At 42.8% G+C, this 72,089-nt stretch overlaps 1 protein-coding gene across 2 annotated transcripts; it reads left to right on the top strand.

The window, feature by feature from the left end:
- The first annotated feature begins 13,566 nt into the window (after window positions 1–13,566).
- KCNG3 (potassium voltage-gated channel modifier subfamily G member 3) lies at window positions 13,567–68,423 on the top strand. Of its 2 annotated transcripts, none has more exons than XM_077282374.1 (2): window positions 13,567–14,615; window positions 58,702–68,423. In XM_077282374.1, the coding sequence occupies exons 1-2, from the start codon at window positions 13,987–13,989 to the stop codon at window positions 59,345–59,347; spliced, it is 1,275 nt and encodes a 424-aa protein (XP_077138489.1). In that variant the 5' UTR covers window positions 13,567–13,986; the 3' UTR covers window positions 59,348–68,423. The 2 variants fall into 2 exon arrangements, with proteins under 2 accessions (XP_077138489.1, XP_077138491.1); XM_077282376.1 differs by having other exon boundaries at window positions 13,573–14,585; window positions 58,702–59,984.
- Window positions 68,424–72,089: the final 3,666 nt, after the last annotated feature.

The following is a 72,089-nucleotide window of genomic DNA, read 5'->3' as shown; positions in this document are numbered from 1 at the left end:
GGTGAATGAGGATTTAATTGTCGTTATTACGGCCCCGACAATATCACCCTCAGCACACATTTCACCACACATACACCAACCTCGCCACATAAAAGTCGAAACACAAAAGTCGCCGCTCAAAACTCGCCACGCGCAAAATTCGCCACATGCAAAACTAGGCTCATGCAAAACTCGCTACACCTGCAAAACTCACCTCATGGAAAACTGGCCACACGCAAAACTTGCACAAGAGGAAAAATTGCCACATGCACAAAAGTTGCCTCACACAAAACTTGCACATACTCAAAACGCACCACACATAAAAGTCGCCACGCGTAAAACTCGCCATGCGCAAAACTTGCTGCACATAACTTGCTACACTAACCTGTCACATGCAACTCGACACACTAAAAGCTGCTTCACGCATGTCGCCACACAAAACTCATCTCACAAAAGTCGCTACATGCATGTCGCCACACGCAACTCAACACACACAACTTGACACATGAAACTCGCCCTAAAACACACACAAGTCTGGTATTATCCTTCAAAAATAAAAATCTGATTAATAAGCAGACAAACTACAAGAGCATCAAATGTACCATATAGGAATCCGGCAGCTGTCAGTCACATGACCAGTCTATTATGTGTATGTGTGAGCTAATATATACTGCCAGGCCCTGTTGGCTGGGGATTTATCAGGCTGCCAATTTAGCTTACAAATACTGAGGTAAAAATACTGAGCAAATAACGTGTGAACGCGGTCTAATACAGGAGGAGATGACACACAGATATATACTATATACAGGAGGAGATGACACACAGGTATATACTATATACAGAGTTCTTGGCTATGGTCTATCTTTTTCCCCCACTAATAATTTTCATTATTTCACAGCAGTGAAAGATCTCAACCTTTTTTGCCGTAAGCTTGTCCTGAGGAGGCTACATCATCAGCCCAGTGGGGATTCTGACGTCCGCGGTGACCCTGAGTTGGAGGCTTTGGAGGTATTGGAGGGTCTACTACGCGAGCAGGACTCTGATAATGTGGTTGGATTTCCAGGTACTGTTGTGCCCAGATCTAGGACCTTTCCCCCCTTGTCCACTTGTCCACAGATTGATATTTTTGCACGTCTAGTTACGGAAGATTTTAAAAAAATTCCAACCAAAATAAGACGGGATAATCTTAGTCCTGGTCATAGACGCGCTTTAAAACAACTTAAATCTTTGGATGATGTAGTCATTAAACCGGCGGACAAGGGGGGAAATGTTGTGATCTGGCCAACAGACAAATATGAGAAAGAAGCATTTAAACAACTTAAAGATAAAAAATATTACGAATTACTTCCTCAGAGTCCATTGACCGCATTTTCACAACTGCTTGATTTTATTCTTATCCAGGCATGGGAAAAAGGACTTATTCCCAAGAAAATCCTGGATGGGTTAATGACAAAATGTCCCAAAGTCCCCACCTTCTACCTCCTTCCCAAGGTCCACAAGGATCCAGTTGACCCACCTGGGCGTCCCATAGTCTCTGGCATTGGAGGGCTGTGCGACCCGGTATGTAAGTTCATTGATTACTATCTCAAACCTCTGGTCGAAACGCTGCCCTCCTATGTCAGGGACTCTTTGGACGTCCTGGTCAGGGTTGACGGCCTTTGTTTGGACTCTGACATGCTCTTTGTCACCGCGGACGTCGAGTCCCTATACACCTGTATTGACCACCAACAGGGTATTGAGGCTGTACGATATTTTTTGGAGATGAGCAGTCTGGGCAGACCCTTTATCGATCTCCTTTTGGAATTATTACAGTATGTATTGTACCATAATTTCTTTACTTTTAGGGACCGGTTTTACCTGCAGAAACGCGGCACTGCCATGGGGGCGGCGTGTGCGCCCGCCTACGCTAACCTCTTCCTTGGATACTGGGAGAGGGAGGTTTTCCGTGGGGATGGCGCATGCGCCGCTGACCATGTGCAGTGCTGGCTTCGATATATTGATGATCTTTTAATTATCTGGCAGGGACCGGTCCCTGATCTGGAGAGATTTATGTCAACTTTAAACATTAATCCGTACAATATTCGACTGACATATAAATGGCACGAGCGTAAGATTGACTTTCTGGACATTGCATTGTCGGTTGACGATTCGGGGTCCGTCCAGACTGACATCTTCAGGAAAGAGACCTCCGTAAATTCCTTTCTTCATGCCTCCTCAGGACATGCTTACTCAACGATTAAAGCCATCCCTACCGGTCAATTCCTCCGTGCAAAACGTACCTGTTCTACTGTGGATAGGTTTGAGGAGCAGGCCAAAGATCTTAGAAAACGTTTCCTGGAAAGGGGATATAGCCAGAGAAACATCAAATATGGCTACCATCGTGCCAAATATACTCCACGTCAGAAATTACTTTGTAATTCTGGCACTAAGGTTGACAAAGGTGAGTCCCACACCAGATTTATATCTACATATAATTGTCAGTGGGATGTTATGCGCCAAATTTTAACTAGGCACTGGCCTGTTCTCCAAACGGACCCCATACTGAACAAAGAAATTTCTATAAGACCTCTTATTACTGCACGGAGGAGTAAAAATTTAAAAGATCAATTGGTGAGAAGTCACTATGTGGCCCCACATAAAAGTTTTTTTGGTAATTCCAAACAAAGGTGGGGTTGTTTCCCATGTGGAAACTGTATGGCGTGTAATCTCTCCAATATTGTCAGAGCTAAGACCTTTACAAATGCTACTGGGACCCATGAGTACAATATTGTACATTATATTTCGTGCACTACTTCTTACGTTATATATCTTGCGCAGTGTCCCTGTTCCAAAATGTATGTTGGTTTGACAACCAGGGAGCTGCGCATAAGGGTGAGAGAGCATGCAAGGGATATTTCAGCTGCAAAAGAGGTAGAAGATGTTAGCTTATTAAAAACACTACCTAAACATTTCTTACAATATCATAATTCTGACCCTCGCGGCCTCAAAGTTAGGGGCATTGACAGGATTCATGGGGGGATAAGAGGGGGAAATTTAAAACAACTATTGGCACAAACTGAAACTAGATGGACTGTAGAACTTGGTACTATGTCCCCTGTGGGACTTAACGAGAAACTTAGTTTCGCTCCATTTTTATAAATCTCTGCTTTTTAAATTTGTGTTCATGTTTGTTTTTATTTACACTCTGTATACTTTTTTGTCATAGTAATATCTGGACAAATCTTCCCAGAAATATACACCTTGGTTCTGAACCTCCGCTGTTCTGCAAGATCTGATGCCCTTACTGACCTATTTCTATATACTGAAAATATCCCAAGAACATCTCCCTCCTTATGAACTAATTGGGAATGCTGCACAGTGATCATGAGCTGAGATATGGAGAGCTTCTTTTGAAACTTTTTATATATACTAACTTCGAAGGCATATGGTTAAGATGGCACTCCTCTGGTACTTTGCTTCGTGATCTCTTATATTTAAATGATGTGTTATATATATGTAACTGTACCTTTAATATTTATATGCCCTGATACACGGTGGCGGCATTCTCTATATTTCCATTCTTCTTAGGTCTTCACTGCATGGAACTTAAGTTATTTCTGTTAGTACCACTTACCGATTGGTCTAGCGGTGTGTAAGGGATTGTGGAATCTGACTCCAATAACATGGCGACGCGCATGCGCACTGCGCCCGGGAATCACCATTTTGTTGAAGGCCTCTATATTATCGGTGATGCGGATATGACGTCACGGAGGATTTCCTCCCCGCACACCGATTATGAGTGCCGGAAACGATTGCAGCTGAGACCCGGGGGCGGCGGTGCCGTGCGCGATGCTGCATTGGCGGTGGCGGGAAGTGATGCCCCTTATAAGCTGGGGGCTTACCATGGACACAGCATGCACATTTTCTTTCTCTTGATAAAGCGGGAACGCGAAACGCGCGTCGGGACTTCTTCGGAGAGCAGGGGTAGCGGACTCTATGGGTATGTGATGATTATTATATATTTTTTCTATGCATTTGCACTTTAGATGGTGGTGAGCAACAGGTTGATTATGTATATTGACTACCACGGAGACTGGTGACTTTTTATCTCACCCCCATAGTCCGCGTTACTTTCTTTCTCTGGCTCTCTGTTTCTTTGTGCAACTTACTCGGATACTATCCTTCCTCATATTACTAATTCCTTGTTCATTATTATTGTATTTTTTAAAAAATGTTTATATGTTCAATAAAATTTGTTAATTTTTTATATACTTGTTCTGAGTGGTGTGTCTTGATACTTTGGTATCCTTTTGGTGAAAGGTACAGTTAGGTCCATATATATTTGGACAGAGACAACATTTTTCTAATTTTGGTTATAGACATTACCACAATGAATTTTAAACAAAAGAATTCAGATGCAGTTGAAGTTCAGACTTTCAGCTTTCATTTGAGGGTATCCACATTAAAATTGGATGAAGGGTTTAGGAGTTCCAGCTCTTTAGCATGTGCCACCCAGTTTTTAATGGGACCAAAAGTAATTGGACAATTGACTCCAAGGATATTTCATTGACAGGTGTGGGCAATCCCTTCATTATGTCATTCTCAAGCAGATAAAAGGCCTGGAGTTGATTTGAGATGTGGTGCTTGCATTTGGAAGGTTTTGCTGTGAAGTAAACATGCGGTCAAAGGAGCTCTCCATGCAGGTGAAACAAGCCAGACTTAAGCTGCAAAAACAGAAAAAACCCATCCAAGAAATTGCTACAATATTAGGAGTGGCAAAATCTACAGTTTGGTACATCCTGAGAAGGAAAGAAAGCACTGGTGAACTCATCAATGCAAAAAGACCTGGGCGCCCACGGAAGACAACAGTGGTGGATGATCGCAGAATAATCTCCATGGTGAAGAGAAACCCCTTCACAACAGCCAACCAAGTGACCAACACTCTCCAGGAGGTCGGCGTATCAATATCCAAATCTACCATAAAGAGAAGACCGCATGAAAGTAAATACAGAGGGTTCACTGCACGGTGCAAGCCACTCATAAGCATCAAGAAGAAAAAGGCTTGAATGGACTTTTCTAAAAATCATCTAAAAAAAAGCCAGCACAGTTCTGGAAGAACATTCTTTGGACAGATGAAACAAAGATCATCCTCTACCAGAATGATGGAAAGAGAAAAGTATGGCGAAGGCGTAGTACAGCTCATGATCCAAAGCATACCACATCATCTGTAAAACACAGCGGAGGCAGTGTGATGGCTTGGGCATGCATGGCTGCCAGTGGCACTGGGTCACTAGTGTTTATTGATGATGTGACACAGGACAGAAGCAGCCGAATGAATTCTGAGGTATTCAGAGCCATACTGTGTGCTCAGATGCAGCCAAATGCAGCCAAACTGATTGGTCGTCGTTTCATACTACAGATGGACAATGACCCAAAACATAAAGCCAAAGCAACTCAGGAGTTTATTAAAGCAAAGAAGTGGAATATTTTTGAATGGCCAAGTCAGTCACCTGATCTCAACCCAATTGGGCATGCGTTTCACTTGTTAAAGACTAAACTTCAGACAGAAAGGCCACAAACAAACAGCAACTGAAAACCACCACAGTGAAGGCCTGGCAGAGCATCACAAAGGAGGAAACACAGCGTCTGGTGATGTCCATGAGTTCAAGACTTCAGGCAGTCATTGCCAACAAAGGGTTTTCAACCAAGTACTAGAAATGAACATTTTATTTAAAATTATTGAATCTGTCCAATTACTTTTGGTCCCTTTAAAAACAGGGTGGCACATGCTAAGGAGCTGAAACTCCTAAACCCTTCATCCAATTTTAATGTGGATACCCTCAAATGAAAGCTGAAAGTCTGAACTTCAACTGCATCTGAATTGTTTTGTTTAAAATTCATTGTGGTAATGTCTATAGCCAAAATTAGAAAAATGTTTTCTCTGTCCAAATATATATGGACCTAACTGTATATACTATATACAGGAGATGACATACAGGTATATACTATATACAGGAGGATATGACACACATATATATACTATATACAGGGGAGATGACACACAGGTATATACTATATACAGGAGGAGATGACATACAGGTATATACTATATACAGGAGGAGATGACACACAGGTATATACTATATACAGGAGAGATGACACACATGTATATACTATATACAGGAGGAGATGACACACATGTATATACTATATACAGGAGGAGATGACACACACATATATACTATATACAGGGGAGATGACACACAGCTATATACTATATACAGGAGGAGATGACACACTGGTATATACTATATACAAGGGAGATGACACACAGGTATATACTATATACAGGGAAGATGACACACAGGTATATACTATATACAGGGGAGAGGACACACAGGTATATACTATATTCAAGAGGAGATGACGCACAGGTATATACTATATACAGGAGATGACACACAGGTATATACTATATACAGGGGAGATGACACACACATATATACTATATACAGGGGAGATGACACACAGGTATATCCTATATACAGGGGAGATGACACACAGGTATATCGTATATACAGGGGAGATGACACACAGGTATATACTATATACAGGGGAGATGACACACTGGTATATACTATATAGAGAGGAGATGACACACAGGTATATACTATATACAGGAGGAGATGACATACAGGTACATACTATATACAGGAGAAGATGACATACAGGTACATACTATATACAGGGGAGATGACATACAGGTATACACTATATACAGGAGATGACATACAGGTATATACTATATATAGGAGATGACATACAGGTATATAGTATATACAGAAGAGATGACATACAGGTATATACTATATACAGGAGGATATGACACATAGATATATACAATATACAGGAGGAGATGACATACAGCAGGTATATACTATTTACAGGGGAGATGATATACATGTATATACTATATACAGGAGATGACATACAGGTGTATACTATATATAAGGGAGATGACAAATATGTATACACTGGGGAAAATGAGAGGTGTGAGGTGAAAATGAAGGGTGTGAGGTGAAAATGAAAAGGTGTGAGTGCAAATTGAGAGGAGGGAAAATAGTGGAGTGATCGGAAAATGACTGATGTGAGGTCAAAATGACAAGAGTTAGGGGGGAATGAGAGGAGTGAGGGGGAAAATAAGAGGAGTGAGGGGGAAAATGAGAGGTGTAAGGGAGAAAATGAGAGATGTGAGGGGGAAAATGAGAGGCGTGAAGGGAAAATAAGAGAAGTGAGGTGCTATAACTAAGAACAGATATTTACTATGCCCAGGCAATGCCGGGCTCTTCAGCTAGTATATATATATATATATATATATATATATATATATATATATATATATACATATATATGTATACACACAGTGCCATACAACAAAGCTGCAAACTAAGGATATTTTAAAAAATGGTAGTGTTAATAGTTTGCAAGCAGATACTGATCCGTCATGCAAAACCATCTGATGGCTCCAAGTTTATTGTGCAGCAGAACAAAGACCCCGAACAAACAGCCAATGTCATTAGGAACTACTGTATCTTCAGAGTCAGGCTCATTCAGACGTTCGATTTCTTCACGTACAAGAAAATCAGGCCGATTATTCTTATCAGACTCTGATCAGAGTATGCAATGAGCGCCATCGTGAAAATTGGACCACACTCTGATGTCATCTGAATCCGGTAAGATGTTTTTCACGGACCCATTGACTTTCTTTGCAGATTTTGATCCGACCCCCGGATCAAAATTGGACATTTCTCCGATAATTTCAGCGCGGAGAAAAATTGGACATATAAACGGTCCCATAGACTATCACTGGAACCAGTGCTCTTCGTGAAAAACACAGAAAACACTCGTAGGCGAAAATCGAAGCCTAAAGAAGAACGAACAAGTGATGATCCGGCCCCCACAGAGCCCTGATCTCACATCATTCGGTCTGTCTGGAATTACATGAAGAGATAGAAGAATTTAGACAAGTGACATCCACAGAAGATCTGGGGTCAGTTCTCCAAGATGTTTGGAACAACCTCCTGCCGAGTTCCTGCAAAACTGTGCTCAAGTGACAAGTACCGAGAAGTCACAGGCGATCACACCAAATATTGATGTGATCTAGATTTCTCTTTTGTGCATTCAATTTACATTTTGACCATTGATAAAAAAAATAAATTATTAATTCTTCTCTTCTACTTTTAAAGCTCTCTTACTTTTGCAGCATTTTTTTTACACCCGTCTAAAACTTTTGCACAGTGCTGAATATATTTATATATAAAGATACGATGTCACATTGATAACATTAAATTAAATATGAACTCAGATAGGAGCTGTAGTCCTCGTGCCAGGCACGGAGCTAAGAAGCTGCCCGAATACGAGGACAAGGAGGAATATTTACTGCGAAGATTACGACTGACGGGAAAAGTCCTGACAGATCAGGTGAAGGAAGTTATCAGGCGTCAGCTCCAATCTTTGTCTGAAGTGACCAAGCTGCCCACCAAGTAACATCGTGATGCCACTCACTGGGTAAATGACACCGCCTCGAGGTTATGGTTACAGTACATGAGGAATTCAATTAAAGGGAACCTGTCACATTGGCCGTGTATTACTATGGCAGACATGATCTTATAGAACAGGAGGAGCTGAGCACAGAAACATATAGTTTATGGGAAAATGCTCAGTATAGCATAACTTTTTTCATTAAAATCTCTGCATTTTTTGGCCCTAGGAGTCCAGTGGGCGGTTCTACGATCGATGTATGCACACACTGACACAAGGAATGCTGTCACTGATTAGAACCGCCCACTGGACTTTTAATTCCAGAATAATCAGGAAATGTAATTAATAAATCAAGTTTTACTGAATTTTTTCCAACACAATTATTAATCAATCTGCCCAGTCCCCCCTTGCTCTATATCATGCTACCTGGCTATCAGACACCATGTTTAATGTGACAATTTCCCTTTAAAATAAAAAGTGCAATTGATCAAAACCAGTGTTTAGCACGCCAGTCTAATTCTTATGTGCTACAGCACAGAACGCTGAAAAGGTGATGAGACGGGTAAAAAATGGGTAAATGGTCTGCTCCAAAATCTTCTGACTTTATATGTCATGAAACTGGAGTATTAGGGCTCATAGAGTGGTGCATTACAGACTGTAAAGATGGCAATGATCTGTGAATATATGGTACAGGATGGAATCAGGATGTGGGACCCCCACAATTGCTGGAATGTAGGGGTCTGTATCTTTCCCTGTCCTGTGGCACAGCTGTCCAGACAATTCATACCCATTCATTTGGAAACAGAGTAGATAGAGAATGAACCTGGAAGCAAGGAAGACAGGAAGGAAGGAAGCAAAGAAATAAAGAAAGATAATAGATAGAAGATAGAGAAGATAGATAGATAATTAAATAATTAAATGGAAGAAAAAAGAAGAGAAAGAAAGAAAGATAGAAAGACAAATAAAAGAAAGAAATTAAGAAATAAGAGAGAAAGAAAGCGATAGAGAAAGAGAAAAGAAGAAATAAAAAAGAAAGTAAGAAAAGAGAGAATGAGAAAGAAAGAAAGAAAGAAAGAAAGAAAGAAAGAAAGAAAGAAAGAATGAAAGGTCCCTCATAGAAATGGGGCAATGCATGGATAATAACAGGGATAGATAGAAAGATAGATAGATAGATAGATAGATAGATAGATAGATAGATAGATAGATAGATAGATAGATAGTTAGATAATAGATAGATAATTATTATATGGGAGAAAAAAAGAGAAAGAAAGAAAGAAAGAAAGAAAGAAAGAAAGAAAGAAAGAAAGAAAGAAAGAAAGAAAGAAAGAAAGAAGCAGAGATTCTTTCTTTCTCTGGACAGCTTATCAAAACATCACTGTCAGACAATATTTTTTACAAACACATTGGAGAACCATAATAAATAATTCTGATAATAAGTGATCCCTGTCTACAGCCCATAATTCGGATATGAAGACATCAGATGCCTTCACTGTAAATCTAATATATAAAGCTGAATGTGTGTGTGTGTGTATGTATGTATGTATGTATGTCCGGGATTGGCATCTGAACCGTCGCAGCTACAGCCACAAAATTTTGCACAGTCACACGTCTGGACCCCGAGAGCGTCATAGGCTATGTTGTGAGGTGAAATTTTAACCCCGCGCTTTCCAATTCACCAAACAATTTTGCCCCTATCGACATAATGGGGAAAAAGTGAAAGGAAAAGTGTTGGAGGCGTCGCAGCTACAGGCACAAAATTTTGCACAGTCACACGTCTGGACCCTGAGAGCATCAAAGCTATGTTGTGAGGTGAAATTTTAACCCCGCGCTTTCCAATTCACCAAACAATTTTGCCCCTATCTACATAATGGGGAAAAAATGAAAGGAAAAGTGTTGGAGGCAAATTAACAGCTGCCAGATGTGAACAAGGGGGACTTAAAGAATGACAGCGATGGCGCCAAAGAGTATATACTGTACAGTTGCTAAGGTGGGGCCCCAACATGGGATAATCACCACACCACCACGGGGATATGAACACACACACAAAATGCGCCACATACTACCACGTGCTCGAACACATATACCACCCTCAGCGCACATTTCACCACACATACACCAACCTCGCCACATAAAAGTAGAAACACAAAAGTCGCCGCTCAAAACTCGCCACGCGCAAAACTCTCTACATGCAAAACTCGCCACACGTGCAAAACTCACCTCATGGAAAACTCGCCACACGCAAAACTTGCACACGCAGAAAAATTGCCACACGCAGAAAAATTGCCACATGCACAAAAGTTGCAACACATGCAAAAGTTGCCTCACACAAAACTTGCACATACTCAAAAGGCACCACACATAAAACTCGCCACGCGCAAAACTCGCCATGCGCAAAACTTGCTGCACACAACGCTAACCTGTCACATGCAACTCGACACACAAAAAGTTGCTACACGCATGTCGCCACACAAAACTCATCTCACAAAAGTCCCTACATGCATGTCGCCACACGCAACTCAACACACACAACTTGACACACGAAACTCGCCCTAAAACACACACAAGTCTGGTATTATCCTTCAAAAATAAAAATCTGATTAATAAGCAGACAAACTACAAGAGCAACAAATGTACCATATAGGAATCCGGCAGCTGTCAGTCACATGACCAGTCTATTATGTGTATGTGTGAGCTAATATATACTGCCAGGGGGTGGGCTTACTGTTGGCTGGGGATTTATCAGGCTGCCATTTTAGCTTACAAATACTGAGGTAAAAATACTGACCAAATAACGTGTGAACGAGGTCTAATACAGGAGGAGATGACATACAGATATATACTATATACAGGAGGAGATGACACACAGGTATATACTATTTACAGGGGAGATGACACACAGGTATATACTATATACAGGAGGAGATGACACACAGATATATACTATATACAGGAGAGATGACACACAGGTATATACTATATAGAGGAGGAGATGACATACAGGTACATACTACATACAGGACGAGATGACATACAGGTATATACTATATACAGGAGGAGATGACACACAGGTATATACTATATACAGGAGCAGATTACCTACAGGTATATAGTATATACAGGAGGAGATGACATACAGGTATATGCTATGTATAGGAGGAGATGACATACAGGTATATACTATATACAGGAGGAGATGACACACAGATATATACTATATATAGGCGAGATGACACACAGGTATATACTATATACAGGAGATTACATACAGGTATATCTAATATATAAAGCTGAATGTGTGTATGTATGTATGTGTGTATGTCCGGGATTGGCATCTGCACCGTCGCAGCTACAGCCACAAAATTTTGCACAGTCACACGTCTGGACCCCGAGAGCGTCATAGGCTATGTTGTGAGGTGAAATTTTAACCCCGCGCGTTCCAATTCACCAAACAATTTTGCCCCTATCTACATAATGGGGAAAAAGTGAAGGGAAAAGTGTTGGAGGAAAATTGACAGCTGCCAGATGTGAACAATGAGGACTTAAAGAATGAGAGCGATGGCGCCAAAGGGTATATACCGTACAGTTGCTAAGGTGGGGCCCCGACATGGGATACTCACCACACACGGGGATATGAACACAAACACAAAATGCGCCACACACTACCACGTGCTTGAACACATATACGACCCTCAGCACACATTTCACCACACACACACCAACCTCGCCACATAAAAGTCGAAACACAAAAGTCACCACTCAAAACTCGCAACGCGCAAAACTCGCTACATGCAAAACTCGCCATATGCAAAACTAGGCTCACGCAAAACTCGCCACACGTGCAAAACTCACCTCATGGAAAACTCACCTCATGCAAAACTTGCACACACAGAAAAATTGCCACATGTACAAAAGTTGCACCACATGCAAAAGTTGCCTCACACAAAACTTGCACATACTCAAAACGCACCACACATAAAACTCGCCACGCGCAAAACTCGCCATGCACAAATCTTGCTGCACACAACTTGCTACACTAACCTGTCACATGCAACTCGACACACAAAATGTTGCTACACGCATGTCGCCACACAAAACTCATCTCACAAAAGTCGCTACATGCATGTCGCCACACGCAACTCAACACACACAACTTGACACATGAAACTCGCCCTAAAACACACACAAGTCTGGTATTATCCTTCAAAAATAAAAATCTGATTAATAAGCAGACAAACTACAAGAGCAACAAATGTACCATATAGGAAATACGGCAGCTGTCAGTCACATGACCTGTCTATTATGTGTATGTGTAAGCTAATATATACTGCCAGGGGGTGGGCTTCCTGTTGGCTGGGGATTTATCAGGCTGCCAATAGCAACCAATCACAGCTCAGCTTCTATTTTGCTACAGTTAATTAACCTGAGCTCTGATTGGTTAATATAGGCAACAAAGACATTCTCAGTATAACAAAGCTAATATATGTTGTGAAATGCTTCTATTAGCTTAGTTTTTGCCTTTTAATAATTACATTTCTATCTATTTGTTTTGTGGTTTTTGTGTGCAGAATACATTTTTGTTAACACATTCTATTTTGCTAACAGCAGTCATTAACCCGGGCGAAGCCGGGTAGTACAGCTAGTTATATCATAATGATAATTACAAAATAATCTGTATAAATTTTTTCAGCTTCAAAAAATTCACTAACGCCTTAAATTCTTTTATGGACAGAGTAGCGCCTTGTTCTTCAGGATTGTCCTGGAATGTCTGTACGGTTGGCAGCCCGGCTTATAGGAGTGAGGCGCTCCTGGCTGCATCTTTCAGTCTGTCAGTGATGTTATAAGCAGCAGGGACATTTGCACTGGAGACTTGTGCTGTGCTGCCCTCAGTGCTGGGAGCTCTGCAGATCTGCTGATCATGTACTGTAGACCTACATTACATTCATGTGACACAAACAGAACAGCACCAGGGAGGTTTCTGTAGACACAAGCCTGCTCCCACCTCCATCCCTCCTCCTCCTCCTCCATGTCCTCCTCTCTGAGAGCTTCTCACATTGAGTAAAGTTCAGCAGACACTGGAGATCAGGAGGCAGCAGAGCTGGTGGCTCTCAGCACTTCTCCCTCCCTTCTTGGTAGATTTCCTATTCTTCCATTCAATCACTGAAGAGTTACTACCTGATATGTTGTGTGGTCTAATGTCTGTGTGGGAAGAACAAGAAGACTTTGAGAAGGGGAATACTCACAAGACCTCCTGGGTCAAGAATTTCTTCTGAACTTTTCCTTGGTGCCTTGAGATCTTCTACTCCTCTTATTAAACATGTTGTGTAATGTACCAGCGATCTGTTTGGAACCTCCAGGGGAGACAGGCTGGAAGCAATCAGGAGGTGCAAGCAGAGCTAAAACTTTAAGGTGAGAAGCACAACTCTAGCTTGTCCTTCACCTGCTCCTGGGTGGTACTGAAGGACAGCACCCAACTGTTTGGCCTCAGCAATGAACTTTTCAAGGGACCCCTTTATCCTTAATGTTGGGGGTGACAGATATTCCTTTTCCCAGGATGTGATTAAGGATTTTCCACTCAGGAGGGTGAGCAGGCTCCATGGATGTTCCTCGGAGAAAGATGTCTTAGAGGTTTGTGATGATTATGACCAGGAGAGCAATGAGTATTTCTTTGACAGGCATTCGGAGGCATTTGGTTTTATCATGATGTATGTTAAGTATGGCAAACTAAGGTTCGTACCCCAAATGTGCGAGCTTTCCTTTTACAATGAGATGATCTACTGGGGGCTGGAGTGTTCCCAACTAGAATATTGTTGTCAAAGAAGACTGGATGACCGCATGTCAGACACCTACACCTACATGTCTGATGAAACCAAGCCTGATGAGACTGCAGTCGAGGACCTCCAGGCACCAGGGGAAAAGAAGTGGTTGGAACGTATGAGGAGGACTTTTGAGGAGCCCACCTCATCCTTGGCAGCCCAAATCTTGGCTGTGATATCAATTATTTTTGTCATTGTCTCCATGGTGGTCTTATGTGCTAGCACCTTACCTGACTGGAAGACAGCAGAGAATAGGAGCGTGGAGGAGCACAGGTATACAGCAAGTCTATGGGAACCTTCGGGGTACGAGCAGTCATTATCAATACTATCAGTGTCCGTCTGTCTTGGGGGGTTTATTTACACAGTCATGTTACCTTTGGTACCTTTTAACACAGTTATGTTACCCTTCGTACTCTCTAACGTAGTCATGTTACCCTTGGCACCCTCCAATGCAGTCATGTTACCCTTTGCACTCTCTACCGCAGTTATGTTATGCCTTTTATCATAGTCATCTTACCCTTGGCACCCTCTGACATAGTAATTTTCCCTTATTATAGTAGTCATGTTACACTTCGTGTCCTCTAACGTAGTCATCTTACCCATGGTATCCTCTAAATGTAGTCAGGTTACCCTTTGTACCCTCCAACATAGTCATATTACGCCTTTTACCCTCTAAAGTAGTCATGTTACCCTTGGCTCCATCTAACATAGTCATATTACCGTTGGCACCCTCTAACACAGTCATTCAACCCTTGACACCCTCTAACATAGTCTTCTTACCCTTGCTAATGTAGCCACGTTACACTTGGTTTCCTCTAATCTAGTCATCTCACCCGTGGTACCCTCTAACGTAATCATGTTACCCTTTGTACCCTCAAATGTAGTCATGTTACCATTCGTACTCTCTAACGTTCTTATGTTACGCCTTTTACCCTTTAACATAGTCATCTTACCCTTCGCACCCCCTACCGAACCTGTTACCCTTGGTGCCCTTTACTGTAGTCATCTTACCCTAGGTTCCTTTTAACGTACTTATGCCACCCTTATTGCCACCTCTAATGTAGTCATCTTACCCTTGGTGCTCTCTTACTTACTCACTCATGCTACCATTGGTACCCTAGAATTTTGCTTTGTTACCCACTCACTCCCTTATCTGAAATATTAGGGCTAGAAAGTGACTTTGGTTGCGCAACATGAAGATCACATTTCACCATCGGATCTGATGATTGCCAACATGACATAGTGTAACCTCAAAACGACTGATGCAAAAATCCAAATCTGATGAATTTCTGGTCCAAGGTTGCACACCACTTTGTCATCCTAGACCACGACATAAATTACATCCAACTGCAATTTTTTTGCACCACTTATCCACTACTTCAATTTTAAGGTTGTGCAATCAAAGTGACCATGTAGCCATAACCTAAAACTATGACACCCAACATGCTGTTGTAGTTTCGCAATGATTGGAAGACCACAGGATGGACACCACAACTCTGACTCAGTAGAAACTAAAAAGACCCCAGCACTTTACATTACCCAGATAGGAATCTCCTGCTACACCAGAACTTGAGTTTTGCAGAGCTGAGGGATTAGAACCTATATAAACACTTGTAAAGTAATCCTGATAGACCTCATTATCTGTGTGCTTCTTTCAAACCGGCAAGAGTGTTTACTAAGAAGGGAGACACATCATTTTAACCTTTTGCATGCCAGTCACTAACATACGCCATGATACGTGTTCAGAGATATACATTGCTGAAAATAGAAAAAGCAAAGGTAAATTGTTATAGATGGCGCCTGACGCCGTGATGCGTTATTATTATTATTCCTATTGTGTAATATTTACACTGGGAACCATTTCTTCCCGTATATGACACCAGTTTTACACAGTGCTGCTTACTGTACCCGCAAGTAAAAGTGACATATGACACTGCGAGCGGGACGACGGATCCTTCACAATGTCTTGGCAATATGATCTCGGACAGGATCACGTGTCAAAATCACATTCATGGAGTACATTATTTTAGCATAGACTTCTTGGAGATTTCGAGTACTTCTTGTATATGGGAATTTTTGCAATGAAAATCTGCAGGAACTAAAAACACTGTGGATTTTTTAGAAGAAATTTTACGGATTTGCAGAATTTTTCACCCCACGCGCTGCAAAGGTGAAATCCGCATGATCTGCCAGTTTTCAATGTGTATTTTGTCCTTAGGGTATAGATGATATTTCCTAAAAATTCATGCACAATGTTGGTACTGTAAGGGGAGTTTCCATGGTGGTGCATGGTGCATATACCATTGCGTGGTGTTCACTCCTGTATATAGCGCGTGGGGTGCAAGGCAGCCATTTACGGCACTGTTAGGGTTTTTGCGAGTGTCTTATGCCTGGAACCCACCCGAAAAACAGTCAATAATCATTAAAAATAATGAAGATATTCAGAGCAATGTCAAAACTACTCGTCTTATAATATTATAACCTTTAACGTCTCCAAGCTTCAAAAGTCGTGAAGCATCTGATGAAAGTGACCCAACAATTCTTCAGGCGGCTTCTTGTTCCACCAGTGCAGAACAATGGTGATACTTCTCAGAATTTTTCCATGCAGGAATTGGCTGCACCATTTTGCACATGAAAATATAACTCTAGGGCTACTGTAAAACAAGCATATTACATGACACGTGTAGGGACCGCAATGCCCAGACTTACCGGCTAGTTCCTGACCCAAACAAGAGGCCTCCTAGACCATTGAGACAGTCAGGAGACCAACGATTAGTACAAGATCCATGTAATACATTGGTGTGAAAGTAGGTTTGAAGGAGTTGTCCACTTTGAGGAGCATTGTTACTCAGTTGCATGTCTTTGGAGCTAAAAATCATTTTTCCAATTGGGTTTTATTAAAAATTTTGCATGTTTTACTTTTTTTTGACCTTGAACATTCAACTTTGGTGTAATCTGTGATCAAAAATCAGCAGCTCAGAAAAAAGATAAATAGAAGAATTACAAACTCGTCACTGAGAGCTCACCGACGTATTCTTAATTAAAGGGAATCTGTCACCCCCAAAATCGTGGGTGAGGTAAGCCCACCGGCATCAGAGGCTTATCTACAGCATTCAGGAATGCTGTAGATAAGCCCCCGATGTATCCTAAAAGATGAGAAACAGACGTTAGATTATACTTCACCCAGGGGCGGTCCCGCTGCTGGTCCGGGTCCGGTGCCTCCCATCTTCATCAGATGACGTCCTCTTCTGGTCTTCACGCTGCGGCTCCTGCGGGGGCGTATTTTGCCCTGTTGAGGGCAGAACAAAGTACTGTAGTGCGCAGGCGTGGGCCTCTCTGACCTTTCCCGGCGCCTGCGCACTGCAGTACTTTGCTCTGCCCTCAACAGGGCAAAATACGCCCCCGCAGAAGCCGCAGCGTGAAGACCAGAAGAGGACGTCATCTGATGAAGATGGGAGGCACCGGACCCGGACCAGCAGCGGGACCGCCCCTGGGTGAAGTATAATCTAACGTCTTTTTCTCATCTTTTAGGATACATCGGGGGCTTATCTACAGCATTCCAGAATGCTGTAGATAAGCCCCTGATGCCGGTGGGCTTAGCTCACCCGCGATTTTAGGGGTGACAGGTTCCCTTTAACTAATTCTGCAGCCAGCGATCGGCAGCGCTATACAGAGGCTATGGAAGCCAAATGGTGCAATATTTGTAATGAAACTCAGAAATTATTTTTTAGCCAAAAACACATGGATCTAAGTAAAAAAAAAAATTCCATTGGTGGACAACCCCTTTAAGGATAGCGCGTTCTTTTTGAAGGTAAATAAAAATCACTTTACAATATCAATTAAAATCATGATCACATCATTTTCTACTCAATTAAAAGTTAAAACCCTTTGGTGAAAATATATACCAGTATACCAAATCGAACTTTTTGTTCACCGTGATGCCCTGACCTTTATCGCACCTTCTCTAATGAGCTTTCTATCTTCCATTTCATTTCTGCAACATTTCATTTTTAGATTTTTTTTTTTTTTATTATTCTTATGTTGGGAGTTTTAGTGCCACAATGTCTGCAAAACCAAAGGATTCATGTAATGGAGAAAAAGAAAGAGTAGCAGTGCTGTATCCATGAATATTGTATCACCATACATATTGAGTTGTAGTACATGATGAGTTCAGCTCTGCTACACCTGTACAGTACACACATTCAGTACACCGATGAGTTAAATCCACTCGGCAGCGGAATCCCTCCTTGAGCATGCTCCATGCCTCAGGGATGGAATGGGGGAATACATGTTGATGTTATCTCCCCAGCCCTGTGGTGCTTGTGTGGCATGAGTGTGTGTAATGGGCGGCTGCAGTGGGATCTAGGAGGGGGCTTCGGTCACTGGACTACCAGAGTATGGTCAGTAATTACGTTGAATTCTAACACAATTACAGTACAAACCATTAGGAAATTAGGCTGCTCAGCACAAGCTAAGGATTGAAGTAATTGTGCTTACATTACACAGGAAAGCAATGAACCTATTTGTGGCATCTCACTCTATATGGGTTTATACATATGCCAGAGCTGTGTGTAAGAAGCTCATATGATGGTGCGTGAAGTACAAACAGTGGCCGAAATAAGTATTGAACATGTCATCAATTTTCTAATTAAATATATTTTTAAAGGTGCTATTCACATGAAATTCTCACCAGATGTCGGTAACAGGCCATCCAATCCACACAGGCAAAGAAATCAAACCATAGATGTAACAATGAGAAATGACACAAGAAAAAGTATTGAACATGTTTATTGAAATTTATTTAATACTTCGTACAAAAGCCCTTGTTGGCGATGACAGCTTCAAGATGCTTCTTGTATGGAGAAACTAGTCGCAGGCATTGCTCAGGTGTAATTTTGGCCCATGCTTCCACACAAACACTCTTCACATCCTGAATGTCCCGTGGTGGGCTCATTCTATGAACTCTGAGCTTTAGTTCCTTCCATACTTTTTCTAGTAGATTTAGGTCCAGTGATTGGGTGGGCCATTCTAGCAGCTTAATTTTCTTTCTCTGAAACAAATTGAGAGCTCTATTGGCTATGGGTTTGGGATCACTGTCTTGCTGAAATGTCCACCCTCATTTCATCTTCATCATCCTGGTAGATGACAGCTAATTTTTTATCAAGAATGTCTCAGTACATTTTTACATTCATCCTTCCTTCAATTACATGAAGTTCGATAGTGCCGTATGCTGAAAAATAGCCCCATACCATGATGGTCGCACCTTGAAATTTCACTCATAGTGTGTTGTTTTGGGGGCAATATGCAGTGCCTTATGGCCTCCAAACATGGTGTGTACTATGGTATCCAAAAAGTTCAATTTTAGTCTCATCTGACCAAACTATATTCTCCCGGTATTTCACAGGCTTGTTTAAATGTTGATTAGCAAACTTTAAGTCCTCTTGAACATACTTTTTGTTCAGAAATGGAGTCTTGTGTGGTGAAACATGGAGGTTGAGTGCATTGCTTATTGTTTTCTTTGAAACAATTGTTTCCATTTCTGGATTATAGCCTCAACAGTACTCAGGGGAACCTTCAGTAGTTTAGAAATTCTTCTGCCAATGCCATCAGTATTGTTTTTCAACAATAAGGTTGCAAAGGTATTGAGACAGCTCACTGGTGTTTTACCCATTATGAGATGTTTCTTGTGTGGCTCCTTAGTAATGAGACATCTTTTTATAGGCCATCAGTTGAACCTGCTGATATTATTTTTCACTAAGTGGCAGGATTGCATTGTAATTACTAATAGATTTCAGCTGGTGTCATGACTTTTCATGGCTTTTTTCATTTCTCTTTCTTCATGTGTTCAATACTTTTTTCCTGTGTCATTTCTCATTTTTACACATAATTTACAGACATTTATGGTTTGATTTCTTTGCCTGTATGGATTGGATGGGTTGTTACCAACATCTGTTGAGAATTTCATATCAATAGCACCTTTGGAAATATATTTCCTTAGAAAATTGGTGACATATTCAATACTTATTTCAGCCACTATATGGCTCAGTGCTACAGTCAGTGCAGTCAGTGCCACATTTAGGCAGGGGCTGCACAGTGACTTTAGATGTGATACAGGGTACATGACCAAAGATTACTATATGCTGCTACTCAGAGATGCTCTGGAGTATAATACAGGATGTAACTCAGGAACAGTACAGGATAAGTAATGTAATGTATATACACAGTGACTGCACCAGCAGAATAGTGAGTGCAGCTCTAGAATATAATATAGGATCAATAATGTATGTGCACAGTGACTGCACCAGCAGAATAGTAAGTGCAGCTCTGGAGTATAATACAGGATGTAACTCAGGATCAGTACAGGATCAGTAATATAATGTATGTACACAGTGACTGCACCAGCAGAATAGTGAGTGCAGCTCTGGAGTATAATACAGGATGTTACCCAGGATCAGTAATGTAATGTATGTACACAGTGACAGCACCAGCAGAACAGTGAGTGCAGCTCTGGAGTATAATACAGGATGTAACTCAGGATCAGTACAGGACCAGTCATGTAATCTATGTACACAGTGACTGTACCAGCAGAATAGTAAGTGCTGCTCTGGAATATAATACAGGATGTAACTCAGGATCAGTAATGTAATGTATGTACACAGTGACTGCACCAGCAGAATAGTGAGTGCAGCTCTAGGGTATAATACAGGATGTAACTCAGAATCAGTACAGGATCAGTAATGTAATGTATGTACACAGTGACTACACCAGCAGAAGAGTGCAGCTCTGCTCAGCTGCTGCTCATTGTGCTAATTGTGGGTGTGGTTGCTGCTGATCCTGCTGTGTGCTCCTGAGCTCCAGAGAACCACCACCTCTCCACCCAGGCATCTGCTCTCTCTCTTAATCAGGGAGGGAGTGGGTTTCCTGGGATGAGTGAAGGAGCCAAGTCCCAGGCTTTTGCTTCCGGACCAGGCTGGCGGGGGGGCAGAAGAAACCAGCAACCAGCCTGCACATCAGAGGACTTGGGGGTGAGACGCTCCACCAGGAGTCCCAGCAATGTGGCTCCTACTCCACCCAGGTCTGCAGAGACCCAGAGAAGCTGCAAGGCTTCCAACATGGAGGCCTGCTAGTGTGCAAGATGGCGGTCTTTCCAGAGGAAAGCTGAGTTCTCACAGAGGTGAGGCCGACCTCACTGAGGAGGGTTGGGCACTGCAGAGACCCCGGGAGTCTGTGTCCACCTATGCCTCCCGGGTCATGAGCTACCTCCGTGAGTATGAAGAGGCGAGTAAGACCCTGAGGAGGCTCCGGGAGGAGTTGCGCTGCACAAGCTATAAAGCTGCAGGTGCCTCCAAACCCAGGAAGATGCAATTCCAGGCGGAGGTAAAGCGGCTTAAACTTGACATCAATAAATTGGAGGTAAGAAAAGCGTTTATTAGAGAGAAAAGTGGACCATTTAACGAAAAACTGCAAAATGAAGACAGATTTTGAGAAATGGCTGATAACAGAGAGCAAAGGCAGATGGGGCTGCAGCCTGAGAGCCAGGTGGATGATGATGATGAGGAGGAGAATGATGACCAGCAGAAATCCCCACCTGGCGGCCTGTGAAGTCAATCGCAGGCAACGTGCAGCGAACTCCCTGCAGGGCAAGTGACATTAACTGTTGTGAACTATACCTTTTGGCTCCCTCTTGTGGTCACTAGTGATTTGGCACTTGGATTTTCTTTTACCAGGTTGGTACTCACCTGCTTTGTTAGACCATGGGTGTTGCTATTTAAACTTCCTGGATTCTCAGTCCAGTGCCTGGCATCGTTGTAATCAGTTCTCTTCTGTTTGCTCCTGTCTTCAGGTCCTGGTTCTTTGCAAAATAAGCTAAGTCCTGCTTTCGTACTTTTGATCATTTGCATTGTTCTTATTTTTTGTCCAGCTTGTACAAAATGTGATTCCTGATATCGCTGGAAGCTCTAGGGGGCTGATATTCTCCCCCCACACCGTCAGTCGGTTTGGGGGTTCTTGGATATTCAGCGTGGATATTTTGCAGGGTTTTTTGCTGACCATATAAGTCTTCTTACTATATTCTGCTATTAGCCAGTGGGCCTCTCTTTGCTAAATCTAGTTCATTCTTACGTTTGTCTTTTCTTCTTACCTCACCGTTATTATTTGTTGGGGGCTTGTATTTCTTTGGGGTCTTTTCTCTGGAGGCAAGAGAGGTCTTATTTTCCCTGATAGGGTTAGTTAGTTCTCCGGCTGGTGCGAGACGTCTAGGATCAAAGTAGGCACGTTCCCCGGCTGCTGTTAGTGTTTGCGCTAGGATCAGGTATATGGTCAGCCTAGTTACCACTTCCCTAAGAGCGAGTATTTATGTTTTGCAGACTTTGCGGTAATCTCTGAGGTCCCCTGCCATTGGGACCATAACAGTATGCCAGGCCAATAAATAGTTAATGCATTGCTGAAGTGGGATTAAAAGAAAAGAAGTTCTGAGTTTTTTTTTTTGTTTTTTTTTCCCCTTTATCTCTGAGTGGCTTGAAACTTTGCTGCAGACATGAATGTTCAGACCTTGATTACTAGTGTGGATCAGCTTGCTGCACGTGTGCAGGGCATTCAGGATTTTGTTGTTAGCAGTCCTATGTCAGAGCCTAAGATACCTATTCCTGAGCTGTTCTCTGGAGATCGATTTAAATTTAGGAATTTTAGGAATAATTGTAAATTGTTTCTATCTTTGAAACCTCGTTCGTCCGGAGATTCAGCTCAGCAAGTAAAAATTGTTATCTCCTTCTTGCATGGCGACCCTCAGGATTGGGCTTTCTCATTAGCGCCAGGAGATCCGGCATTGGCGGATGTTGATGCATTTTTTCTGGCGCTCGGATTGCTTTATGAGGAGCCTAATCTTGAAATTCAGGCAGAAAAAGCTCTACTGGCCATCTCTCAGGGCCAGGATGAAGCTGAGGTGTACTGCCAAAAATTTCGGAAGTGGTCCGTGCTTACTCGATGGAATGAATGTGCTCTGGCCGCAAATTTCAGAAATGGCCTTTCTGAAGCCATTAACCCCTTCGCGACATGCGCCGTACATGTACTGCGCATGTCGCATCCCCTGCTTTGATGTGCGCTCCGGCGGTGAGCGCACATCAAAGTCGCGACATGTCAGCTGTTTTGAACAGCTGACATGTGCGCGCAATAGCGGCGGGTGAAATCGCTATTCACCCGCCGCTATTAACCTGTTAAATGCCGCTGTCAAACTCAGACAGCGGCATTTAACTACCGCATCCGGCCGGGCGGCCGGATATGACGTCATCGCCGACCCCCGTCACATGATCGGGGGTCGGCGATGAGTCAGGAAGGTAACCATAGAGGTCCTTGAGACCTCTATGGTTACTGATCGCCGGTGGCTGTGAGCGCCCCCCTGTGGTCGGCGCTCACAGCACACCTGCATTTGAGCTACATAACAGCGATCTGATGATCGCTGTTATGTAGCAGAGCCGATCGGGCTGTGCCTGCTTCTAGCCTCCCATGGAGGCTATAGAAGCATGGCAAAAGTGGGAAAAAAAAGTTTTTAAAAATGTGAAAAAAATATTAAAAATATAAAAGTTTAAATCACCCCCCTTTCGCCCCATCCTAAATAAAACAATAAAAAAAAAACAAAACCTACACATATTTGGTATAGCCGCGTTCAGAATCGCCCGATCTATCAATTAAAAAAAAGCATTAACCTGATCGCTAAACAGCGTAGCGAGAAAAAAATCCGAAACGCCAGAATTACGTTTTTTTGGTCGCCGCGACATTGCGTTAAAATGCAATAACGGGCGATCAAAAGAACATATCTGCGCCAAAATGGTATCATTAAAAACGCCAGCTCAGCACGCAAAAAATAAGCCCTCACCCGACCCCAGATCACGAAAAATGGAGACGTTACGGGTATTGGAAAATGGCACTTTTTTTTTTTTTTTTTTTTAAGCAAAGTTTGGAATTTTTTTTCACCACTTGGATAAAAAATAACCTGGTCATGTTAGGTGTCTATGAACTCGTAATGACCTAGAGAATCATAATGGCAGGTCAGTTTTAGCATTTAGTGAACCTAGCAAAATAGCCAAGCAAAAAACCAGTGTGGGATTGCACTTTTTTTGCAATTTCACCGCACTTGGAATTTTTTTCCCGTTTTCTAGTACACGACATGCTAAAACCAATGATGTCGTTCAAAAGTACAACTCGTCCCGCAAAAAATAAGCCCTCACATGGCCATATTGACAGAAAAATAAAAAAGTTATGGCTCTGGGAAGGAGGGGAGCGAAAAACGAAAACACAAAAACGAAAAAGGGCCGCGACTTGAAGGGGTTAAGAATGTGATGGTGGGTTTTACAATTCCTACAAGTCTGAATGATTCTATGGCGCTGGCTATTCAGATTGATCGGCGTTTGCGGGAGCGCAAATCCGCTAAACCTCTGGCGGTGTTGTCTGAACAGACACCTGTCTCAATGCAATGTGATAGAATCCTGACTAGAACCGAACGACAAAATCATAGACGTCAGAATGGGCTGTGTTTTTACTGTGGTGATTCTACACATGTTATATCAGCATGCTCTAAACGCCTAACCAAGGTTGTCAGTCCTGTCACCATTGGTAATTTGCAGCCTAAATTTATTTTGTCTGTGACTTTAATTTGTTCATTGTCTTCCTACCCTGTTATGGCATTTGTGGATTCAGGTGCTGCCCTGAGTCTTATGGACTTGTCGTTTGCCAAACGCTGCGGTTTTGTCCTGGAGCCTTTAAAAGTTCCGATTCCTCTCAGAGGAATTGATGCTACGCCACTGGCGGAAAATAAACTGCAGTATTGGACACAAGTGACCATGTGCATGACTCCTGAACATCGGGAGGTGATTCGTTTTCTTGTTCTGCATAAAATGAATGATTTGGTCGTTTTAGGTCTGCCATGGTTACAGACCCATAATCCTGTTTTGGATTGGAAGGCTATGTCTGTGTCAAGTTGGGGTTGTCAGGGAATTCATTGCGATTCTCCGCCGGTGTCTATTGCTACTTCTATTCCTTCAGAAGTTCCTGAGTATTTGTGTGACTATCAGGATGTATTCAGTGAGTCCAGGTCCAGTGCTCTTCCTCCTCATAGGGACTGTGACTGCGCTATAGATTTGATTCCTGGCAGTAAATTTCCTAAGGGACGATTATTTAATTTGTCTGTACCCGAGCATGCCGCGATGCGTTCTTATGTCAAGGAATCTTTGGAGAAGGGGCATATTCGTCCATCCTCTTCCCCTCTCGGTGCGGGATTCTTTTTTGTGGCCAAGAAAGACGGGTCTTTGAGACCTTGTATAGACTATCGGCTTCTGAATAAAATCACTGTTAAGTTTCAGTATCCTTTGCCACTATTGTCAGACTTGTTTGCTCGGATTAAGGGTGCCAAGTGGTTCACCAAGATAGATCTTCGTGGGGCGTACAACCTTGTGCGCATTAGGCAGGGAGATGAATGGAAAACTGCATTCAATACGCCCGAAGGTCATTTTGAATACTTGGTGATGCCCTTTGGGCTCTCTAATGCCCCTTCAGTGTTTCAGTCCTTTATGCATGATATCTTCCGGAAGTATCTGGATAAATTTTTGATTGTGTATCTGGATGATATTCTGGTTTTCTCGGATGATTGGGATTCTCATGTGAAGCAGGTCAGGATGGTGTTTCAGGTTTTGCGTGATAACGCTTTGTTTGTGAAGGGCTCAAAGTGTCTCTTTGGAGTGCAGAAGGTTTCCTTTTTGGGTTTTATTTTCTCCCCTTCTGCTGTGGAGATGGACCCAGTCAAGGTCCGAGCTATTCATGATTGGACTCAGCCCACTTCTGTTAAGAGTCTTCAGAAGTTCTTGGGGTTTGCTAATTTCTACCGTCGCTTTATCGCTAATTTTTCTAGCGTTGTTAAACCTTTGACGGATATGAGCAAGAAAGGTTCTGATGTGGCTAATTGGGCTCCTGCAGCCGTGGAGGCCTTCCAGGAGCTGAAGTGCCAGTTTACTTCGGCGCCTGTTTTGTGCCAGCCTGATGTCTCACTTCCCTTTCAGGTTGAAGTGGATGCTTCTGAGATTGGTGCTGGGGCTGTTTTGTCGCAGAGAGGCTCTGGTTCCTCTGTGATGAGACCATGTGCTTTTTTCTCTAGGAAGTTTTCGCCTGCTGAGCGGAACTATGATGTTGGTAATCGGGAGTTGTTGGCCATGAAGTGGGCATTTGAGGAGTGGCGTCATTGGCTCGAGGGTGCTAAGCATCGTGTGGTGGTCTTGACTGATCACAAAAATCTGATGTATCTCGAGTCTGCTAAGCGCCTGAATCCTAGACAGGCTCGTTGGTCATTGTTTTTCTCTCGTTTTGACTTTGTGGTCTCGTACCTGCCTGGTTCGAAGAATGTTAAGGCTGATGCTCTTTCTAGGAGCTTTGTGCCTGACTCTCCTGGAGTCTCGGAGCCGGCTGGTATTCTTAAAGAGGGAGTAATCGTGTCGGCCATATCTCCTGATTTGCGACGTGTGTTGCAGAGATTTCAGGCTGGTAGACCTGACTCTTGTCCACCCGACAGACTGTTTGTTCCTGATAAATGGACCAGCAAAGTCATTTCCGAGGTTCATTCCTCGGTGTTGGCAGGGCATCCGGGAATTTTTGGTACCCGAGATTTGGTGGCTAGGTCCTTTTGGTGGCCTTCCTTGTCACGGGATGTGCGGTCATTTGTGCAGTCCTGTGGGACTTGTGCTCGGGCTAAGCCTTGTTGTTCTCGTGCTAGCGGGTTGCTTCTGCCCTTGCCCGTCCCGAAGAGGCCTTGGACACACATTTCCATGGATTTCATTTCTGATCTTCCTGTGTCTCAAGGAATGTCTGTCATTTGGGTGGTGTGTGATCATTTTTCCAAGATGGTCCATTTAGTACCCTTGCCTAAGTTGCCTTCCTCTTCCGATCTGGTTCCTTTGTTTTTTCAGAATGTGGTTCGGTTACACGGCATTCCGGAGAATATCGTGTCCGACAGAGGATCCCAGTTTGTGTCCAGATTCTGGCGATCTTTTTGTGCTAAAATGGGCATTGATTTGTCGTTTTCATCTGCCTTTCATCCTCAGACTAATGGCCAAACGGAGTGAACTAATCAGACACTGGAGGCTTATTTGAGATGTTTTGTTTCTGCGGACCAGGATGATTGGGTGACCTTCTTGCCATTGGCGGAGTTTGCCCTTAATAATCGGGCTAGTTCCGCTACTTTGGTTTCGCCATTCTTCTGCAACTCTGGTTTTCATCCTCGTTTCTCCTCGGGTCATGTTGAGTCTTCTGACTGTCCTGGGGTGGATAGGGTGGATAGGTTGCAGCGGATTTGGAATCATGTGGTGGACAACTTGAAGTTGTCACAGGAGAAGGCTCAGCGTTTTGCCAACCGCCGCCGCGGTGTGGGCCCCCGACTTCGTGTTGGGGATTTGGTTTGGTTGTCTTCTCGGTATGTCCCTCTGAAGGTTTCCTCTCCTAAGTTTAAGCCTCGCTTTATTGGTCCTTATAAAATTTTGGAAGTTCTTAACCCGGTTTCTTTTCGTTTGGATCTTCCGGTGTCGTTTGCCATTCACAACGTGTTCCATAGGTCTTTGTTGCGGCGGTACGTTGTGCCTGTGGTTCCTGCTGTTGAGCCTCCTGCTCCGGTGTTGGTTGAGGGCGAGTTGGAGTACGTAGTGGAGAAGATCTTGGATTCTCGTCTCTCTAGACGGAGGCTTCAGTATTTGGTCAAATGGAAGGGCTATGGTCAGGAGGATAATTCCTGGGTGGCCGCCTCTGATGTTCATGCGACCGATTTGGTTCGTGCCTTCCACGCTGCTCATCCTGGTCGCCCTGGTGGTCTTGGTGAGGGTTCGGTGACCCCTCCTTAAAAGGGGGTACTGTTGTGAACTATACCTTTTGGCTCCCTCTTGTGGTCACTAGTGATTTGGCACTTGGATTTTCTTTTACCAGGTTGGTACTCACCTGCTTCGTTAGACCATGGGTGTTGCTATTTAAACTTCCTGGATTCTCAGTCCAGTGCCTGGCATCGTTGTAATCAGTTCTCTTCTGTTTGCTCCTGTCTTCAGGTCCTGGTTCTTTGCAAAATAAGCTAAGTCCTGCTTTCGTACTTTTGATCATTTGCATTGTTCTTATTTTTTGTCCAGCTTGTACAAAATGTGATTCCTGATATCGCTGGAAGCTCTAGGGGGCTGATATTCTCCCCCCACACCGTCAGTTGGTTTGGGGGTTCTTGGATATTCAGCATGGATATTTTGCAGGGTTTTTTGCTGACCATATAAGTCTTCTTACTATATTCTGCTATTAGTCAGTGGGCCTCTCTTTGCTAAATCTAGTTCATTCTTACGTTTGTCTTTTCTTCTTACCTCACCGTTATTATTTGTTGGGGGCTTGTATTTCTTTGGGGTCTTTTCTCTGGAGGCAAGAGAGGTCTTATTTTCCCTGATAGGGTTAGTTAGTTCTCCGGCTGGCGCGAGACGTCTAGGATCAACGTAGGCACGTTCCCCGGCTGCTGTTAGTGTTTGCGCTAGGATCAGGTATATGGTCAGCCTAGTTACCACTTCCCTAAGAGCGAGTATTTATGTTTTGCAGACTTTGCGGTAATCTCTGAGGTCCCCTGCCATTGGGACCATAACAATTAACATCTGGTCGCAGTTCTGCTGGCTCTGGGCAGGACAGTGACAACAGCAGCCAGGGAGGGGCACTAATGGCTGAGATCAAGCCACTGTGCCTTCAGAACTTCCATCTTCGTGATGATTTACCAGAGGAGGCACTTGGGGGCCAGAATAAAAAGACAAAGAAAACCAACAAGCCAAAACTACAGGAAGCAGTAAACTATGTATTTGCCCCCCTCACTGTACCCCCTGAGTTGGCTGCAGGGTCAGCTCGCTGTATAAGCCCCGTTGCCCAGCCCAGCCTGGGTTCTGCTGTGGATCCAGTGCAAAGGAGCGGGGAGATTACAAAGCAACGTAATGAGGCGCAGAGCTCCGTCTCTGCTTATAGTAGCAGGGACATAGCAGCAGGTGCATCAGCAGAGAGGCTGGACAGTGAGGGCGGCCCGGCAGCGGCCGAACAGTCAGGCCATGATACTGTGGTGCGCTCCTCATTGGGAGGGGGGAGCAGCCCAGTGTAGGGGCAGCTCTGGTAGTCTCGGAGCCCCTGAATGCTGTTGCCGCTGATCACTTAGCTGAGAAGCAGCGGCAGTGTGAAGGGGTTGTTGGGGCTGGGAGTTCTGGTCCTCCCAAAGTCCTATTTTGTGTTGGCGCTGCTAGTCAACAAGATCCTGATACTAAGGATCAGCGGTGCCTCACAGCAGCTAAAGATCAACGGCGCCTGGTAACAACCATGAAGCAGCGGAAAATATCAACTGATGCGGAGGGCACACATAAAACCAGGCGTGAGGTCACCTCCAGTTCTGTGGAGGATACTCAGCCCCTTGTGCCTGATGATGCTGAGGTCAAAATGTCACCCCCTGTTGTCACTGGTCCAGCAGGAGTGAATGTGGTGTTGGGTATGGATGAGGAAACCTCTTTGTCTAGTGGTGTGGTTGCTGGTTTGGTGGAGGGTGAGGGGGTTATGGAGGTGGGTAATAGTGATGCTGTTGATGTGATCACTGGACCGGTTGCCCCCCCCCGATGGTGGCAACACCTGTCAGGAGTTATACCTCTATCACCTCTGGGGGAAATAGGGCATCCTCCTCATCTCCCGGCTCTGGAACGGCATGTTGCAATGGCGTCTCCTGGAGGCTCTAAAGAAGGAGGAGAGATCATTAATGGTAGAGGGTCGTAAGGTTGATCTATCCTTCTGGATAGAGAGGCATGGCCTCGGGTCCTTCTGAGAGCAAAGAGGGGGGATACAGTTTGGTCCCTCCCAACAGTCGGGTTGGGTAGTGTGCGTAGGAATGTGGTCCGTCTTCGGTGGAGGGGCAGTGATGCGTGTCCTCCAAGGTTGAAGGTTGTGGAGCTCCTGCTGAGGATGGGCTTCAAGGCGATTGACAACTATGCCTTGATGCATCCCTATTCCACACCTGAGTTTGATACCAGCTTTGTTCGGCCAGAGGGGCTTGAGCTCTTCTGGTCGAACTATGAGTTGGCAAAAAATGAGCCTGGCTGGCGAGACTTTGCTGTTCAGGTGGTGTCTCGCCAAAACCAAGTCAAGAAAGTGACCGTGATGACTTGTAACGAGTCGCTTTCTTGTTATGACATCATGACGTTGTCACGGGGGTACTGGGTAGACTACAGCTGATTACCCGGGCCCCTGCAATATCCCTCAAAGTAGGGAAACCCTGTCTGTCCCTCTCCTCAGAGATGTAGAGCTGCAGGCGCCGAACTTGGGCTTCGTGATTTGTGGTTATTGTGGTGTGTGCTGCTGTATATATTGTATATATTGTATATAGGAATTTGGGTGTAGGTGTTAGGTTGGGTGGTGGGAAAAGGGGGAGGTGGGTTTATCTTGTGGGACTATGGGACACTGGGGTGTTTGGAGGAAAACTGGCACTGCCTGATCTGGCCTATGGACGTTGGACATGGACTGAGGCATGAGTCGCAGGACCAGCTCTCAGCTCAGTGCGAGGGTTGGGAATGGTGAGCTTGAGTGTTGGGTGGTAGTTAGCTTAGTATTTTATATATTTGTATAGTTTGTGGTTATTTTATTTAACATTTTTAAATAAGTATAACAAAAATGTAAAACATATTTAAAAAAACAATGTGTTTTTATGTATATAGATTTTGTTTGCTATTGTTTATTTGTTTTTGTTTAGTTTGGTGACCGGACCAGAAGGTGTGAGTACTTAATGTTAGTTATTATTCTGTATATATAATATGTGTGAGAGGAGAGGATGAGCGGCTGGACCAGCGTTCATTATACTAATTATTTTCTGGCTGATATTTCTGCTTTGTTTCTGTTATTATTATTGTTATGTTTTTCATTTTTTTTTAAAAAGATCTACAGGATGTAACTCAGGATCAGTACAGGATCAGTAATGTAATGTATGTACACAGTGACTGCACCAGCAGAATAGTGAGTGCAGTTATAATAAGTATAGTAAAGGGAAAATGGAAACTATAAAAGTACACAATGGGATAGTTGTTAATACTGTTAAAAATGTCTGGAAAAAAAGTGAAGAGAATAAGAGAAAAGTAATTATAAGGACTGATCCTGATAAATGTAATTACTTTACCTGGGAGCTCTCACCAGACAGATTTAGGGCAGGAGTGTAAAGTTTGCAGAGAGTGCAGCTCGCTCTCCGACGTACACCGTGTGCTGCACTTTCATAGTCAAGGATAATTACTGCTTCAGCAACAAGATAAACTGCATCTCCGGAACATTGTGACAGAATTTATTTTATTTAATGGAGAGTTATATAAATCTTCCATTGACCACTCGGCAGATATGTCCGCGAGCGCAGAATGACTGTTTATGAGCGCACATCATCAGGTCTTGTTGGAACATTGTATGCCCAGGGCTGATCAGCAGTATTGATTTTCCCATAAGAGATCTGTATTAACCATCGCAACACTGAGCTGCATTGATTCGAGGCATATGGCTTAACGACGGTGTAAAAGTGTCAGAAACAAGGATAGAAACCCGCGAGCGCATAGAGTCCATAGTAACGTAGCAAGAATAGACAATCCGCATAGTTCAGTCTCCTGAAGTGTTTGCACAGAGGAAGGCGAATCATGAATCATCATCACCCAAAGTCTGTATTTGGGGGGAAAATGTCTTCTCAACTTCAAAAAATACCAATTAGCTCTCCTACACTCTAATGCCAGCTATCCTATAAGTCACCGTCCAACCTGTTGGCAAGCCTTGCAAACTAACTCGAGTCTCCAGCCATCTGCAGACAGCTGTTTCAGGGGTTTTGCCCTTCATCAGTGCAAAGCAGAGTAAAATTTCTTTAATATGGCTCATAGGGCCAACCATTTCTGCTCGCTAATGTAGAGAGACTTACAGGCCAGAGAACTCTTCCCGGGAGTTAAAAAAACAGTATACAAGTTAGCTCTTTACTAGAGAAAAGAACACTATTTGTTTAGTGCCACATATTGGAGTTAGCACTATCTACTCTATAAATTAATGCTGACCCTTTAAATATGACTAAGGATATAAGTTTCCTCCAAAAGAAAGAGACATCTGTAGCGCCCCCACTGCCGCAGGGCCGAGGGGTACCCGGTACCGGGCCTCTGAGTCTCTGCTCTGGGGTTGTCACGGTGGCTAGGCCCGGTCCGTGACCCTGCTGAGGGGCGTACAGTAATAGATGTGGATAGATGATGGAGGTGGTGATGCTGTAGTGGTGCGGTGCAGTAAATAACGAGGACACCAGGTTGCAGTCTCTTTACCTCTTTACTGAAGATCTCTGGGTCCTCAGTCCGGAATCCGGATAACCAGGCTGCGCAAGTCCGGCCGGTCCAATGGCACCTCCAGAGTTCTCTTAACAGGTGGAAATCTGTGCCTTCCTGCTAGCGCTATGTGTTGTGGTCCTTCCCTGCTGTGCTTACGGAAAGTCCCCACAACTGTTGTGTCCGTTTCTTAAGTTCCCTCACAACTCGATTAGATGATCTTCTGCTAATCTTCCGTCCCTCCCAGGTGTTATGGTTGGGACGCACCCGTATGACGGGAAGGCTCGGAGCTCTTCCGGGACCCTAGAGTCGCCCCTCTCCACAAGTTGCCCCCCGACTGCATAGGTGATTTAGGTGAGACAGCCCGCCTTAGACTGACTGTCCTGCCGTGGTTTAGAGTATTGATTGAAGCTGAATATTGTAATACTCCCTCGGCGTTCCGGCCGCCGGTTGTGCGCCTCAGTAGGATGTTGCCTCGGTCTTACAGCACGACCCCTACTGGTATTCTCCTTCTTGCTTTGATCTCGTTTCTCACTCAGCACAATCTATCTCGCTTCCAGTCCCTCCTTGGGCACCGCCGCTATACTGAGCAGGCACGGTCCCGTTACGTTCGCTCAAGTTGCCAAGCCTCTGTCAGGATCCCACCCCCGACAGGGGCCCTACCGAATCTTCTCCCACAACACCCTCTGCCACAAGGTGTTGCCTGGTTCCAACCCAGTCAGCTTTCTGTCTAACTTCCTGCCTGACCCCCAGTTTACCCACAATGGTGGGGAGTGGTCTAATGAATAGAACCCTTAGCTCCCCCTGGTGGCCCGGCTGTGAAATGTATTGGTGTCTGTGATACCTGTCCAGATGAACTCCTTCAGTGCCATCGGACGTACCATAGCTCCCCTTAGTGGCGGAGCCACAGTACTGCAATGACCAGGACTCTGGGGCGCTGCACATCCATCTACGGATCCCAGGAAAAGCTGTCTGCACACCCAACGAGCCAGTACCCTGCTCTTTGCAGATGAGAAACAAAACCCCCAAAACAGCCGTGTATTTAAAGGGAATCTGTCAGCAGGTTTTTGCAATCTAATCTGAGTACAGCATGATTTAGGGGTTGCGACACAGATTTCAGGGATGTGTCACTTATTTTACTGTGTGCTGCTGTTTCAATATAATGAACGTTTTATCACCAGGAGATTATCACTGCCTGGACTAAAGCTCATGTGAGCCCTGGTCTGACCACGCCCCCTCCTCTAATAAGCAGCTCACTGTCAATAGACAATGTACACGGAAAGCTGTGGTGTCGGTTGGGTTGGTTTTTTGAGCTCTGATATATCTAAAAGCTCTGATTGTGTCACAACTGCCGCACCCAGTAAACTAAGTGATACATAACTGGGTCTCCTTTCCTACATTAGGATGCTCTCAGGAGAGGTAGCAAAAAGCTTGTGACAGATTCCCATTAAGGGTTCAACATTCAATAAATGGTTGGACCAACAATTGGCACCAGAGAGAGTTTTTGCTTTCTTCTAAGACTCCCCATACCTACTGGTGGTCTCCACAAGGTGAAATATTACCCCAATAGATGATCTACAAGAAGGTTATCCAGACTCCATTTTAAATTCTGATTATTTATCACCCATCAAAACTTTGTGTGCCTGTAAGGTCCATTGTGCTTTTACAGTAAAGAATCCCTTCATTTCTAATGGTAACAGCTTCTTTCCTCTAGCTGAAGTCTCTAGGTATAGGTATGGAGATATCATTAGATTTATGTCTGTTTTATTTTTTTTTACATATTTGCACATAGGTATACAAGATTCTTATGGAAAACTCAGTATGGGGTCTGGCTTGGTGCTAGACTGTATAACGACAGCTTCTATTCCAGGGCAAGGGGGCCGGACACCTCCCAGTCTTCCTATTTCCCTAGTTTAAGAGAATGGCAGCATGAACCTTGTCATCTTATACTTAAGGGAGATTGCTGGAGATTAACCAATGTTTTTTTATCGGTTATATTTGTAGTAGAAAAGTACACTGCTCAAAAAAATAAAGGGAACACTTAAACAACAGAATATAACTCCAAGTAAATCAAACTTCTGTGAAATCAAACTGTCCACTTAGGAAGCAACACTGTTTGACAACCAACTTCACATGCTGTTGTGCAAATAGAATAGACAAGAGATGGAAATTATTGGCAATTATCAAGACACCCTCAATAAAGGAGTGGTTCTGCAGGTGGGGACCACAGACCACATCTCAGTACCAATGCTTTCTGGCTGATGTTTTGGTCACTTTTGAATGTTGGTTGTGCTTTCACACTCGTGGTAGCATGAGACGGACTCTACAACCCACACAAGTGGCTCAGGTAGTGCAGCTCATCCAGGATGGCACATCAATGCGAGCTGTGGCAAGAAGGTTTGCTGTGTCAGTCAGCGTAGTGTCCAGAGGCTGGAGGCGCTACCAGGAGACAGGCCAGTACACCAGGAGACGTGGAGAGGGCCGTAGGAGGGCAACAACCCAGCAGCAAAACCGCTACCTCAGCCTTTGTGCAAGGAGGAACAGAAGGAGCACTGACAGAGCCCTGCAAAATGACTTCCAGCAGCCCACAAATGTTCATGTGTCTGTGTAAGGAGGTGGAACACAAGAAGAGTATGGAGGCTGTTACCTTCTCTGCTCCGTGCCTGGAACCATTGAGCTGTGCTACAGGTTCCCCGGGGGGCAGACTTAGAGACTGGGACAGGAAGGAAGCTGGGCAGAGAGCGGGAAAGGTGCGTGCGCAAGTGGCAGAGCAGCGTGTGCAGAGGTCAGGGCAGGACGCAGCTGCACTCCAGGGAGGAGAGAGGGCTCCCGGTCAGAGGACAAATGCAGGGATATTTTTGCCCAGAAAGACTGCATCTTGTGAGTACATGAAAGCAGACTCTGCTGTGACTGGAAAGGGGCACCTTGACACCCGTGCAGAGACTATGACCCCTGGTACCCACCTTATCAGTGCAGAGCCCCTGATTCCTGTTAGGAGACTTAATAATAGACTGAGCATCGTTTTCCCGGGATAGGCAGTGCTGCAAAAGCTATAGACTCAGAGCCTGTGCATATCACATTAACTCCCGAAACCCCAGCCCGCGGGCTCTGAGAGACTACTCAGCCCACGGACAACAGAGGGACGACAAGTGCTGCTGTTTCTCGGCGCCTACTTTGGGGAAGACGACCCTTCAAGCAAGTCCTCATCAGACTGATAAGTGTTCTTTTCCTCAAGAAATCCTGCTTAATTCAGTTACACTGTTTGACTCCCATATTTTGCACCATTATCTTTTCAGTTCATTTTCTACTGTTTTCTCCCTGCGAGGAGAATATTGTCCCTGTTAATAAATTCCCCCCAACAGTTGGTCTGTCTGTTCCGTGGTGACATACTCAACCCTGCACTCTATTATATCTGCACAAACGGTTATAAAATGACTCCATGAGGATGGCCTGAGTACCCCACGTCCACAGATGGGGGTTGTGCTTGTAACACCCCAGGTTCCTGGTTGTTACAGTAGCATTGCTTTCCTCGTGGGGAGAGTGATGTCACGCTTGGAAGCAAGGAAGGATCTCTCTTATCAGGTAATCACAAGCATGCAACATGTTCATACTCCAGGCCAGAAGGGGGAGCTCTGATCCAGCTTGTTGGTGGCTCCCCTATATGTATTCTGGTCTGGAGGGAGAGTGAGGCATTGAGTGCCAGACCGCAGACTGGAGCAGTCTGAGGCAGAGAGGAAAGAGAGGGGCCGTGCAGTCACGAGAGGTGCTGTAGCTCCTGGAAAGAGCAGAAGGCTAAAGCAGAACAGATTGTAGTGAGTGTGTAGGGGAAGTGAAGTGCAGGAGAGTAAAGAACTGGGGGGTTAGCTGCGACTGAGTTACTTCCCTACTGAGCAAAGACACAGGTAGCCGGAAGACCGGGGATGTGAAGAACTCCACGTCTCACAGCAGAAACCGGCAGGACAGCTGGATTACAAGTCACCTGTCCAAGTGAGACAACAAAGAAAAAAGATCATGCCCATATATTGGGAACACCTCAAATTGTATAGAAGTCAAAAAAGCTTTATTGGTAGAAATAGACAGCACAAAAAAACAATTAAAAACACTAAAATGCAAACAGATACCTATACAGAGATCATGCCCTAATATGGGGGTAATGATAGCTTACACCAAAGATCCCCCCAAGAGAATAAATGCAAATAATGTACAAAAAATACAAAAAGTGCAAAATATGCAGAAACTGGCTCCTAGGTAATAGTCAATCATCAGTCCTAATATACATCTGTCCAAACAACATAAATAGATGAAAAATACATATGACTAAACCAATGTCACAGTACCATATGGATTCAGGGAAATACTTAATAACGTATTAGCAGAAAAACTGCAGTACAGAGTAAGCAATAAGAAGGCAAATAGAGACGGCAAAGATGAAAGATGCCAGAGTCTAAAGATAGATATACCCTGATGCCAAAGATCCAAATGTTGGAGACGGAGCCAGCATGGACAAAAAAGGGGGAACAAGGTGTGAGATAGGATCCCATGCGTATCACCGCAAGACAGGCGGCTTCCTCAGGGAAAGATAGCACACAGAACACCGGGAACTGGCAAATTCGCCACTGGCGCCCTGTGCTCTTCACAGGTGAAAGCAGGTTCACATTGAGCACATGTGACAGATGTGATAGAGTCTGGAGATGCCGTGGAGAGCGATCTGCTGCCTGCAACATCCTTCAGTATGACCGGTTTGGCAGTGGGTCAGTAATGGTGTGGGGTGGCATTTCTTTGGAGGGCCGCACAGCCCTCCATGTGCTCACCAGAGGTAGCCTGACTGCCATTAGGTACCAAGATGAGATCCTCAGACCCCTTGTGAGACCATATGCTGGTGCGGTTGGCCCTGGGTTCCTCCTAATGCAGGACAATGCCAGACCTCATGTGGCTGGAGCGTGTCAGCAGTTCCTGCAAGATGAAGGCATTGATGCTATGGACTCGCCTGCCTGTTCCCCAGACCTGAATCCGATTGAACAGATCTGGGGCATCATGTCTCGCTCCATCCACCAAAGTCACGTTGCACCAGACTGTCCAGGAGTGTGGATGCTTTAATCCAGGTCTGGGAGGAGATCCCTCAGGAGACCATCCGCCGCCTCATCAGGAGCATGCCCAGGCGTTGTAGGGAGGTCATACAGGCACGTGGAGGCCACACACACTACTGAGCATCATTTCCTTGTCTTGAGGCATTTCCATTGAAGTTGGATCAGCCTGTAACTTCATTTTCCACTTTGATTTTGAGCACCATTCCAACTCCAGACCTCCATGGGATATTAGTTGTGATTTACGCTGATAATTTTTAGGTTTTATTGTTCTCAACACATTCCACTATGTAATGAATAAAGATTTACAACTGGACTATTTCATTCAGTGATATCTAGGATGTGGGATTTTAGTATTCCCTTGATTTTTTTTGAGCAGTGTATATTTTTTTCTCAAAGGGAATCTGTCACCAGGTTTTGCCACCAAATGTGAGAGCAGCATGATGTAGGGGCAAAGACCCTGATTCCAGTGATGTGTCACTTGCTGAGCTGCTTGCTGTAGTTTTGATAAAATCACAATTTTACCAGCAGGAGAGGACTAGTAACCCTGCTTCTATGTAGCCCAACCACATCCCCACCACTGGTTGGCAGTTTTCTATTTAAAAGTGTAAAAACGTAAGAAATATTTATAATTGTACCATAGTAATTGTGAAAACATTCGACTATAAGATCGAAAAACACTGAAGAAGCAAAACTTTTGTGAAAACTAAAAAGTGTGCCAGTCTCAAAACTTTTGGCCACAACTGAATGCTTTTGCTTTATCTACAGTAATGGCCTTTATTTGATGGAACCTGAATGTTCTGTTCTTAAACACTATAAATACATTTTCCGTCCCTGAGGTCCAGGCTGCGGTGGTATCACCTCTGACTGTGTCTTCGCTGGGGAATGCCAGGTTTGTATACATTGCTGAAGCCTATTTGCCTCCTTGAAGCTTTACATACCAGTCCTGCTCGTTAACCACTTAGATGAAGTCATCTCCACACCACGGTTGACTACTTTAAGAATATTCATTACCTTTGTACACAATGCAGACTATAAAACCAGCACAGCAGGTCCCTACAGCCAAGAGCGGAGATGTCACCGGTCGGAGTGATGTGCCGCCTGGTCATGAGTAGTGACATGGAGGGAGCGAGGGGCCTCGAAGACTCTGAGTGGAAATAAAAAGTGTCACTTGGAAATGTGTTAGCAGCTCCTGACTCTCATCATCCTCTCGACTGCCACTTCTATAATAATTTGCGTAATGGAAATTCTAGCTGTGCAGACTCCTGTGTGGCGAACTGCTCAGACCTGCAACCTAAAGCACCGCTATATGGCATTAACGTTATGGATAATTAATGAATGGGGTTGTCTGAGTTTTCATTGTTTCAGAACCAACTCCGCTCCTGTCCATAATGTGTCTAGTACTGATTGAATGCTTTAAGAAAACTTTTTTATAGCAGTGGTGGGCAATTAATTTTTCCAAGGGGCCACATGAGATACTGTGACTGTTGTGGAGACTGAACCAATAGGCTGAAAGTAATTCTGCTCAATATTATCAACATATTAAGTATAATTATTATATTAATATTATCACTTAATATTGTGCAGAATTAAGTATGCTGAAATATCTCTATATACCGTATGAGCTCCCACACAGCCACCCCCATACAGTATGAGCCCTCACACAGCCTTCTGTATACAGCATGAACCCTCACATAACCCCTATATACAGCATGAGTCCCCAAATAGCCCCTATATATAGTATGATCCTCCACATAGCCTCACTATATACAGTGTGAGCCCCCACATAGTTTATATACAATATGAGCCCCCACACAGCCCCCTACATACAGTAGGAGCCCTCACATAGCCTCACTATATATAGTGTGAGCCCCACAGTTTCTGTATATACAATAGGAGCCCCCACACAGCCCCTCCATACAGTATGAGCCCTCACACAGCATCCTGTATACAGCATGAACCCTCACATAACCCCTATATACAGTATGAGTCCCCAAATAGCCCCCTATATATAGTATGATCCTCCACATAGCCTCACTATATACAATGTGAGCCCCCACATAGTTTCTCTATATACACTATGAGTCCTCATAGATCCCCTGTATACAGTATGAGCCCTCCACATAGCCCCCTACATACAGTGTTAGCCCCACATAGCCCCTATATACAGTATGAACCCTCACATAGCCCCCTATATAGAGTATAATCCCTCACATAATCCCTATATACAGTATGAGCCCCCACATAGTCTCCTAAATACAGTATGACTCCCCACATAGCCCCCTATATGCAGTATGAACCTCACATAACCCCTATATACAGTATAAGCCCCAAGATAGCCCCTATATATAGTATGATCCTTGCATATCCTCACTATGTAAATTGTGAGTCCCCACATAGTTTATATACACTATGAGCCCTCACATATCCCCTGTATACAGTATAAGCCCTCCACATAGCCCCCTACATACAGTGCTAGCCTCATATAGCCCCCTAAATACCGTTTTAGCCCTCACTTAGCCCTCACTATATAGAGTATAAGCCCTCATATAGTCCCTATATACAGTATGGGTCCCCACATAGCCTCCTAAATACAGCATGACTCCCCACATAGCCCCCTTATATGCAGTTTGAGCCTTCACATAGCCTCCTAAATATAGTATGAGCCCCCACATAGCCTCCCATACATGCAAACATTCCATACACATATGAAAAATAAAAACAGCACATACTCACCTCACTCCCATTCCCTTGGCTCTCTGCTCCTGTCTCCGGTGCACTGATTCTCCGTACAGCAGACGCAATTTAAGGACGTCATTGCGTCTGTTGCCTTACATGCTCATTGATGAAAGAAGGAGCTGGCGGCCGCATCCTGCAACAATCATGTATTCACCACTGTCTGTATCCTGAGAATGTGGATAGTGGTGACATCGGGAAGTGGTGGTGTTGGAGGGCCACTATTTTCAGCTCATTGGCTGTATTGGTCCGCGGGCTAGACTGGAACAGCCACAGGGCGGAATGTGGCCTTCGGGCCGCACTTTGCCCAGCTTTCTTTTAAAGTATTACCATAGTTACCCTCCCTTATTCTCTGCGGCTGCCCCTGTCTTTGTTGTTTGGCTGCAGCGCTGACATCACATCAGTGACAGTGACAGCACTGCAGCCAGTCCGAGAATTCAGCTCCATTTCCCAAGCTGACTCTGCAGAACCTTAGCACTATACCTGGGTAGGGGAAATTATGGTTGGTTTACTTTTTATAGGTACCCACGCTATGAAGGAGAGGTATCTGAAAGGACTAATGCTCTAAATTTTCATAGGTAGGCCCACTGGGAATAATAAATGTAATAACTAGAGATGAGTGGATCAGGCAAAATTCGAATTCGCCTGTCTGCACATTGTTTCCCAGGATATTCGATTTGCGAATAAGTTATTCTCTGTAAATTTAGTGCCCCTTATTATGTACTGGGATCTCAGAGCATAATAGACGTAATATGTAAAAAATGTAACACATTCTTATACCCACCTTATCGCTTACTTCTATGATCCCTCCACTCTTCACCATCACCGATCTGCTCCTTGTTCTCATGTTGTGGCTTTGATGCGGCCTTAGAGGGTTCTGCACAAGTACACGAGTCATGACGTGACAACTTGCACCATCACCTTGCATGCATCGGAGTAACTAAACTTTTTTTTAATGTAATTGTTCTTCAAGCATTGCAACGTTATTTTTGCTTCCTTCTCTCCTAAACGCTACTGTTTCACTGCTTGGGTCATGCTCCTTTTAGAAGCTGCTTTCAACTGCTGCTCTGAAAAGAGAAAATCCCATACAAAGACTGATTGTTTGAGCATAATATAAAGACTGATTGTTTAAGTATAGTGTACAGATTTTTGATGATCAGTAGGAGCTTCTGAAGCAGCATGATCCGGGCATTGAAACAATGTTGTACAGTGTTTGGGAATGAAGGAATCAAAATGAGGCATTAAACTGTGTTACAAAAATTCCTTGAAGAGGCTTTGTGGATTGAAAAGAAAAGTCTGCACTCATTCTATGTGACTGCCGAATAGTGACATTGGGTCACTTGTCCGCTAAAGCTTAGGAGAGTATAGACGGCACGTGACCGCCAGTATGCAAATTTCATACATGGGATCACATGACTGCCGACTCACACGGTAAATATGAAGGAATCGTGATGGTACGCTGTACGCACATCGCCGATTAACTGCAAATTTTTATTCTCAGCCCGAAAAAACCCTTATGACTTTGCAGTGCCTAGACTAGAGGATGTAATATATGGCCTTTGCTAATTCTAAGGCAAAGCACAAGAACATAAATCTATGATGAGGATATTCTTTCTGTCTCGAGAAGTGTCGTTGCAGCCTCATTTCAAGACATCACTGGTTCTTCTTTTATTCTTTTTTTCTTGAAAGACAAAAGTATCTCACATCTGCTGTCCCTATAAATAGATCCGCTGTGTCTTGTGCTGCTAAGTCCAACCTGGACTTTTAATAGAGATCTATAGGGACATAAGCTAAAACTGAGGATCTCTGTAGGGAATTCATTACTGGAATTGCATCAAGTATTACAGCTTTCTATACTACTAACCTATAAATACATGTATTAGCTATAGCTTTCCTATCATAGGCCAAATGATCAGATCTGGGATCTACAATTTATTTTTGTGCATATATGGGGCAGTATTATAGTAGTTATATTCTTGTACATAGGAGCAGTATTATAGTAGTTATATTCTTGTACATAGGAGCAGTATTATAGTAGTTATATTGTATATAGGAGCAGTATTATAGTAAGTATATTCTTGTACATAGGAGCAGTATTATAGTAGTTATATACTTGTACATAGGGGCAGTATTATAGTAGTTATATTCTTGTACATAGGAGCAGTATTATAGTAGTCATATTCTTGTACATAGGAGCAGTATTATAGTAGTTATATTGTATATAGGAGCAGTATTATAGTAGGTATATTCTTGTACATAGGAGCAGTATTATAGTAGTTATTTTCTTGTATACAAGGGGCAGTATTATAGTAGGTATATTTCCGAGTGACCACTGACAGACCCATGTAACAAGAATGCACAGGACTGTACAGATCTGGAGTTGCAAGTGCTTTCTTGGATTGTTACTATGGCATATTTACAGCAGTGATATCAGAAATCATAATTTCCAGTGATATTTGACATGGGAAACTATGGTTTTCAATATGTTATGTTTACGCTGGACAACGTGATAATTGGAGGAAAATTGCTTTAAATGAATCATATTTGCAGTGAATCAAAACAGCAATTAGCTGAAGGATCAATATTTCTGTATTATATCAGCGTGACTTCTAACTGTATGACCACAAAATTCTTCTTAATTGCATAGCATTCGGTGATTCTGTTTTATAAGTCATGGAGTCCTTAGTGCCAAGATCTGAAACTTCTAATAGCCGACAACTGACATAAACAGAAAAAAATGACTGTCCATACAAAGTATATCTAAAATGTCATAGTTCACTTCATCTTTACTAAATCTAAAACTGCCATTAGCGACAAGAGCCAGTTACCGTACAACAGCCCAAAGCTTCAGCCCAGAAGATAAGAAGGCTAGAAAATATCATCTAACGACCCTCATAATAACCAAAGCTTATGTTTGTAGAAGTGACATTCCTTTTGACCTATGAGGAAAAACTTTAAGATGGAGGAACTGGCAGATCATTTTTGCCCTTTTCCAAAAGACTTCATTAAGACTTTGACTTGAAGGCCTTTAACCTTTTCATAGGTTTTCAGCAGAAACATACAATATAAGCAAGGCCTTCAACCTTTATCGGTTTGTTACAGAATTACTTGGAGTTTGGCATTTTTATAGAATTATCACATTATGGATGACAAGTCTCAAATAATATAGTAAATAGATAAATCTATTTATATAGGGTTTGTTGGTATATCACCCTGTCCATAGGATAGGGATTAACTTCTAGTTCTTTGGTGTCCTGGCACAGTTGTCATGTGACCCGGGACCAGGGGCTCCTTCCTTGTCCCTATCACTGTGGGGTGCCCTAGCTCTTCCTGCTCCCCATGATACTTCTGAAGGTGAAGATGCTGGGGCCTCCAACCATGCCATATCTCCTGAGTTAGCCCTCCATCTGTTCTCTTCCCCACCCAGGGAAGAGGAGGCGCTATCGTGCACCGCAGTACACCAACCCGACAAACAAGGAAACACAAACAAGAGTTAACAGAAAACTCCAGGCATACAAAATATTCACTCACATAAAAGAAAGGCATGCAGTGGGGAGTGGAGGATGGGGAATAAACTAAAATAGAGAAGTATAAGGAATTACCACGCATACAAACCAAGCAACAGTCACTAATAACTCCTTCAACTCTTTTTATCATATGAACTCCTCTCCCACCCTTAGCCTTGCAGTATATGCTAACTCTGACAAGGATTAGTAACAGAGCCCAGATTATAAAGGGGAAGGGAGTGGCTAACCGAGCTCAGCTGTTAACACAGGGATTCCCAACATGGTCGATTAACCCCTGATCTGCCAGAAGCAATAAACACATTTAAAATGAAGGGGAAGTGTTCTTCTCAGCGATGGAGTAGGAGCAATCAGACGCTGCAGTCTTTTGGCTCCACACTGTCGTGGTAACCCCATGACAATTGGGGTCCAAACGCTTGGATCCTGAGAATAGAGCAGAGATCAAGCATGCACATCTCCACTTCATTCAATCTCTGCATCTGATTACATTGTTCAGCTATTTCCAGCAGTCCCATAAAGAATGAATGGAGCTGGTATGTGCATGCTCGGCCTCCAGTACACTCAGGAGAACCTCATTCTGGGGATTGTTGGTGATCCTTGCGTCGGACATCGAATAATTAAAAAGTTGTCCTTTTCCTGTGGACAGAGAATAACGTCCATAATTGTTAACAAACCCTTTAAATCATATTATTGCCATGAAACTTTTAGTTTTTTTTTGTATTATGTAATAAAGGTTGTTTGTTGTACACCACTTTTATTAAGGTAATTTGCAAGCAATATATTTCTGAGTTTAAAGTCATGCTCATGTTATTGGCGCAGTCAGATGGCAGTATAAATCAGACCGAGTTCAGACCACAATGCATGGACTGGCCGGCGACACTACCGACCCAATCGCGACAGCTCTATATATTTTTATGCAGCTGTCACACTCAGCCATCACGGCCATCTGACTGCGCCCTATCATTGCTCTGTAAATACTTTTTAAACAATTTATATTTTTAATACTAAAAAGACAACCCCTTTGATAATAGCCAATTACAGCCTATGGATATAATTAAGGAGGTGCCAAGAGAAGTCCTCTTAAGGACCTAAGATATAGAATTATACGGGAAGATTTCCTGCTGACCGATCGTCTATCAGTGCTCATTTAGAGGAAGAGGTCGAGGCAAACACAATGGGAATGAACAAGTTATTATATTGTTTTGATCGCAACATGAAAGATGTAATCAGCTGGCAAAAGGGCTTTTATTCTTTTGTTGGCTGATTGTTGTCATGTTTCCATAGGGCAACAATCGGGAATGAGCATTCTCACAAATTTGCATTAATAATAATTTTTTTATTTCTATAGTGCCGATATATTCCGCAGAACTTTACAGTTTACATGGGACTTGTACAGACAATATCAGACATTACTGTTGTGAATTCCGCTCTTGGGCTCACTCCGGTGGCTATAAGTGGCACTTTTGTGGGTTCTGCTCTTGGGCTCCCTCCGGTGGTTTTGAGTGGAATGGCTGCTTCTTGGATTTAGCATCAGCAGCTGCTTCCACTGATCGTCTTTCTGGCTCAGCTATTTTAGTCTGGCCTTATCCCTCAGTCAATGCCAGTTGTCAATTGTTCCTGCTTGGAGTCACAGCTCTTTTGGATTTCTCTGACACTCTGACCAGTTCAGCAAAGATAAGTCCTTGCTTGTCCTTTTGCAGTCCACTTGTTGTGGACTTATTGTTCAGCACATTTTATGTTTTTTCTCTTTAGTCCAGCTTATCAGTATGGATCTATTCAGCTAAGCTGGAAGATCTGGGCAGCAGATTTTGCCCTCCACACCTTTAGTCAGGTGTGGAGATTTTTACATTCTCTGCGGTGGACTTTTTCTAGTTTTTATTACTGACCGCACAGTGTTCTGTCCTGTACTATCTGTCTAGCTAGAAGTGGCCTCCTTTGCTACATCTTGTTTCATTCTACGTATGTCATTTCCCTCTCCACTCACAGTCATTATTTGTGGGGGGCTGAACTATCCTTTGGGGATTTTCTCTGAGGCAAGATAGCTTTCCTGTTTCTACCTTTAGGGGTAGTTAGCTCTTAGGCTGTGACGAGGTGTCTAGGGAGTGACAGGAACATCCCACGGCTACTTCTAGTGTTGTGTTGAGATCAGGAACTGCGGTCAGTATAGTTACCACCAGCTCAGAGCTCGTCGCATGTCGCTCCTAAATCACCAGTCCATAACAGTACAACTGGCGAAAGATGAGTTAAATGCATCTCAAAAGAATGAAAAAAAAAAAAAAAGTTCTGAGCCATTTTTTTTTTCTTTGGTCTGTTTTGTCTTTTTTCTTCCTCTTAATCTCTGGGTGGTTCAGGATTTTGGCACGGGCATGGATGTTCAGGGTTTGATTTCTCGTGTGGATCAGCTTGCTGCAAGAGTACAGAGTATCCAAGATTATGTTGTTCAGACTCTGGCTTTAGAGCCTAGAATTCCTACTCCAGATTTGTTTCATGGGGATAGATCCAAATTTTTGAACTTTAAAAATAACTGCAAATTGTTTTTTGCTCTGAAACCCCGTTCCTCTGGTGATCCCATTCAGCAAGTTAAAATAGTCATTTCTCTGCTGTGTGGTGACCCTCAGGACTGGGCATTCTCCCTTGAGTCAGGGGATCCGGCATTGCTTAATGTAGATGCATTTTTTCAATCACTCAGATTATTGTATGACGAAACTAACTCTGTGGAGCATGCAGAAAAAACCTTGTTGGCCCTGTGTCAGGGTCAGGAAGTGGCAGAATTATACTGCCATAAATTTAGAAAATGGTCTGTGCTCACTAAAAGGAATGAGGATGCTCTGGCAGCAATTTTCAGAAAGGGTCTTTCTGAAGCCCTTAAAGATGTTATGGTGGGGTTCCCCACACCTGTTGGTTTGAGCGAATCTATGTCTCTAGCCATTCAGATTGATCGTCGCCTGCGCGAGCGCAAAGTGGTGCACCATATGGCAGTGTCCTCTGAACAGACTCCTGAGCCTATGCAATGTGATAGGATTTTGACTAGAGCAGAACAGCGGGGATACAGACGTCAGAATGGGCTGTGTTTTTACTGTGGCGATTCTGCTCATGCTATTTCTGATTGCCCTAAGTGTATTAAGAGGGTCGCTAGATCTGTTACCATCAGTACTGTACAGCCTAAATTTCTCCTGTCTGTGACCCTGATTTGCTCATTGTCATCCTTTTCTGTCATGGCATTTGTGGATTCAGGCGCTGCCCTGAACTTAATGGGCTTAGAATTCGCCAGGCGCTGTGGTTTTTCTTTGCAGCCTTTCCAGAGCCCTATTCCTTTGAGGGGTATTGATGCTACACCGTTGGCCAAGAATAAACCTCAGTATTGGACTCAGCTGACTATGTGCATCGCTCCAGCACATCAGGAAGATTGCCGTTTTCTGGTGTTGCATAATTTACATGATGTTGTTGTACTGGGTTTTCCATGGTTACAAGTACACAATCCAGTGCTGGATTGGAAATCTATGTCTGTGACTAGTTGGGGTTGTCAAGGGGTACATAGTGACGTTCCTTTGATGTCAATTTCCTCTTCCCCCTCTTCTGATGTTCCTGAATTTTTGTCAGATTTCCAGGATGTATTTGATGAGCCCAAGTCCAGTTCCCTTCCTCCACATAGGGACTGTGATTGTGCTATTGACTTGATTCCTGGCTGTAAGTTCCCTAAGGGCTGACTTTTCAATCTGTCTGTGCCAGAGCATGCCGCCATGCGGAGTTATGTTAAGGAGTCTTTGGAGAAGGGGCATATTCGGCCGTCTTCATCACCATTGGGAGCGGGATTCTTTTTTGTTGCCAAGAAGGATGGCTCCTTGAGACCCTGTATTGATTATCGCCTTCTTATTAAGATCACGGTCAAATTCCAATACCCTTTACCTTTGCTTTCTGATTTGTTTGCTCGGATTAAGGGGGCTAGTTGGTTTACCAAGATTGACCTTCGAGGGGCATATAATCTTGTTCGTATTAAACAGGGTGACGAATGGAAAACTGCATTTAATATGCCCGAAGGCCATTTTGAATACCTTGTGATGCCTTTCGGGCTTTCTAATGCTCCTTCTGTGTTTCAGTCCTTCATGCATGATATTTTCCGCAATTATCTTGATAAATTCTTGATTGTGTATTTGGATGATATTTAGATTTTTTCCGATGATTGGGAGTCTCATGTGAAGCAGGTCAGGATGGTATTCCAGATCCTTCGTGATAATGCCTTATTTGTGAAGGGGTCTAAGTGCCTATTTGGAGTTCAGAAGGTCTCTTTTTGGGGGTTTATTTTTTCTCCTTCGTCTATAGAAATGGATCCTGTTAAGGTCCAAGCCATTCATGACTGGATTCAACCCACATCTGTGAAGAGCATTTCAGAAATTTTTGGGCTTTGCTAATTTTTATCGCCGTTTCATTGCCAACTTTTCCAGTGTGGTTAAGCCCCTGACCGATTTGACGAAGAAAGGCGCTGATGTGACGAATTGGTCCACTGCGGCTGTTGAAGCCTTTCAGGAGCTTAAACACCGATTTACTTCTGCTCCTGTGTTGCATCAGCCGGATGTTTCTCTTCCTTTTCAGGTTGAGGTTGACGCTTCTGAGATTGGGGCAGGGGCCGTTTTGTCACAGAGGAATTCTGATGGTTCCTTGATGAAACCGTGTGCCTTCTTTTCCCGAAAGTTTTCGCCTGCGGAATGCAGTTATGATGTCGGCAATCGGGAATTGTTGGCTATGAAGTGGGCATTTGAGGAGTGGCGACATTGGCTTGAGGGAGCCAAGCACCGCGTTGTGGTCTTGACCGATCATAAGAATCTGATTTACCTCGAGTCGGCCAAGCGGCTGAACCCTAGACAGGCTCGATGGTCCCTGTTTTTCTCCCGTTTCGATTTTGTGGTCTCATATCTTCCGGGATCTAAGAATGTTAAAGCGGATGCCCTCTCTAGGAGTTTTTGGCTGGATTCTCCTGGAGTCCTTGAGCCGGTTGGCATTCTTAGGGAAGGGGTGATTCTTTCTGCCATCTCCCCTGATTTGCGGCGGGTGCTTCAGGAATTTCAGGCTGATAAGCCTGACCGCTGTCCTATGGGGAAGCTGTTTGTTCCTGATAGATGGACAAGTAAGGTAATTTCTGAGGTCCATTGTTCGGTGTTGGCCGGTCATCCTGGGAATTTTGGTACCAGAGATTTGGTTGCTAGGTCCTTTTGGTGGCCTTCCTTGTCGCGGGATGTGCGTTCTTTTGTGCAGTCCTGTGGGACTTGTGCCCGGGCTAAGCCTTGCTGTTCCCGCGCTAGTGGGTTGCTTTCACCTTTGCCTGTTCCTGAGAGGCCCTGGACGCATATTTCCATGGATTTTATTTTGGATCTTCCTGTGTCCCAGAAGATGTCTGTTATCTGGGTGGTTTGTGACCGGTTCTCTAAAATGGTCCATTTGGTACCTTTGCCTAAATTGCCTTCCTCCTCTGATTTGGTTCCATTGTTTTTTCAGCATGTGGTTCATTTGCATGGCATTCCGGAGAATATTGTGTCTGACAGAGGTTCCCAGTTTGTTTCTAGGTTTTGGCGGGCCTTTTGTGCTAGGATGGGCATTAATTTGTCTTTTTCTTCAGCATTCCATCCTCAGACAAATGGCCAAACTGAGCGTACTAATTAAACCTTGGAAACCTATTTGAGATGCTTTGTGTCTGCTGATCAGGATGATTGGGTGGCTTTCTTGCCGTTGGCCGAGTTTGCCCTTAATAATCGGGCCAGTTCGGCTACTTTGGTTTCGCCTTTCTTTTGTAATTTTGGTTTCCATCCTCGTTTTTCTTCAGGACAGGTTGAGCCTTCTGATTGTCCTGGTGTGGATTCTGTGATGGACAGGTTACAGCAGATTTGGACTCATGTGGTAGACAATTTGACGTTGTCTCAGGAAAAGGCTCAACGTTTTGCTAACCGCCGTCGGTGTGTTGGTCCTCGGCTTCGAGTGGGGGATTTAGTCTGGTTATCTTCTCGTCATGTTCCTATGAAGGTTTCTTCCCCTAAGTTCAAGCCTCCATTTATTGGTCCTTATAAGATTTCTGAGATTATCAATCCAGTGTCTTTTCGATTGGCCCTTCCAGCCTTTTTTGCCATCCACAATGTTTTCCATAGATCTTTGTTGCGGAGATATGTGGTACCCGTTGTTCCCTCTGTTGATCCTCCTGCCCCGGTGTTGGTTGAGGGGGAGTTGGAATATGTGGTTGAGAAAATTTTGGATTCTCGTTTTTCGAGGCGGAGGCTTCAGTATCTTGTCAAGTGGAAGGGTTATGGCCAGGAGGATAATTCTTTGGTTGTTGCCTCCGATGTCCATGCCGCCGATTTGGTTCGTGCTTTTCACTTGGCTCGTCCTGATCGGCCTGGGGGCTCTGGTGAGGGTTCGGTGACCCCTCCTCAAGGGGGGGTACTGTTGTGAATTCCGCTCTTGGGCTCCCTCCGGTGGTTTTGAGTGGAATGGCTGCTTCTTGGATTTAGCATCAGCAGCTGCTTCCACTGATCGTCTTTCTGGCTCGGCTATTTTAGTCTGGCCTTATCCCTCAGTCAATGCCAGTTGTCAATTGTTCCTGCTTGGAGTCACAGCTCTTTTGGATTTCTCTGACACTCTGACCAGTTCAGCAAAGATAAGTCCTTGCTTGTCCTTTTGCAGTCCACTTGTTGTGGACTTTTTGTTCAGCACATTTTATGTTTTTTCTCTTTAGTCCAGCTTATCAGTATGGATCTATTCAGCTAAGCTGGAAGCTCTGGGCAGCAGATTTTGCCCTCCACACCTTTAGTCAGGTGTGGAGATTTTTACATTCTCTGCGGTGGACTTTTTCTAGTTTTTATTACTGACTGCACAGTGTTCTGTCCTGTACTATCTGACTAGCTAGAAGTGGCCTCCTTTGCTACATCTTGTTTCATTCTACGTATGTCATTTCCCTCTCCACTCACAGTCATTATTTGTGGGGGGCTGTCCTATCCTTTGGGGATTTTCTCTGAGGCAAGATAGCTTTCCTGTTTCTACCTTTAGGGGTAGTTAGCTCTTAGGCTGTGATGAGGTGTCTAGGGAGTGACAGGAACATCCCACGGCTACTTCTAGTGTTGTGTTGAGATCAGGAACTGCGGTCAGTATAGTTACCACCAGCTCAGAGCTCGTCGCATGTCGCTCCTAAATCACCAGTCCATAACACATTACACAGCAATACATAATTCAGCAATTACCAAGACGAGTGAGGGCCCTGCTCACAAGCTTACAATCTATGAGGGGTTCAAAAGGTAAAAAGTGCTTGTCTTTTATGGTCCGGCTATGATTATAGTAAATTGGGGTACTCATATAATGATTCATGAACCATTCACCAGCCAGTATCTGTATTAGTACAGATTCATAGTGCTACTAAGTGCATGGAGGATGTGTAAATAGGCATTTAGTACAGATGGAGAAGACGGGTTTGGGACGTGTTTCGGGGATATTGTTGTCTGTGCTGGGTCGTTTTGCATGTAGATGTGCTGCATAATGTAGGAAACTTTCCAGCATCTTATTTTAATGTAAAATATGGACATGAGAGGGAGGAGATCGGGGCCAATGATGACTGCAAATTCTTTATAAGTTGTTGGGTGATGACAGCGCATAGATTTTTGATGGTATGTAGGGATGCCCCGAGTTGGGTGGCAAATTTCTACATAAAAAGAAAAAAGGTTGTGGGCAAGGAGCAAAAGAGGAGAGTTAGTAAGTCCAGTATAGTCCAGTCTTCGTGTGTAGGAGAGTTAGTAAGTCCAGTATAGTCCAGTCTTCGTGTGTAGGAGAGTTAGTAAGTCCAGTATAGTCCAGTCTTCGTGTGTTGGAGAGTTAGTAAGTCCAGTATAGTCCAGTCTTCATGTGTAGGAGAGTTAGTAAGTCCAGTATAGTCCAGTCTTCATGTGTAGGAGAGTTAGTAAGTCCAGAATAGTCCAGTCTTCATGTGTAGGAGAGTTAGTCCAGTATAGTCCAGTCTTCGTGTGTAGGAGAGTTAGTAAGTCCAGTATAGTCCAGTCTTCATGTGTAGGAGAGTTAGTAAGTCCAGTATAGTCCAGTCTTCATGTGTAGGAGAGTTAGTCCAGTATAGTCCAGTCTTTGTGTGTAGGTTAGTAAGTCCAGTATTGTCCAGTCTTCATGTGTAGGAGAGTTAGTAAGTCCAGTATAGTCCAATCTTCATGTGTAGGAGAGTTAGTAAGTCCAGAATAGTCCAGTCTTCATGTGTAGGAGGGTTAGTAAGTCCAGTATAGTCCAATTTTCATGTGTAGGAGAGTTAGTAAGTCCAGAATAGTCCAGTCTTCATGTGTAGGAGGGTTAGTAAACTGTGAAAAGCCTAAACAAGAAGTTAGAGATAGAAGATAAGTGGCAGATTGGGAGCGTTGATATCAATGGGTATGTTAGCTCCTTCACGACATATGACGTACGTTTACATCATATGTCGTATCCCTGATCTTTCCCAGCAGATGATGGCTGCTTTAATCAGCCATCATGTGCCTTTAATAGTTGTGCCTGTAGCGCAGCTCCGCCCGCTGCTGTTAACCTATTAAATGTCACTGTCAATCCCTTACAATAGCATTCAACATACACCGACAGGGGGCTCATCTTTCCTTGTGCCCATCGGGGTGCCCGTGGCTAGATTGCTGAGCGCCGATGATTTTCCATGAAAACTCCATTTTTCTCCACTAAAATGAAAAAGGAAAAAAGGAAAGATTCTCCAGTGACAATAGTATTGGAAAATAACATTTCACATTTATTGGTACATTTAAAAAAACAGCAAAAAAACCCGCTGGCAAACCACAGAGAACCCACAGTAAAAAACAATGTGTTTTGGTTATTGAGCCTTAGACCATGACTAAAGCTCAATAGCTGAAACGCGCTGTTTTAATCTGTGGGTCCCCTGTGGTTTGCCAATGGGTTTTTGCTGCTTTTTAAAAATGTACTAATAAATGTGAAATGTTATCTACAAATACATCTATCATCGCTGGAGAATCTTCCCTTTTTTCTGCATTGCCCTCACGACCCTGGTCTCATCGGACCATAACACGTAGCCATGGGGCGCACCAGCATTGAGAAGTTTTTCAATCCAGGTTGTTTTCATTGTATGGACACATGCTGAACTTGTAGAACACATGGTGAGAGCTGCCTATTTATTTACTCGCATTTTAGGGCGTTATCAACAATATGTAGTATTTATATATTATACCATTTATTTAATACTAGCTGAAGAGCCCGGCGTTGCCTGGGCATAGTAAATATCTGTGGTTAGTTGTAGCACCTCACTTCTCTTATTTTCCCATCACGCCTTTCCTTTTTTCCCATCACATCTTTCATTTTCCCCCTCACATCTCTCATTTTCTCCCTCACACCTGTCATTTTCCCCCTCACTCCTCTTATTTTCCCCCTCACTCCTCTCATTCCCCCCTAGCACTTGTCATTTCGACCTCACATCTGTCATTTTCCGATCACTCCACTATTTTCCCTCACTCCTCTCATTTTGCACTCACACCTTTTCATTTTCACCTCACACCTCTCATTTTCACCTAAGTTTATACATGTTTGTCATCTCCCTTATATATAGTATACACCTGTATGTCATCTCCTGTATATAGTATATAACTGTATGTCATCTCCCCTGTATATAGTATATACCTGCTGTGTCATCTCCCCTGTATATAGTATATACCAGTATGTCATCTCCTCCTATATATAGTATATACCTGTATGTAATCTCCTCCTGTATATAGTATATACCTGTGTGTCATCTCACCTATATATAGTATATATCTGTGTGTCATCTCCTGTATATAGTATATACCTGTATGTCATCTCCTCCTATACATAGCATATAGCTGTATGTCATCTCCTCCTGTATATAGTATATACTTGTAGGTAATCTCCTCCTGTATATAGTATATACATGTATGTCATCTCCTCCTGTATGTAGTATGTACCTGTATGTCATCTCCTCCTCTATATAGTATATACCTGTGTGTCATCTCTCCTGTATATAGTATATATCTGTGTGTCATCTCTCCTGTATATAGTATATACCTGTGTGTCATCTCCCCTGTAAATAGTATATACCTGTGTGTCATCTCCTCCTGTATATAGTATATATCTGTATGTCATCTCCTCCTGTATTAGACCTCATTCACACGTTATTTGCTCAGTATTTTTACCTCAGTATTTGTAAGCTAAATTGGCAGCCTGATAAATCCCCAGCCAACAGTAAGCCCACCCCCTGGCAGTATATATTAGCTCACACATACACATAATAGACTGGTCATGTGACTGACAGCTGCCGTATTTCCTATATGGTACATTTGTTGCTCTTGTAGTTTGTCTGCTTTTTAATCAGATTTTTATTTTTGAAGGATAATACCAGACTTGTGTGTGTTTTAGGGCAAGTTTTGTGTGTCAAGTTGTGTGTGTTGAGTTGCGTGTGGTGACATGCGTGTAGCAACTTTTTGTGTGTCGAGTTGCATGTGACAGGTTAGTGTAGCAAGTTGTGTGCAGCAAGTTTTGCGCATGGCGAGTTTTGCGCGTGGCGGGTTTTATGTGTGGTGCCTTTTGAGTATGTGCAAGTTTTGTGTGAGGCAACTTTTGCATGTGTTGCAACTTTTGTGCATGTGGCAATTTTTCCGCGTGTGCAAGTTTTGCGTGTGGCGAGTTTTCCATGAGGTGAGTTTTGCACGTGTGGCGAGTTTTGCATGTGGAGAGTTTTGCGCGTAGCGAGTTTTGAGCGGCGACTTTTGTGTTTCGACTTTTATGTGGCGAGGTTGGTGTATGTGTGGTGAAATGTGCGCTGAGGGTGGTATATGTGTTCGAGCACGTGGTAGTGTGTGGCGCATTTTGTGTGTGTGTTCATATCCCCGTGTGTGGTGAGTATCCCATGTCGGGGCCCCACCTTAGCAACTGTACAGTATATACTCTTTGGCGCCATCGCTCTCACTCTTTAAGTCCCCCTTGTTCACATCTGGCAGCTGTTAATTTGCCTCCAACACTTTTCTTTTCACTTTTTCCCCATTATGTGGATAGGGGCAAAATTGTTTGGTGAATTGGAACGCGCGGGGTTAAAATTTCGCCTCACAACATAGCCTATGACGCTCTCGGGGTCCAGACGTGTGACTGTGCAAAATTTTGTGGCTGTAGCTGCGACGGTTCAGATGCCAATCCCGGACATACACACACACACATACACACATTCAGCTTTATATATTAGATGTGCTTTATACTGAGAGCTATTGACAACCATGTATGTAGGTCTTGGCCTATAAACTGTCATCTCTGGTGTCTGACATTTTGGGATTGCCTTTTTGGCAGTTGTCTTTTTTATTAGTTGATCTTTTTGCAGTTGTGTATAGTTCGGGACTTCTAGTAGTTGCACTTCTAGGAGGTGTACGTTATGTGGCTCATTGCCTTTTAAGCCGTTGACATACAAATAATGCGGAGATTTTTCTGTTTCTAGGTTTGCTTTCTCTATATTATATAATTAAGGACACTGGTGTACTTACTATACTATAAGTCAGACTAAAGTCAATCAGCTGATTGCCAGGCCATCCTCATAGTAAAGGGAGGTTGTTCTACTGAGAAACATCTTGTCTTTGTCTGTTTGCTCTTTTTCTACTGTCTGGAGAGCAGACATTCATTTCAGGACAAGCAAACCATTGGACAGCGGTAGGAACATGATGCGAAGTGAGGGAATGGAAGTTCCTGCACCTATAACGCCGGCTGATTGCAGGAGTGCTCAGTAGTAATAAGAAGTTATTTTGTTTCTCTGATCCTGCTCTCCTCTAGCTCATAGTTATGCTTTAGTTTTATTTTTTCTCTCTTCTATTTCATATTTTTATGGCTCTTTCAAGGCACTCGAAACCTTGGGCTCTGTAGCAGAAAAAGATAGCTCTGACTGTTATAGATGAATACTATTAAATATCAATATAATAGTGAATACAGTGGCGCTACAGTGCACAAGTGTTAAAAAGAATTTGCGCTCAAAACACCTTGTTTGTAAAAATGGGCTGATGGTAATCAAAGTGGTAGTAAAACCTCGTCCCTACACCACAAAGGTTTAAGGTAAAGGTACTAGTTTAATACTAATCATAGCAGCGCTAGATAAATGTCAATTAGTGATGAGCGAATAAACTCGTAACTTGAGATTTCTCGAGCACGCTCGGGGGTCCTCCGAGTATTTGTTAGTGCTCGAAGATTTAGTTTTCATCGCCGCAGCTGAATGATTTACATCTGTTAGCCAGCATAAGTACATGTGGGGGTTCCCTAGTAACCAGGCAACCCCCACATGTACTTATGCTGGCTAACAGATGTAAATCATTCAGCTGCGGGAAGAAAAATTAAATCTCCGAGCACTAAAAAATACTCAGAGGACACCCGAGCGTGCTCGAGAAATCTCAAGTTACGAGTATATTCACTCATCACTAATGTCAATAGATTAGGTAGGCAGTACAGTCCAGCTAGCAGTGGAATATCATCCTTACTATGAAATATCAGCACAGACATTGGTCACTATATGGGTTACTAATAAATAAGTACACTGTCATTTAAACTTCCAGCAATGTCAGAGTAATGTCACCCAGACTGCTCAGTAGCACCAGCAACATCTGGCCTAGTGTTATCATGGGTCCTGAGACGTTTTTACATTCCCTCATGAAGGCCTCTCCATGACGTTGCCCACATGTTCTCCAAACCAAAATCTGTCCATCATTGCACTCAAGAAAAAAGCAGGACAAATCACTGAAGAGGACAGTCCTCCACTCCAGCCTCCATTGCTGTCTTGCTCCGCACCACAAAAGTGTTTGAGAGCGGTGGCATGAGGTCAGTGGAGCTCCTGTCGTTAGACGTCTGGCTCGTAGTACAATGTTGTGCAATTGCCAGCTGATGGTTTGTGTAGACACTGATGCCTTAGACCAGGGGTCCCTAGCTGTAGCTCGAGAGCCACATGTGACTCGCAGGCCTGTGATGTATGGCTCATGGCTGTCTGCCAACTTGGATGATTTATCATCAGGTGTAGCAAACAGCTATTAAGGCCATGTTCACACTCTGCGGTTTTTACCGCGGAACCGCCGCGATTTTGATGCTGCGGGTCCGCAGCAGTTTCCATAGCGTTTACATTAACATGTAAACCCTATGGAAACCGCAAACCGCAGTGCACATGCTGCGGGAAAAACCGCGCAGAAACGCAGCGGTTTACAACCCGCAGCATGTCACTTCTTTGTGCAGAATCGCTGCGATTCTGCACCCATAGAAATGCATTGAACCGCTTACTTCCCGCATGGGGCTGTGCCCACGTTGCGGGAAGTAAGCGGATAATGTGCGGGTGGTACCCGGGGTGGAGGAGAGGAGACTCTCCTCCAGGCCCTGGGAACCATAAAATAGTGTAAAAAAAAGAATTAAAATAAAAAATGAAGCTATACTCACCTATCAGCGCTGCCCGCGGCCGTCCGGTCTCAGTTGCTGTGCCGAACAGGACCTGTGGTGACGTTGCGGTCACATGACCGTGATGACGCCGCGGTCACATGACCGTGACGTCACGAAGGTCCTTGTCGGCACAGCCGCTTGCAGCGCCGGGGAGATCGCGACGTCAGAGGGTGAGTATAGCCAATTTTTATTATTTTTTACATTACTATTGATGCTGCATATTGCTGCATATGCAGCATCAATAGTACAGCAGTAATCCCGCAGCGGAAACCGCGGAACAAGCCGCGATAAATCTGCAGGGATAACCACAGCGGTTTTGCCCTGCAGATTTTCAATTCCGCTGCGGGATTAACCCGCAGAGGAACCCGCAGCGTGTGAACATGGCCTAAGAGTAGATCTCTAGATGGTGACTTTTGTGTGTGGCCCTGCACAGAAGAGCCGATCTGGATGGGGGTAAGATAGGAAACCCTGGGGCTTGACATACTGCCTTGGTGTGATTTCAGTAGAAAAGCTTTGGCTGTCATTATACCGGTAATAGGGGGCTCTGGGTGTCACTACTGTGAGTGAGGCAGGAGCTAGATGTGGCTCACAACCCTCTCTCAGAGCTGAATGTGGCTCGCGACCCTCTTTCTTAGCTAAATGTGGCTCTCAAGGTCAAAAAGGTTGGTAACCTCTACCATAGACTGATGTGTGACACCTAATTCCAGGACAGAATAGCTTACTACACGCCAGTCTTCGAATCTGACAAGACCACATTACATTAATTTAGTGGTGCAACCTGTGTTACTCCCATATCTCCAAAATGTCTCAGGAGCTGTTTTTCAACATGACAGTGCCTTGTTTGGCAATTTTGAAAGAAGCTGCCAGCAGCGGATCTTGATGATTTGCCCAAGTGCATTCAGCAGCAGGACATTCTTCAGACGACCATTAATAACCTCACTGTTAACAGACGAGGCTGTAAGTGCAGAGATTTCTGCACATGGCGCTCATAGTCATTACTGAATAAGTCAAGACTAGAGATATTTTGAAAATCTTGTTTATAATTTTTCAAAATTTACAGATCAGTAACATGTCTATCCATCCTGTGATTTCCACAATTACACAACGTTTCCTTCTTGGTGGTGCCTTTTCATTGTTGAAGAGTATATATTTACATATTGTGACCTCTGCTTTACTTACATTGTGGGGTTTTAACGCAGAGCGATGAAGGACGCCCACTGAAATATCATTATGACAATAAATTATCCATCATGTTTTCTTTCCACAGGATAATTGAAGCTATCTGCATTGGCTGGTTCACGGCAGAGTGCATCGTCAGGTTTATTGTCTCCAAGAATAAGTGCGATTTTGTGAAAAGGCCCTTAAATATCATCGACCTGCTGGCTATCAGTCCGTATTACGTCTCAGTTCTCATGACTCTTTTCACGGGTGAGAACTCTCAGTTGCAGAGAGCCGGGATGACGCTTCGAGTCTTGAGGATGATGAGAATATTTTGGGTGATAAAACTGGCAAGACACTTTATCGGCCTACAGACTCTCGGCCTTACTTTGAAACGCTGCTACCGGGAGATGGTCATGTTGTTGGTGTTTATTTGTGTTGCAATGGCGATTTTTGGAGCACTTGCACAACTGCTCGAACATGGCTTGGACCTTGAGTCAAAAAATGAGGACTACTCAAGCATACCGGCAGCCTGCTGGTGGGTGATCATTTCTATGACCACCGTAGGCTACGGAGACATGTACCCTATATCCATTCCGGGCAGAATACTTGGAGGGGTGTGTGTGGTCAGCGGGATTGTCCTCCTCGCATTGCCGATAACATTCATTTATCACAGTTTTGTGCAGTGTTATCATGAACTCAAGTTTAAGTCCGCCAAGTACAGCAGAACCTTATCCAATGAGTACTTAAATTAATACATATCAGAGCTTTGTGATATATATATATATCTATTTTGTTATTTAATAGCATCCAGGGCTACATGAAATTGTGTAAGAATATAATGCGATAAGCCACGCCTTTGTGCCGCCTAAAACATAGACAACATGGCACCTGTCTCGTCTCATATATTACTCATTTTTGTTTTTTATGTTTTTTTGCATTGTGCCCAATAGAAAGTTATTTTACCATAGAGGCTGGCCCTTTCATCAATCCTTCCCATGGAATGTCTCCAGATTTTATCACAGAGGCACCACAGTCTTCTGGTAATATATTCAGGTTTGGTCCAAGAAGCACAGAGGTGGCGGGATTTTATTTAAAGAGAAATCATCATTTTAATTTTATTTCATAAATCAATAGTGCACATGAAAATAGGCAACTTTGTAATATATCTTATCGTTGAAATCTGCTTCTTTCTCTACCAAATTTGAACCTCTGCTGAATTCAAGAGGTGGAGGTTCTCAGGGTTCTTGGGCCCTATTTTCAGGATTGATGGGCATACCATCTCAATTCTGAGGTAAAATATGTGCTCAGTGAAGACTTTCCTATTACTGAGAGGGGAGACGGAAGTTGCTATCGATAGAATTCTATGTAGACGGAAGGATGTAGAGCTCCTCCATCATCCTCTCCCTCCTATCTACACAGAATCTTATCAGTATCAGCTGTCATCTCCGATCTCAGTAATGGGAAAGTCTGTCTTCAATCAATCCAGATTTTACCTCAGAATTGAGATAGTATGCCCATCAACCCTGAAAATAGGGCTCAAAGAACCCTGGGAACCTCCATCTCTTGAAATCAGCAGAGGTGCAAATGCTCGGCCTCTGCTCGTCTCTTTGTCAATGGGACTGGTGGAAATAACTGAGCATTGTACTTGGCTTTCTCTCATAGTCCCAATGAACAGAGTAGAGGCTGAACCTTCTCCCCATTGCTTCATTCAAGATGGAGCTCTGCAGATCCTCATTCTCATGATTCTGGAGCCCGTTTTTGCGATCGCCGGAGATCCCAATGGTCAGGCCTCCAGTAACCATTAAGTTATTGTCATTTTGCCATTTTGGGACAGTTCTTTTCAACCTCTATTAGCAGAACCACTTGTAGTGCTCTGATGAGAGCTAGGATATGCCATTACTTTATAGTCAGTAGAAGTTTGACCATTGGGATCCCCTTCCGATTCTGTGAAGGGGTCAAGTTGGGTCACATTTATTATTTTTACTCTGCTACTGGCCCTTGGCCACCTAACTGTTCAGAGAACTACTGGCCAGTTCAATATCAGTAAATAGGACTGGCTGCAACTCCCTGTACCGCCAGGTATGCGCCGGATAAAAAGTACAAAGAGATGCAATTATTCTGAGGATTGCAAATCCTTCTGTCCCCAAAAAATTGGTGAGGGTCAAATGTGGACAATGTTCATCATAAAATCATGGTGTATTATAACCATCACTTTATGGGATGAAATACCCCTTTATAGGAGTTGTACCAATGTAACAACTTATCACCTATTCACAGGAAACATGATGAATGTGTGATCACTTTGGGTCGGATAGCTCAGACCTCCATGGATCATGAAAATCGGAGATCCTCCTGTTTGAGGGGAGTCGTAGTCAAGCAAGCAAATTTGCAGTGGTATAATTATCTATGAGATTGATAGAGATGGATGAGCTCTGTACTCAGCATTGTGAGTCCCATAGACTTTGAATGGAGCACCTCTGTGCATGTGCATCTGCCATCAGAATGTTCCCATGTTCTCTTGATCCATGTAGGTCCCAGCAGTCTTCTGATCAAACTCTTATCACCTATCAATTGACATCTTACTGAAAGTGTCGAATTCTACACCTCCTCGTCTTTGAGGGATTCTAGGGTTACCGGTACTGTCAATGCTTGAGTCCGTAAATCTATTTTAAAGTTCCTCTAAATATGGATCAGGGAAAATCCTCTTAATACACTCTATAAATATTAAAATCCTATTTTGACTCAAATCCATACTCAAGTCAGATGACCAAGGTTCTCCGTGAATCTCCGATGGATATTTGTATACAAGTCAGAGCCTGACAATGTTTTTCTTCTCTGCCAACAATAATGTATTTTTTTTATGTAAATTCTTTTTATTTTGTTTTCCAAAATTCCTGCTTGCAAAAACAGCAGCAGCCTCAACATGCCTCATTATAGGTTCTGCACTGTCCACAGGGTGACTGCGGGAAAGCAATTAAACTGAGAAGCTCTTTAAAGTAGATTTGTCTTCACCGGATAAAACCACAGTTTGACTTGTCTGGGTCAACACTCTTTTTTTCTGTTCAGGGGTCCTCCTAAGGTGTTAGAAATTTACTGATTATGTGCACACTCTTTTCTGCAGTAAATGCGATTGGTATTAAAAGGATGGCTTCACCTGAATCATAACTATAGAAAGATGCCCCGAAATACGTATTCTAAAATGTATACTTTAATGAGTTGATCATAACTTCAGAAACTTTTGGGTTTCATAGTTTTGTCGTTGAAAGAAGACTCAAGTCCATCGAGTTCAATCTATAACCTAAGATGTTGATCCAGAAGAAGTCAAAAACTCCACGAAGCAGATACTAATTGCCCCATGTTAGAAGAAAAGTTTCTTCTCGACGCCACATACGGCAATCAGATTCATTCCCGGGATCAATGTCCAATCGATCACCCCAACTTCTTAGCGATGTCAATCAAATGGGAAGTATTTTTTTACTGTAAATATTTAGAAAAAAAAAGAGTCAATAAAAGAAACAGGAAAATTAATTTAATCTGATATTATGGGAACCTATAAAGAGTTGGATTAAAATGAAGTAAGTAGATAGTATTTCCATGCGCGCACAATGTAAAACAAAAGAAAAGTTTTCCAAATTTCGGGTATTTTTTGTATGCATTCAATTTGGCTCTTAAATACAAATCATCAACAGGGTTGTCAGAAATGCCAGGACAATCCATAAAAATAGGGCACTTTTTTGCCCTATTTTTTTTTTTTTTTAAAGATTAAGGCGTCCTTGAATTTTTTTTTGAAGAAACTTGTACCGATTATTTTGACTGTAATTATCAACAGTTTACAGTGAATACAGGTAATGTCTACCTATCAGAACTAGGGGTTGTAGACATGTATCACTTATAACCATAGTGATTTATTATGGTTTTCCAATGCGTCCGTAAAAAAATATTGTCATTAAGCTGTCTGGACAAACAAAAAAAGTCAATTTTTCAAATTTTTCAGACAATACACTAACAGTAAATTGCACAATACATGATGCTCAGATTTTTTTTTTTCAAGTTGTGATTTGCAAACAGTACAAGCAAAATGAAAAAGAAAACTGTTCAATTCCTTTAGAAATGATAGATTTCCGATTATCAAATATTCTGACTTTTTATTGGACTGTGGTTGTAATGGATAATAAATCTCAAAGTCCCAAAAAATGTTATCTTAGATAAGATACAGTCACTTTGATTCACAATAAGGTCTAGTGTTATCAAACAGTTAGCAGACTTTTTGGCTTAATGATAATGATTAAAGTGAGTTTATTGTATATTTTGTTTTCAGCTGTGGTGTACCTAGAAAGAAAAATCTCTTACTATTTAAATACATAGATTTTTGTTAAAGAAACCTTTTCCTAAAGAGTTGTGCTAATATATATATTTATAGTTCTGCTCAAATCGTTGAAGAATTATAGATTTTGGTAAGATTTTTTGTACGTTAATGTATACTAAAGGTGTGAAGCAAAAAGTATTTATGGATTTAGGGTATTTATTGAAATCTTAGGTTAGTGCTTAGAAAAATTAAAACTGGGAACTAATATGAAATGTGTTCCGATACTGGTCATACAGACCATGAACTTAAGAAGCCACCTATGAAGTTAATATGGAAGGTTCTTTGAACAGTTAACTTTAAATAAAATAAAAACCCTATAGCTCATGCTTTTTTAATAAATCCAAATTGAAGACCTTCTACATTAACCAAAGCCAATATCATCATCCATCTATTGGCAATGGAGGACCACCGGTTGCTCTTTGATTGTTTAACCCCTAATGAACAGATAAAGGTTCACTGGATGAAAATTTGTGCTTTTCAGACATGGGAGCCCTTCTGTTTAGCTTCTCTTGTTTGAGGGGAAGAAAACAATTCAAGAATGTTTTGAAAAGGAAATGTTTTTGTACGTGCATTCAAACAAATATTTTTTACATGTAAAGAACCTTCCTAAATTCTTTAGACATTTGGAGTTGTTTCTCGACTCTAAAAAGTCAAGTTTCTGCTGCATCTCAACAAGAATTTCATAAAAAAGGAAAAACCCCAATGTGATAATATTGTGAGTGCAATTCATCAGAATTAATCAAGAATAGGTGCCATAAGAGCCCAGGCTCAGACTGGCCCACAGGAGAATCCTCTGGTGGGCCCCTGTGAAGGAATGGGCCACCACCTGTCACGGGGAGACTAGGTAAGCTAAGGCTGGTTAACCGGGCCCCTGTGATTTCCCTCAGACTAGGGAAAACCCTGTCTATCCCTCTCCCAGAATTTACACTAATGGTGTGCTTGTCTGGGCCACCAGGCCTGGCCCTGACTCCTGTTTCAGCCCTATGCTGAAACCACCACCCACCACCCAGTGAATAGACCTCACACCAATCCCCACAGAAAGCACAGACTGGGAAAACTGAAAAATGCACCACGCCGCAGACACACAGGAAAACACAATAATGTGCCCAGGGCAAAACAAATACAAATATAGGAAGGAGAAATATAACAAAGGATAATACACCACCAGATACGATATTTCTTCTCCAAGACCACCACTCCAGACCGGAATCACTAGGCACGAGGCAAAAGCTATAATCGGCGACACCCAAAGTCCAGCAATACTATTTAAAGGCCGTGGGCGTGACCCAGCCTCCAACCCAAGTAGCAGCTAGATTAACCCTGGGCAACCTGGATAAAGATCTAGCCGGCGCCACTGGGCGTATAGTGGACGAATGTGGAATTACCGCTGTCTGTCGGATGCCCTAGTGTGAATAGCGTCCGACATGACACCACCCTCTTATATGAGCAGTACTTGTCACTATATACTTGGTTCACCACATACAGGCAAAGGCAACATCGTATTAATTTAACAACCAAACCAGCTTATTGCTATGGAATTTTGTAAATAAGGATAAAGTCATATTTGCATGCAGCTGAAAATGTAGCCTTGGAGTTGATGTTTCCGGTGGTAACTTGGCACCCCACTCCAACACTGTCAGAGTCCATACGTGCATGTAGACAGAGACTTGATAGCCCATCGCAGCTGGCGGGGAGGAGTCACCGGAGACTCGCCTATCTGGCTAGTCTTCAGCACGGATCAGTCCCCATTGGCTTTTAAGGTATGGTTTTCTCTGAAAGGCGCAATGTTTCAAAGTCAAATTTACCTGGCTGAGATCATGTAGCCAATGCCTAAAGCATGTTGCCCTTGGGTCGGGCAGCCTTTATCAGCTGTACATTCACACAACATTTACCCTGTGTAAAAATTTGATCCTCAGGTCAATCTGTCGCACAAATCCAGGACTAACCCTAAACTTTTTGCTATAAATTTGAAGCTAAATTTCAGCCGGTCTGCACCCGGATTAGCCCAGACCAATGAGGATGATCTGCACATTTTTACTCGCAATGATGTCCACATGTATTTCGCGCACACAAATGGTTTTAATAATTGACATATGATACACTTATAGATTTTGTTCAGATAAGTTACGACGCTTGTTCGCAGCATGAACCAATGAACCATGCTGATCCATACATTTCATCCACACTTTATCTTACATGAATGTAAAAATGTGTGCAGTGTAATTAGTTCCATGATAAAGTGCCTCGTTACCAGCGAATTAGCAGTTTGTGTAACGAATGTGCCGCGTGAACCTCGGCAAGTTGGCGCTAGTATTGTTGATAATCCTCAGGTTGAACTGATGATGTTTTACATGTAAGGATAATAGTCATTTGTGTTTTTTTAATTAAACTTACTGGGAAATGAATTTTTAAAGGAAAAAAATGATAAATAATATGTGAACGTTATCCAACAGTGTTCAGAAAATATGCACAAAAATGTAAACTCTATCCATTGGGAATCATCTTCATAATATGGCAGACAACTAAATTTCTGACTATTAAACACAGAATTTATCTTTCGTTTATTCCACTCATCTCCAATGAGGGTGTTAGTGGTAGGAAGATCATACTAGCATACATAGTCTTCAATTTAGTTAAACAGATCAGCATATATTTAAAAAAAAAAAAATTAAAAAAATTTACATATTTCAAATGAATGGTCAAAAAGTGGAAACTTTTCTATACATTTCAAAGCTTTACTCACATTAACTTAACATCAAATTCTGTAAGCTAAGTCTCTAAAACTAATGATGGAAAGCCAATATGATTTGTCTGCATATCAAATGATGGAGACCATTAGGTTATTATTAATTGTGTGTGTATACTGTATATATTTTCTGCCTCCACCATGTTTAACGATGGGCATGATTTTTTCAGGTTGATGTACAGTGGTATTTTTCCACCACACATAGTGTTTTACATTTAGCTCAAAAAACTTTTACAATGGTCTCATCTGACCAGAGAACTTTTTCCACATGCTCGCTGTGTCACTTCCATGGATTGTGGAAGAAGATGCTCTGGCCAGATGATACCAAAGTAGAACTCTTGCGGCTAAATGCAAAATGCTATATGTGGCAGAAAATTAACACTGCAAATCACCCTGAAAACACCATCCTCACAATCAAACACGGTGGTGGCATCATCATGCTGTGGGGAGCTTTTATTAAGCAGGGACAGGTCAGAGTTGATGAAAAGATGGATGGAGCTAAAATACAGGGCAATCCTGGAGGACAACCTGTTAAGAGCTGCAAAAGACTTGAGACTAGGACATAGATTCACCTTCAAGCAGGAGAACGACCCTAAACATACTGTCAGATGGTATAGGTCAAAGCATATTCATTTGTGTGAATGGTCCAGTCACAGTCCAGACCTAAATCCCATTGAAAACCTGTGGCAAGACGTCAAAAAATTGCTGTTCACAAATATCTCCATCCATTCTCACTGAGCGAGAGCGAGTATGCAAAGAAAAATGAGCAAGCATTTTAGGCTCTAGATGTGCAAACCTGAAAGACCACAAAAGACTTGCAGCTAATGGTGGTCCTACAAATTATAGACTCAGGGGCTGAATACAAAAAATTCACATCACAATTTTCATATTTATATTTTTACTAGAAAAACATGAATCATTTCCTTTACACTTTGCAAATGTTTGCTACTTTTTGTTGGTATATTACATAAAATCCCAATAAAATACATTTAAGTTTGTGGGTGTAACGTGAAAAAATGTGTGAAAAGCTGATGGGGGATGAATAGTTGAAAAGAACTACGGTAGCATCATGTCCTCGTGTATCATTTATGGGGATAACAGCATGTGAGAGAAGGAGCGAGGTAATGAGATCGCATGCTAAGATCTGTTTTAGATGATCCAAACTGAAAAGATTGATCCAACTTTCCCATAAATGTTTCATTTGAGTAAAAATTGGGGGAGTGCAATGGAAAACCTGTGTACAGTCACCAGAGTTATTAAATGATCCATTGAATGTTACATTGCGCTTTTGTCTGATTTTGTTTTTTACTTTAACATACTTTACAAACTTTAGACATTATGTTTTTATTATTGCGTTACTTTGGGATTACTTATTCATTGAAAATCTCTACCCGCTTTGTGTATACAGCACCCAGGCAGAACTATGTGGCTGATGTTCTATGGTTTTTATTTCCTTCCTTGTTGTTCTACAATAATTGTACCCTTTGATATCATATTCATGAGAATTGTGGCGGCATCTGTAGTCGGTTTTATTTGCATCTTATATGGTATATCCACAGGAGACTTCTCATCTTACCGAAAATGCGGTTCGCTCTTCATTAAGATATAAGACGGTTTAGGGAAGAGATGCAGGTAAACAGGCGAGGACATTGAAAGGGGGGGTATGTAGGAAGCTTCCCACTGAGCTCTAAACTTGCAGCACCACAAGCAGTAATACCTGAGAGTGTAGGTACTGAGAAAAAAAAGAAAAAATACAATAATCAGCCAACAATCGAGTAGGACTTGAACCTCTAAATGTATAGAAATACAGGTTTAGAGATCTTAACTTTGCAATTACTGAAATACACCTGCCCTTTAAAAAGGACTCTTCAACTACCATTACATGTCTGCATATATTTTCTTCCTAAAATAGCAATTTGGGGACCTCTTTTTTAAAGTTTAAATTTGTGCTGTTCCTCTGTTATGGTATTTGCACTAGACATCTTTTTCAGGGGAATTCCATCTGGAACCCACCTGACAAAGCGCTAAAAAATGTTACAAAGGATGACCATAATGCAGAGCAATGTAATAATGACTTTGCTGTGCACATAGTCTGACTTTTCTCACTTTTTTTAACCGCTTTAAGCATCGATAGGCGGGAAGCAGTTAAGAAAAGTAGCCTGTACATTCTTTGGGCGACTTCCTCTTGGAATCTTTGTGGGTCTCCTGAAGAAGTTGTAATACTGCGAAACACGTTGAGAATAAACCACACTGTCTTGATCCTGATTCCTTGATTGGTTCTACGCCAGCAGTGCAGATTACCCGCTATCTCCTGCCAAAAACATTTTGAAAGTGATTTGATATTCTGGTATTGTGTAGACAACACCTAGATTAACCCATGATTATTCCTGAATGTACGATAGTTTTTTCAATTGTGTCCACAAAGTGTGAAGAGACACTACCACATATAGATGGCATGTTTTCAAATAAGACCATATTACCAAATTTCCCATTCGAAAAGCCAATGTTGAAAGGACAAAGCCAGCAGTGCAAGAGATGTAGGTACAGTGTGTGCTCCATCTACAGAACAGATATCATCTGCTGAAATTAAAATAATTTTGGGTGTGAGATATTCAGTCTTCGATCTTATGTCATACTGGATCTGCGATCAAATGTTTTTGTTGATGTTGCACATGTTAACGTTTTCTGATTTTAATAAAATAATAGATTTATTCTCTATTCGGATTCATTATTTATGGTTCCTTCTTCTCTGAAGTTAGATATGTACCAAAAAATCCAAAAAAGACACACTAAAATACCAACATAAGTAGTTTCTTGGGGTGTGTTCACACTTAACACTTTTTCAGGTGGAAATTCTTAAGTTGCTTTTTTAAGAGAAATCCACATTAAAAAATACATGAATTTTCCATTGACACACTTTTAAAGATTTTTTTTACAGTCTTTTTACTTCAATGGAATGTTTGGTATAGTGTGACATGCAGAAATAGTGCTAACTGCTGTTGCTTCAAAAGCATCCAGCAACTAGAGGGGTTAACACAGTTACAGGAGACAGGGAGTGGTTAGCAGAGCCCCACAGGGATTGTGAGAAACTTGTTTACCAACAATAGCCTTGGCAGAAAAAAAATGAAAATTTACTTTAGTTTTTCCATTAAAATCAATAAGGAGTAATTGAAGTGACTTTCGATGTGGATTTTAGAACAGATTCCGCTACAAAATCCTAATATATTTGTAGGTCAATTAATGTAGCTGTTTATGAAATTTCCAACAAAAAAATTATGCATACTATATAGTATGTATATCATGTGAATTTCTTTCTTGTAATTTTACACATTACTTAAAACAAAAATTTATGGAGGTAATGTTTTATTAGATCCACCAAAAGTACATCTCAGTTGTCATGTCAGACTTAAAGGGAATGTGTCACCAGGTTTTTGTTTCCCTACGTGAGAGCAGTATGATATAAGGGCAGAGATCCTAATTCCAGTGATGTATCACTTACTGGGCTGCTTGCTGCAGTTTTGATAAAATCCCTGTTTTATCTGCTGTAGATCTGCAGTTCTCTGAATGCTGAGCTCTTTGCAACCCCGCCTCCACCACTGATTTGCAGCTTTTTGTGTACACTGTGCCAATCAGTGGTGGGGTTGGGGTTATAAAGAGCTCATGAATATGGAGGACTACCTGGCAGCAGGTTTACTAGTCCTCTAGTGATAATCTCCTGCTGATAAAACACTGGTTTTATCAAAACTATAGCAAGAATCCCAGTGAGTGACACATCACTGGGATCAGGATCTACTCTCCTACTTTATGCTGTACTCAGATTAGGTTGCAAGATTCCCTTTAAAGAGTTGAATCATACATTCCACTCAAAAAGGTTGATCCTCACAGATTGTTGTGTAAAATGAGACATAATTACTTAAAATGCAAATAACTATTTTTATTTAGTCTCTTTCATATTTGAGGGGGAGGTGGCGTGAAGAGACTTGGAGTGGTTGGGGTTGCAGAGGTTGTGATGGACAAGAATTGATTGAGAAGACTCAAACTGAAGATTTTTTTTAAAGGAATTGCCCAGTCTAGAATGACAAGTCTGTAGTCACTCTGTGTAACTGTAGACTTGTGAATCCTCCCAGAGCATACACTGTGTATTGCAAGAATTATCTGCATGAGGCATGGCTGTCAAGTATACGATATGCATACTCCCAGTCAGAACCCGCCTATGAGCATAGCCTCGCTCAATACAGTTGTATTAAAAATTTAGAAAGAGGGAACAGGCAAAAGTTAGATAAGTAATGTGAGGTGATAGGCCTGTGTAAAGAGATGTTGTCACAATCCATTTTTGGATTTGTGGCATCTCTGGTTCCACTCTGTTTTAAGTGTAGCTTTTTTCCTTTCAGGACCAGCGAGGGTTAATGTCAGTTTTTTCCCGCTGGCAATCTGCTGTAACTGCAGAGTTGCTGGGTCAGCTGATGTGAGAGGTGACCACTCCCACCATCCTATAAATGGTCACATGATGCATCAGCTGACTGTTGGTGATAGAGTTTCTCTATGGAGACCAGCAGCTCTCTGGTGTCAGCTACTTCTGGTGTTTGTAGTCCTATTTCTGTCATTCTATCATCTGTGGTGTGGAGCTTGGCTGCTGTGTCTGGAAGCTAAGTATTGTGTTTATTCCTTGTCCCTTTTATGTTTGTCCCTGTCCCCTGTGTGGTAGTATTTGCAGTGGTGAGGCTAGCACCCCTTGCCGGCCAGGGCACTAGCCAGGGCAGTGCTAGGTGACAGCAAGGGATGAGGTTCCTGACTGCAGTGGAGGGAAGGACCCATTTAGGGCGTTAGGGGAGTGCAGGGACAGGCTCAGGTTTGAGCTCAGATGGTGACCGTCCCCCATTTCCCGATCAGTAGGGCCTTCCTCTCCCCATTTCCATCCTGTAATGTGTGTATTGTGCCATCCGCTGACCGACCCCCCATTGGGTCATGTCACATCATTACAGATGTTTTAAAACATGCTTAAATATGTGACAGTTAGGTATTAATAGGATTGTCCAATGTAGTGCATTGCAGAAAAATGGTGCAGCACAACAGAAGTCTTAGAGACAGAGGTGGGAGGTTCGGATTATGGAGGATGTTAGTCTTTGATCAAATGCAGAACAGAAAGCATGGGTAGAGTGATAGACTGAGATGAGGCAGGAGATGTGGGGCGGTTCAGACTGTGGAGAACTTTGCGGGTGAGGGAGATAAGTTTATATTGTATTCTGTAGTGGATGGGCAACCAGTGCAATGACTGGTACAAGGAGAAGGCATCAGTGTAGTGGCTGGAAAGAAATACCACCCTGGCTGCGTCATTCAAGGAGAGGAGACAGTATGGTACGAGGAAGACTGTTTAGTGAAGAGTTGCAGTATTCCAAATGAGAATGAATAAAAGTGATAGTAAAGAGTTTTGCAGTTACAGAAGGCTGTATGCATTGGAATAGGTATCCCTGTGAATAATAAAAAATTAAATGTAAGTATAAAATGAAGTAAAAAGTAAAAAAAAAACATACTGAAAAATAAAAAGGAAAAAAGAAAAGGAAAAAAGTAAATAAAGACGTTACAAAAAAATAATTTGACCTTAAAGGAGTTCAGATAAAATAGATGTCATATTAAAGTCTCTACAGAAATGCTCCCAAAGACTGAAAAATACTCATGGCCTAAGATAATAAGCCTTTATGTCATAGGCACAGATAATGATAATAGAGATTGTCTCCTAAAAGGTCGTTTTTCAGTGTTACATCCACTAAGAAGACATAAGCCCCTCACTGACCTTTCTACTACAGCCCTGGAATATATTGTGTAATATTATACATGTTATATCTAAGTGCACTTCATGGCATTATAATCTTGTTAAGGCAGTTAAGGCAGTCGACACAACAAATCATGGATGAAGTCAGTAATTGTGTATACACAAGGATCGCCCCAGCATCCGATTAATAACATATCCCAGTATGGCGCTGTGTAATTACCAGCACAGAACTCTCCATTATTTTGCCTGGAGGGCAAAGAAAAAAGTATTTTATTTATCACATTTCCCAAGAATTCTTCTTATTCTTCATTTCAGGAGGTGAAGATCCACAAAGCATAGTTTTAAAGCAGAGATGATCGATAGAATTTATCATGTTGGAGTTATTGGAGGTTCAGGTGGGGGAATCTTGTTTGACCTAAATCACAAGAAGGTCGAAAATGTGGATTTGTTCTAGAAATTGTATAATATGTCATTACTAAAATCAAACTTAAAAGTTATAGTATTTTTTTTTTACCTGGGAATTGAATGATCATTACACACTGCCTAAAATTAAGGAAATAAATTGGGTCTCAAGGAACAAAAGAATCAAGTTAAAAATCTTAACTGATAAAA

This window comes from Ranitomeya variabilis, chromosome 2, assembly GCF_051348905.1.
Source record: "Ranitomeya variabilis isolate aRanVar5 chromosome 2, aRanVar5.hap1, whole genome shotgun sequence".
NCBI classification, from domain to species: Eukaryota; Metazoa; Chordata; class Amphibia; order Anura; family Dendrobatidae; genus Ranitomeya; species Ranitomeya variabilis.
The sequence above is the reverse complement of the archived record's forward strand: the minus strand, read 5'-3'. Positions and strand labels throughout refer to the sequence as shown.

What these genes read in the sequence shown, in the direction of transcription:
- KCNG3 (XM_077282374.1), top strand. Translation starts at nt 13,987, where the DNA reads ATGAACTTTTCAAGGGACCCCTTTATCCTTAATGTTGGGGGTGACAGA. An exon ending in AGTCTATGGGAACCTTCGGG is followed by an intron (nt 14,616 to 58,701) that starts GTACGAGCAGTC and finishes TTCTTTCCACAG; the next exon opens with GATAATTGAAGCTATCTGCA.